At 39.1% G+C, this 62,288-nt stretch overlaps 3 protein-coding genes across 5 annotated transcripts; all 3 read left to right on the forward strand.

Moving 5' to 3' along the window:
* Positions 1–5,891: 5,891 nt before the first annotated feature.
* LOC139693324 (mediator of DNA damage checkpoint protein 1-like) lies at positions 5,892–23,469 on the forward strand. The gene is made up of 5 exons (XM_071591439.1): positions 5,892–5,959; positions 9,660–10,256; positions 16,659–17,489; positions 19,351–20,839; positions 21,708–23,469. The coding sequence occupies exons 1-5, from the start codon at positions 5,892–5,894 to the stop codon at positions 22,173–22,175; spliced, it is 3,453 nt and encodes a 1,150-aa protein (XP_071447540.1). The 3' UTR covers positions 22,176–23,469.
* Positions 23,470–44,359: 20,890 nt separating this feature from the next.
* Positions 44,360–51,189, forward strand: msl-1 (male-specific lethal 1). Of its 3 annotated transcripts, none has more exons than XM_071591436.1 (5): positions 44,360–44,848; positions 45,631–46,213; positions 46,460–46,757; positions 47,355–47,627; positions 50,648–51,189. In XM_071591436.1, exons 1-5 carry the CDS (start codon positions 44,441–44,443, stop codon positions 50,736–50,738), a joined length of 1,653 nt encoding a protein of 550 aa, XP_071447537.1. In that variant the 5' UTR covers positions 44,360–44,440; the 3' UTR covers positions 50,739–51,189. The 3 variants fall into 3 exon arrangements, with proteins under 3 accessions (XP_071447537.1, XP_071447539.1, XP_071447538.1); XM_071591438.1 differs by having other exon boundaries at positions 44,360–44,462; XM_071591437.1 differs by lacking the exon at positions 44,360–44,848 and adding an exon at positions 45,031–45,530.
* A 1,613-nt stretch (positions 51,190–52,802) lies between these two features.
* On the forward strand, positions 52,803–58,612 carry LOC139693297 (uncharacterized). Its single transcript, XM_071591411.1, has 3 exons — positions 52,803–52,912; positions 53,067–53,808; positions 54,120–58,612. Exons 1-3 carry the CDS (start codon positions 52,886–52,888, stop codon positions 54,188–54,190), a joined length of 840 nt encoding a protein of 279 aa, XP_071447512.1. The 5' UTR covers positions 52,803–52,885; the 3' UTR covers positions 54,191–58,612.
* Positions 58,613–62,288: the final 3,676 nt, after the last annotated feature.

Below are 62,288 nucleotides of genomic sequence, written 5' to 3' on the forward strand. Positions count from 1 at the left end.
GTCCTTTAAACGCATGTTGACTGTCTCTTCCTAACCACGGGTAGTCTATCCCTATTTAAGTGAAGTTTTGAGTGTTACCTTGAATTCTTAGACGTATTATACCTATACTTCGCGTTGAATTCCAACTTTCACGTCCTACATAACCTTATACTTACATAACCTCGTACTTTATTTCAAAGGATGTAATGAGATTTCCCTGTTTATGTGGAAACGTTGGTGACATTACCGTTTTATTTATTCACGAACTATAACTTTCAGGTTTTCTTTTGCAAAACTATGCAGGAGTTTTCCGACATTATTCTTTGAATACCAATGCGAATCAAACTCTTATTAGTCTTATCCACTGTCTGAATATGCGTTTCGGGTAAGCACTTCTGAAAGAAGAATTCTTTACGACGCCTTATTTTTTTCTAAGACATAATACCAAATCTTATCAAAGTCGAGTTGAGGATGATGGAGAAGAAATACGAAGGCGAATAAATGCTGCCGGAAGGAATTAATTTTCCAAGTGTCGGCTAACACGCGAACACGTAGACATTAACTCGCTTTATATTTCGTTTATCGATTTTGAATAAAGAAGATGAATGAGTAAGATCGAGAAGCAAAACATTTGATCTCGTGTGACGTTTCAAATAAAATAAGCAAAAAAAGTCTGACCGTGAGATTATTCCAAAGCAACATGCTCAGTGATTCAAGTGTTGATAAAAAGAAAGAAACGGTGAAGAATTCTAAAATTGATTTCCATCTTGATGTTGTGAAGGAAAGGGGGGTGGTTAGTTTCTTCCCGGTTTGCCTTCTCAAACGAACTGTATATTATTTGTATTTTAATTTTTAATTTCCCTATCCCTATTTTTTACCGATCATTCCCACTAGCAGGCATACGAATTCGCATAAAATTATCAAATAAAAAAGTTTTTGATTTTTTTGATATATTATATATATTGATGATATTTCCGTGACTTGTGTAATGAATGAGTGAGAAATCTTTGAGAAACGCCACTTTTGAAATGGAAGACAACCTGATAATCTTAGACGGAATGATAATTTATTGCGTTTCTTATGAAATATTACTCAAAAAATGTTTGCAGCTCCATCTACTTAATTTTGGTGATATTTTCGTGCAAAATGTATCTTTTATGAGCAATTAAGATGAAAAATGTCCCATTTTACACATTATCCCCAGAGATAACCCAAATTATCCTGTAGAAAGAATTGACGGAAAAAGATACCTTTATTTCATCTACTGTAACGAGAACCTGTGGTACAATTTCCATTACTTTTAGTAAGGTATAAATTACTGGAAAAGTCTCTTGTTCGTGATGTCCAAATCGCCTGTCTATCTCTGTGTAAATTATTGCTCGATCCTTGTTTGAGAAGGTTTGCAGTAATGGTGAAATTTTAAATCAATAAATGCTTTTCATAAATAATCACATTTGTTAGACATGTCGGTGGTAAAGGGAGATAAAAAGCATTTTTTCGGGTCCTTTTTCTTTACTTCTTAAGAAATACTTACACAATTCTCGAAGCGATGATCAAATATGATACCATTTGAATGTTATTACATTGCATTTATTATTACTCTTTTATTTCTATCTTCATTCTTACCCAATTTCTCTGATTAATATCGCTCAACCTTTCGTTCATTCCAAGTGGTGGTCAAATTCTTTAATTATGTTCGTGTGTGTCAATTAAGAATCGGGTTAGGAAGGGTGCGGTCGTCAATAACTGTATCAGTCACAGTCCCGTTAGCTTGTGTAGGAGATTATAATTTCAAAGTCCTCCCAATTAGGAGAATTATTCTAAACACCTTCCATACTTTTTCTTATTTATAAACCGCAGGGAAGTAGCACAGTCCTTCATACAAGCACAGGTGGGACATCAGCCGGCGACCATGTGTGACCGCCGGCGGACATATGAGTGGCTTGCATTCGTAAAGCCCAAGGTCGCAGAAAATTACGCTTTCTTGAACTCAAATTTACAAAACAAAAAAGACTCCAATTTTTCTGCAGATCGACAACCATTAAGCCGAAACTGGGCCGATACGACGGAGATTAGGGAAGTCACTAATGGCTGGTGAAAGTAAGTAAATAATTAGATCGGAGCGTATTAAATTTTCTTGATAGATCGATATATTGCTACGTTTGAAGGCCTAACGAGGGAATTCTTACTTTGGTCTTGCAAAAGATCTTAAGGTCTCGCGCGTTGGGTGTGGTCTCCCTCTCTTAGCCATAAAGTCTGATCGCCAGCTCACAATCTCCATTCCGGGGGTTGTCCTTCGGATGAAAGCCTTGGTTTGTTCCGCCATTAAATGCGACTGGGGGCGACTCCCAACGGCGTCGCCACAAAAAGAACCATCTGGATGACAAACGTGTCGCTAATGAAACGGTTGGGCGTGGGCAAAATGTCACGTTCGGCCAAAGGCGCGCGTAGTTCCTACGTTCATCATCATAACGTTCCGATACTCACTTCCGCCTACTTACTATATATTCATGCTTGTTTAACTGAATTCTGGGTTGACCAGAGTCCGTCAGGCTCATCAGTGATTAGCCACTCGGGAGAGCGATGCTTGCAAAGTGAGAATTCTTCGATATTGTCGCCGCCACGGTTAGTGGTCGAGAGTACGAAGTGTTGCCTACTCTTCAGGCGTTATATTCGCTCGTTGAAGGCTCTTTTGCAGAAGTGATTTTTTTTCTCTTGTGCTCTCTGGCGTTTACTGAAAAAGGATTTCACCATAGTCTGAAAGCCTTTGGTATTGCTCGAGAGAAATCATTCGTTCGCTCGTAGCATGTTTGAAAAATTAAATAAGCTCACCGTTGCTACTGAAAGATATTAGTTAGCGGTAATGGTTCTGCAAGAGTAAAGGCTCTTGTTCTCATTGCCTTCCGGAAGCGCGTATATGTAGACGAAGCAACGGAGTTTCATTGTTCGTAGTGTTTTGGATATTTTTTATATTTTCAACTTTTTCAACTCCATACAAAACCTCTGATCTTCAACGCAGTATTCTCGAGTATACGAGGTATGTCCATTAAATACGCAAACTGAGGCCATGAGAACTTTACTTTGCAAAATTTAGTCCTCATCGATTTTGTCCCCTTCAAAGTACTCTCAATTCGTTGCTATGCACTTATTCCATCTTCTTTTCCACTGTTCAAAGCACCCTTGGAAGTCCTCAGCGGTTAGGCTTTTTAGTTTTCTCGTCGTGTCTTGCTTCATTGTGTCCACATCTTCCCAGTGATGTCCCCTCATCACATTTTTGCATTTTGGGAATAGAAAAAAGTCACAAGGGGCGAGATCTGGCGAATAAGGAGGATGATCAAGGATGGTGATTGAATTTTTTACCCTCATTTGAGACTCGAAATGAACTTAACGAAAGATCATCATTCAACCTTGCGGATGACTCAAAGCAACGCTTGCTAAACGCTTACTAAATGCATATGTATATATATATATATGTATATATATATATATATATATATATATACATACATACATAGATATCATATATGTTCACATTTGGTATTGATTTAAATAAGTGCTTAGGTCTTCAGCACACTTCCTCATTTCTCTCACTGTCTCGCCATTCCATTTCCATTGGTCGTTACCAACGCCCGTTAAATAAACCCCCCTATAAAAAAAACACCCATTGTTTTCTTTCGACAGGAAAACGCCCTCCGCGATAGCGAAACGAAACATAACGGTTCTCTTTAGCTTTCGTATCGTGGATGGAGAAGGTTACTTGGGGAGATATGATCCATACTACTGAATAATCAACCTTGAGAGACGACGGAATGACAAGTTGCGTTTCGCCGGGAATGCCTCTGCCATCTTGCTATTCAGTCAAAAGTCGAGGCACGGCGCTTCTAAAATAGGCATGATGGGAAACGCAATCCAATGAGTAACACTAAAATATTGAAAAAAATTATTTCTACCATCATGAGGGTTCTTCTCAAGTCACATCTGGAAGCAGTCATGACTGCAGTCAAAACACGGAGACGAACACGTTTAGACGCAATAGATAGACATGGTGGGAGGCGCAATTTGATGATTGAAAATAAATAAAAAATACTTTTAAAAAAACGACAAAAAAACATTCCTTCCGCCGTGAAGGAACTGGTGTTTGCTGTTTACGCCCTTGCACGTTCGCAAAATCACGATTTGGCGGGAGGGGGTAGTCGCGTCAGTGCGCCATGCATTCGTGCATTGTTCTAAACAGAAAAACGTTTTTTATTTTGGAGCTCATCTCAGGGTCGGAAAAGTGTTTTCTACCGGGAATAAAGAATTCAAAGAGGTATTTTTTTTCCTCTCCCGTCGGAAGACGAGAGAAGCGGATGGGAGGGAGGTTAGAGATGGGGAGTGGAGGATTTCCTCCAGAAGGAGGAGTCATTAGCTCGAGTAGTTTTACCGCGCCTGGAAACATTACCCAGGAAGACAGGCATCTCCCTCCTCACTCCACTCGGGGGGGGGGGGGGGAGGTCGACTAAGGCGAAAGATGAATCCCACCCCCGCACCCCCTCCCCCAACCCGAGCCCTCTTTTTCCTTTACACGCCGAGGATGATACAAAACGAAACTCAAGGACGGCTCATTTTGTCGTGTTACGGCGAGAAGAAGAAATAAGGGAAATATTAAGGCAGCCCTAATGCGCCTCCAGCCCATTTGGGTACCACGGGTAATTGGTGAGACGACACGGATATCCCTCCCCTTTACCACCCGAGGAAAACCACGCTCAATTTCTTTTGCCAGCTCCGTGGATAGGGGAGAGAAAACAAAAGAGAGAAAAAAGAAAGAATAACATGGCATATCTTCATAAGCGACGCTTTTGTCGAGAAGACGGAAGTAAGAGACAATGCCCCCGCCAAAAACAAAGACGTAACGACATTGTTAAGCCGGTGTTCGCGGAAATTTCGTGTGGAAAATTGTAGGGAAATATTAACGACAGTATTATTGTAACCAACCAGCAATCATCGTCACGACGTTGATTGCTGGTTGACTTTGAACCTATAAGAAATACTTTTATCCTTAAAATAAATTTAATTCAATTACGGGGAACTCGATGGAGTACGTACTGCTAATCTCAAAATTTTCAACAATCAATACAATTGACATTCCCGCGGACTTATTCAATGTATATTTTTTTATTGAATGCTTGCATAATGGCCTTAGAAATGATTTCATTTCCTTAGCAATTTTGATGATTCGAAATAAATTTTAAGAATACAGAGAATTTCACGAAAATGTGCATGTTAATTATGATGAGGTCATCAATGATTTAGATGGTCAGTTATGATTTGTAAAAGCATGCGGTTAAGCAGGCTTAAAAAAATACCATTTTCGTTAACAACGAGCCTGTTTATCAAAATGGCGCGATCAATAATCGGAAGCAATCAAAAATTGAAATGATCTAAACTCAAAATAAATGCCATAAATACTAAATGAAACGTGGAAGTAATATTTGATAGCATGTAAAACAATGTGAAGCGAGTGTTTTATCCTCCCTACAATCCAGTCCTATCCCCACGTGAATTTACTCAATTCCTAATGTGAATAAACACCTTAAGCAGCAAGTATTCATCATCAGAAGCAGTTGTATGGGTTGCTAAACATATTTCAAATTGCAACAGATGCCGCTGACGCTTTACTTGATTAAAATCAATGAAACACATAGTGCATCACTCATTAATCCAACAATCCAACATCAAAATTAAATTTCTGGCGCATACATATTATAAATTATTAAATTAATTCAATATAACTCATTATTAAATAGTCCTCGCAGTTAAGTTGTCTTCAAATAATAAGAATTATGCTTAAGGGCAGGCATACATCTACTGTGTTTCTCATATGTTAAGAATATAAAAATTTTTTAAGGAGAAATTATTTATTCGTTGTCATAATGTATACTGACACAGAAGATTTAGAAGATAGTAATGGTAAAAGCTCTCTTGATATATATTTAATCAGGTAATTGACGACTGCCTCCGTAGAAAGAACTAATTACATAAAAAGTTAATTGAATTTGATGTGACTGAAGTAGCACGCGATATTTTTTTTGGCTATGGGAAATGGAGGGTTATCAAAGTTATTATGCCTCAGAATCTTTTGAAATTCTTTAATACTCACTTCTTTATGACCTACTTTCAACGTAGAGTTATGAGGAGACACTCGAATTATTCTGATGCTGCTACTTTGATTCCCGTTGGCATTTCTTTCAAAGGGAAGCTCGCGTATTCACTTTTGAAGTTTGCTTTCATTGCTCTGATTGCGTGAAAACTAAATTAGCCAAATGGAAGCATATGCGAAGGTATGTGTAAGCGTTCTTGGCGATGGTGTATTTTTTAAATAAATGCACTTAAAATGCAGCTGAGGGCACTCAGTTGGCAGCGTGGATAGTTATTTCGCGAGGACGTAAGACCAGAGATAAGCTTAGTCTAACGAAATTCAACTGAAAAAAATAACAATATTCCAATTTCCGGAGCCATTTGCGAAGGGTAACTCGCTGTGAAAAAACATTCTTTTTTTAATCAACCTGATTTTAGAATTTGTACAACCACGGTACAGTATATCTTGTTAAATAATCGTCTAAGACTCCAAAATGGCTCCAGTGATAATCTTTATTTTCCACTATTTTCAATTAATTCTGAAGCATTTTTATTAGATCAACATTTTAATTTTTCGAGGATGTTAAATTCTTTTTAGGTCGGCTATTTAATTTATTATTTTTTAAGGGTTACTTTTTAGTATCTTTTTTTAGTCTACCCACTCATGGTAGGTTTTCGATGGGCCGATTACTTAAAAACGGCTATATTCCTAAGCTATACCTTATTAAAACACGAGGTTAGTTTGAAAAGTTTTCGGAATTGAATAGAAATAAACTACTTACCTCAGTGAACCTTTTTTTTTTAATTTTTCAATCTAGTCTTTCCTGTACACTAATACACTTGGTCCAGTGATGTCCCGATGTCTTTATCCCATCTCGTAAATTAGATTCCTTCACGCTTGCTAAATACTCGTCTATTTCGGCTGTCAGTTCTTTGTTTGAAGAAAATCTCCGTCCGCCAAGAAAGATTTTTAAATTGAGGAAGAGATGGGAATCTAATGGAGTCAAATCAGGAGAATAAGGCTGGTGTGGTAATAATTCGTATTTCACGTATTTCGTATTCGTTCACGTATTTTTGCCATGGCAACGACACTTTGCGTGTGGGCGTGCATTGTCTTGATGAAAGATGACTTTCTTCTTTGTCAAACCTCTGAGATACTCTGCTTCAGAATTTTACTTTGCCATAAACTATTCTTCGACTCGACCTATTTCTTGTCCTATCTACACCTACATCTACTTAATGCCCCACAAGCCGCCGCAAGTGCGTGTGGCGGGGGATGTTAGAGCACTACCCGTAATTAAGAAAAAAACCGCATGCGAAAGCCACAAATTCATACAGTCCACTTACAAAACATTGTATGCATTCATGCTATCACCCTTACAACCCACACACATGCAAACACTCAAACTACCAACTAACATACATATGCACCTACAAATACACCTAATATCCTTGCAATGTTTAATTTTGTTTCGACTTGTAAATTAAATGTTTTTAATATTTCTAAAGTGACTTCGGTTTCTTACTATTATGATTTCTGATTGTTCGGGGAAAGAATGAGTATTTGTATCCATCTGTACTGGAATCTATCTCCCTTATTTTGTCTTTGTGGTCTGATCTACATAAGTAGTGTGGGGCCATTATAATTCCTTTGGTGTCATCGCTAAACCCATTTGTTCTGAACCTTTCTAAAAGTCTAATCCTCCCTTCATTCCGTCCAACATTCATACTATTTTCCTGTGTGTTCATGTACCTCGTCTGCAACAGTCTTTAAGGGTACATTGCCTATCAATATCCCCTCTATCTACTTGGTCTGCCTTCTTTGATTCTTTTTTTTCTCCCGACAACCCTCCCTCCTCCCTTACCACGCCTAGAACCCCTTCGTTTGTTTCCGTTGCGTTGGCTCTAGTCGCCTCTAATTGGCTCCAGGGTTGGATCTTTAAGTCGACTGTAACATGTGCGGTGGTATTATCGCATTACGAAGTTCTGAAAGCAAACTTTGACCTGCACCACCTTTGTTTTTATACGGCGATACACGTTGCCGTTAACTTGACTGTAAGTGGAATCACATACGAGAATTCCTCTTGCCTTGTAGTGCGCTAACTCCGAGTAGTGCGCTATACCGTGTCCCCGGCTTTTCTCCTAATTACCTTATCGCCCAGAATATCCTCTTATTTTAATCTCATCCTTTTTTCGTGATGTCAAGAATGTGCCACCTTGATGGCACCTCCCCCATCTATAGCTCTGTATGGTACTAATTCCAATTACGGTATCAAACAGGGTTTACCCATGCGGAACATTTCAAGGAAATGAAAAGTTTTGGCCTGAAACTCTGAACACACAAGGCAGTTTTAGTATTTCAGTATATTTAAGTACCCTGCAAGCCACCGCTAGGGTGTTTGGCAGGGGGTGAATACATACCAGACTACTTGTACCCCAAAATATTCCCCCCACCCTTGGCGCGATTGGACAACATCTACATCTACTTAATACCCCGGAAGGGCGTGTGGTGGGAGGTGTTAGGACACCACCTGTATTTAAGAAAGAAAAAAAAACCGCAAGCAAAAGCCGCAAATTTTTGCAGTCCACCAACAAAACATGGCATACATTCATGCAAGAACACTTACACCCCACACACATGCAAACACTCAAACTACCAACTAACATACATATGCACCCACAAATACACCTAATATCCTTGCAATGTTTAATTTTGTTTCGACTTGTAAATTAAATGTTTTTAATATTTCTAAAGTGACTTCGGTTTCTTACTATTATGATTTCTGATTGTTCGGGGAAAGTATGAGTATTTGTATCTAGTGTCTGTACTGGAATCTATCTCCCTTATTTTATCATGAAATCTTAAATCTATTTGTTTAACACTTCATAGCTCTAATTTTATTGACATGACCGTACTACGATGGGGATATTAATACATTTACAACATAATTGCTAAAAATGAGATATCCTTCCAATGTATGCAAAAGATTTAATCTGTAATTGTTTTGATGACCCTGAGGATGTCGGCCACGAGAAATTTGCCTTTTAAACCGTTATAATATATTTTTAAACGCATAATGGAAACTTAAATTCTGAATGGAATCAGTATTACTGCATTTTCGAAATTTATTTTTAATGACAACTTAAATAACAACTTTATTTTTTTATTCTCTCATTCCTCCTCACATGAGTAGCATTTTTTAGCATGTCAGGGATCCTCGAGCTGTGTAATGTTGTCATATTTGTCGACGCATTCAACCTAATAAAACACAACCGCCATTATTACTGTCATTTCATCATTCATTTCCACCCAGTTGGCTTATTCAATCCCCCTCCATACCCACATCCTAAAATTTTCAATCTAGGCTTAGCCTTTCACTTAAAAAATCACGTTTCCCAGCACCGAAATAATGCATTCCATTTTAACAATAATGAAAGCAAGCACAATAATGGTCGACGGTTTCGTCAACAATGAAATCTCATCACTATGGACGACGACTGTTCGATACGATCAGTTTTTAGAAACAACTGACGGGGTATCTCTCTTTCTCTCTCGCCCGCAGGTCCAGCGGCGGTCTCGCCATCGCCCTCCTCGCCCTGCTCGTCTCGGCCGTCGAAGGCGCCAAGGAAGACGACGACATCCTCACGGCCCCACGGGTCCTCGGCGACGAGTACGTGGTCTTCCGGAGCGGACCCACCAAGTCCCGCGCCTCTGCCGGCGAGGATGCCCTCAGCAACTCAGCCCTGCTTGGCGTGCTCACGGGAAGCATCCTGTCCCCGGCGGACACTCTGCCCCTCGTCGAGGTGCAGACGGAGGTGTCGGTGGTGACGAGCAAGGAGGTTCTGGTTGGCGGGAGGCCCGTTGCTGCCCTCCTCCCTCCTCGGGTCGAGGTCGAACCCATGTCGGACACGGGTCGACGGTCAGTGATCAACGCCGAGGAGGAGGAGAGGAAGATTCTGGAGAGGAAGGCTAAGGCTGGAAAGAAGAAGGCCCCCGCCACGGCCTCTGTGGTCCCCGTGCCGGCCCTCGTCCTGGGGGCGGCCGAGGGCGTCGGCAAGGCAGTGGAGGTGGTCCCCGAGGCCCTCAAGGGGGTACAGAGCCCCAAGTTTGTGGCCAAGGAAGGGGAAATAGGCGTCCCACCGCAGAAGGCTATTGAAGGGTGAGTGGAATGGTATTAGCGAAATATTTTGCAGATATTGAGTTCCTTTCTCCATAACTTTTCTCACACTTCATAGCTGGAGTTTTCTTTCGTTTTGCTTCGTTTGAAAAATAATTTTTTTTTTAAACCTCGCGAATGACAATGATAAGCATCAGAATTTCATCCATGCACACTAATCGCCCACCTTGGTCATTCAATAAGGAGATTAAGTTTTAAACATGGATTAGTACCTATTTACTAAGTGAAAATCAAAGCTTTTGCCTGAGTGTTTGAGTAGTTTATACCGTGAAATAAACAGTGACATTTCATTTTAAAATATTCCCATAGGGACTCAAAACAACATTAAAAAAATGACGATATTAAGGAAAAAAAGTGAATGTCCAAATATGAATTTATAAATACACAAAACTTATCACTGCGCGATTTTTTCTCGATGTTATTCCATTTTTTAGAACACACAGCACCGCACCACTGATTCAAACGACAGCCAACAGCAAAATGGCGATATATGGAATAGTTTGCAAATTCACACGTCTACTCAATAGTTCTGCCAACATGAGAGAAAAAAAATCATTCCAGTACTGATGCCATCTATGGGCGAGCTCGAGAACTTTTGCAGGCCACCCTCGTATACCGTGTCAACAGTTATCTTCTGTACACCTTGGGCATTTATAATGTTTTTTTTTAATTTAATCAAGAATTAATTCAGACCGGCTCAGCAATTCTAATTATATAAGCGTAAAATCACTATATATTATACAAGTGCATACTCGTCGTTTTGAAATTTTAGTATCCGTATATTCAACATTTCATATTGTAAAACATTTTTCGATAAACAAAAATTATAAGCAAATCTCTATCTGTGATATAATAAACTCGACACAGCTTTTACTTCTGCTGCTCAATATTTGTCTGCCGAGAACTTTTGAACCAGGTCCAAGGATCAGTCGCGCGTAACAGATTCAACTTTTTCGCGATGTCGTGTAAAACCTTTCCAGAGTTGGTCATAAAATTTTTTTTTCTGCGAATCAAAAAAAATCTGTTAAAGCCGTAAATGAGACCAGGTTTACGGAAAGAGTTACACAGGCATGTCCTGTTTCTTCTTTTTTTTCTCGATACAATCGGAGGCTACTACATACACTCCCGATAAAAAAAACAGACAAAAGAATTATCGAACCAACCAAAACTCCGACGTCACTGAAGCGAATTAATAAAAAAATATTTTGTTTTTAATATTTACATATTCTTTGGCATTCCCCCGAATCATTTTGCTGTCACTTATAATGTTTCGAGATGTAGAAACGTATGCTCTTTTGACATTGATTGAAGATAAGCTTGCGTCGAAGTCTCCGTAGTCCGAATTCGAAAAAATCTGTGTATTCAATTGGAAGAACTCTTATGAACTTTGGTGCGCTATTTTTTTAGATTCAGTGAGCATGTGGACAATTAATCGCAATCAGTAACCAGTTGACAGGTTTTCCTGATTCAAAAGTCTTGATATTCAAATCTCTTTATTAAGCGAGAAATCTTTTTTTTTTTCAAATTATTTCAGTTTGGAATTCTTGACAGACTCATCACACAATTGACTCATTTCTTTCTTTATCCGAAAGTTTTACGTTTTTGATTTCACCCCAAAGCCACACCCCGAAACACACACACTGTCGTCATTCCTTAATTTCTTCTCCGTAATGATCACGTTTCAAGTCCGAAACTGGAAAACAAAATTCAACACTTGCTATCTGATTATTTCTTCTTGCGTAGTCCATCAGAAAACGTACCTGTTCATTGCTAATACCAGACATATTAATATTCATATTTTTGCTGCCATGATTTAATTCGTTGTACCAGCGTTTCACAATGGCAAAGGATAGGGCTTTATCGCCAAAAGTGAAAGTAAGTTGATCGATGCACTCCTCTCTTGATAATCCACGTCGAAAGTCGTAAAACATCATCGCAATAAAGTGTTCACGAAAGTGTTTCACACCATTTTTTCGCCGAGACATTTTCGAGTCACTGTAAACAACACAAATTCTGATCAAACGACAAAATGTTCTGAAAAAAGTTAGCGTTAAAAGGGAACATTCAGATGGAAACGTCAGATGGCTCCTAAAGCACTTAGTGTTGTCAAGGCCTAAGATATAAATAGCAACCCTCGTACGTGTTTTAACCGCGCCGCAGGAATACTTATGTTCACTGAGCGATATTGATCTCACAGTCAAAGGTCCTGTTGAAATGAGGATGGATAAATAAATCAAGAAAAAACATTTTCCCACGAATTAAATTCATTTTTTCTGGAGATTCGATTTTAATTATGAAATATCATTGCACGTTCATGTTTTTATCATAAGGTCTACGTTATGATTTTTTCTGCATCGAGATTTCAGTCCAAGAAGATTGCAAATTTTGTCATTTCGAAAATATAAAGAAATACATGTCATCCCATTCAGCCTTTTAAGTAATCTCAGGATTTGAATGGATGTCAGTCGAAAACCGTAAAGATATGTTCCAGGGTCAGAATTTTCTATACACTATAAAAGTGTATAGAAATTTCTGATCTTGAAACGAGCCATATTTTTTATTAGGAATTACATGTGTATTTGTTGACCTCTTGTTGCCGTTGTTGCCTTGTTGCCGTTGACATGACTGGGAGCAATTACAACCAAATATAATAGAATGGTTTGAGGCGTCATTTTGTGGAAGGTGCCTCCTGATGATGACTTTGTGAGTCGAAACCTAGGTCGTGTTTAATAATATATATATGGAATAACTAAGTATTTCTTTTCCGAACCAAATAGATAAAAAGGATTATCAATGAAAAGCAGCTCTCGTTCCATTGATTAGAAAAAGAAACCGAATTTTTTTAGAAGTTTTTTATAAGTTTAATTTCACGTCCCTTGGTAACTTAAATATGAACGTATACAAAATGAAGTGGCTGATTATCGAAGGAGGAATAACAAGCATCTCCATCTTGCTCTGAAATTTTTAATCAAATACACTCTTAACCTACTTCGAAGAACCGGTCAATCAATCTTAATCTGTTTTCCGCAACAAAAATCAAAGCTAGAAATTTAAACGCGACTTTGACTTATCAATAAATTCATAAAATTTCATCGAATATCTTCCATTATGAAAGCAAAAAAAAAACTTTTTGAAACTTCGTAGCTAATACTTAGTTCAATGTATAAAAACCGAAGTTTTCTGCACGCCAATGAGCCCTGAAGGACACTAGTTACTCGATTTTTATTGCGTTACTTGAAAGAGATCTTATGTCTCGATTAGACCCCTCTCAAAAGGCTCTTATTTTATATTTTTCTCGACAAAATTCATTGACACAAATATAAATTAGATATGTCAGGATGAGGATCTAGAACCGTTTCGATCTGAGTCCAAAAGCAGGCGAAATCTTTAATTCAAGGTGGGTTTTGCCTATTTGTACCACCAAGATGCGCAAAAACTTTTTCCACCATCAATTTATCATCACATTTTTAAAATACGTTGAAACCCACCAGATATTATTCTTCAGACAATAATTTAATGCTGGAAAGGCTACAAGTCTTCAAAAGTCTTCAAAGTAGCACCCTTGTGCGTTCACACATCGCTGCCAGCGGGTTTTCCACGCCTCGTACGCCTTCTGGAAGGCGCCACCAGGAATGATACTAATGCTCCCTCGTCACGACCTGTTGTAACGCTTCCACCGAGCCGCGTTGACGTCCTTTCGGCACGGATTTGAGGCGGGGGAAGAGGCAGAAGTCTGGTGGAGCACTGTCCAAAAAAAGTTGATCCTCACTCACATGGTCTCATTAGGTCTTGGTAGATCCACGTGCGAGTTTCCTTTCGTTCGTCCGAGAGCACTCGCGGCACCAACTTCCCACACACACCTTTCTCATGTTCATGTTTGGCCCACATGTCGATGTACGTCACTTTTAATGATACTAAGTTCATCAGAAACCATGCAATAGCTGTCCAACAAAGCCCTCTCCTTTTGCCAGATTTTCATCATTTTTTAAAGGTCGTAGGGCATCCTGAACGTTCGGCATCTTCAAAATCTTCTCTACCCTCCCGAAACAATTTACGTCACTCAAAATTACCCGATCTACCTATGGCATTATCACCATAAGCTAGCTGAGCATATCATGAGTATTTTTTTCCGATTTTACCCATAGTCACGCAAAATTTGATGGCGTAGCGCTGTTCCTCCGTTGGAAAGGCTCACGAAGCGATAAATTTTTAAAATAAATTTGGTGGTACAACCGTGATAAACGTAACTCATGGAACATATACCGAGATATGAAATTTGAGATTTGCGAGTTGTCGATGACACCTATATTTGCATTGTCTTGCGAAAGTCATATACACCACGTTCTTCATTTACCAATGGAAAGTGCTTACACCGCAGCCAAAGATTTTGCTTTACTCGCAAGATGAGCCCGTTCTTGGCATGACACTCGTTCGTGCTCTTCCAGATGCTTCCAATCGCCTTGATCGTCTCCCTCTAATTGGTTTCTCAAGAAATCAATGCATGAGCGATATTTCAACGCAATCAAATATGGAGTTATGTTTCGAGTGTTCGTACTACTGGCTAAATCTTAGAAATCTTGAGTATCAAAAGGCAAAAAACAGTCGAAATCCCAATTAGGAAAAAAATAACCAGCTTTTTCTTATTCTTCATCTTCTGCGCCTCGTGGATTGGAAAAGCAAATCTTAAAATTAATTTGGAGAACTCCGTGCACTTCAAAGGAATGTTTCTTTTCCAAACAGTCTCCTTCGACGGAGCTTGAGATGATGCCTTGGAAGCCATTTCGCTTATCTCATTTCTTTTGGGATTAATTTAAATCCCCTTTGGTGGGCTGGAGGGTTTCGAGGTCGTGTCTTCAGACTACTATTTATTCAAAAAAATATTAAAATCAGCGCTTTCCAGAAATATGACCCTCAAAATTTACTTTATTTTCTTGTTATTCGCCCTTAAGTTGATGTAGCGAAATCAGTCCTATAAGGTATTCTTCGTACTGACTCGTTGCGGGATAAAAATGAAAATATGGGTCACACATATTAATATTATGCCTTTGATGAAGCCTTCAAGTTAACATGCATTACTTTAATAACAAGAAGAACATAAGGAGCAATATTATAAATATTCACTTGCGGGCATTTACTTATTAGCATTTACTATGTGGAGATTAGGTCTTTTCAAGGGCGCACTGGCATACATGTGTGTGCGTTTTTGTGTGTGTAGTATATTCACAAACAAACGCACACACACATGATAAAAGTTTGCACAAGTGGAGAAAGACAAAAACAGAAAAAAAAACAAAAAAAAAAGAAAATAAAATCACTCGGGGACAAATTTTCGGTGTTCAAGTCACCTTTCTCAAGGAAGAGAAGTACAGAACTAAGCCACTTTTTATGCATATATATATATCTCGTAAGTTGTTCTACATTATCGATATATATATATATATATATATATATATATATATATATATATATATATATATATATATATATATATATATGTATATAGTACAATACACAGTAACACACAATATAGAAACACAAAAAAAGAAGAACACTCACACGTTATTTCTTGATATTTCGACGGAAACAATCCGTCTTCCTCTGAAGATATAGAAGTAATGATTCCGTCGAAATATCAAGAAATAACGTGTGAGTGTTCTTCTTTTTTTGTGTTTCTATATTGTGTGTTACTGTGTATTGTACTATTCGGCACTTCTGTGTTACGTCTACGAAAGCATATATATATGTATATATATATATATGTATATATATATATCGATAATGTAGAACAACTTACGCTATATATACATATATATATATATCGATAATGTAGAACAACTTACGAGAGCAATATAACATTTGAACGGCACAATAGAGCACAAAATAAAAGAGATAACACGTAAAAGGGCACTCATATATATATATAAACCATAAACACAGTAATCAACCCGAAGGTCGGTTTAGTATGTGTTTGTGGAGATCACCCAGTACTAAGCCCTATACGGCGTGTGAATAACCACACATTAGGGTAGGGGGGCCAGTTCCTTTCCCTGTGCCGGTTATGGTTTCCCAGGAAGATCTGGTACCCGAAAAATCACATAGCTTGGGTGGAGCTGCAGGTGCCCCAGAGTGCCTTGCCCGGTAATCGAACCCGGGACCCTCCGGTCAGTAGCCCAACGCTCTACCCACTGGACTACCGCGACCAACTTAGTATATACATATATATATATATTCGGATTTCGAACCGTTCCGGTCGAAATCCGAGATAAGCACGAAGCCTTGGCAACAAGAGCGTAGTGAGAAAATTGTTGCCTCTTGTTAATCTTTCAGGAGACTTCATTTCGTGAATCCCCTTCGACTGAACGAAGCCCTCATTGACTTTTTCAGAACGACGGCCGCTCCGGAAGCCCTACCGCTGACCACCCTCGTCCCACCGCTGCCCTTCCGCGGAGACATCGTCGCCGTCAACCTGCTGACCGACCAGAACGTCGGCTCATCCTCCGGAGGCCTCTTCGGCGTCCCCAGCAACGACAAGATGTCTGCCCTCGAACCGGCCGCTTCCAACCAGGCCACTCGGGTCAACGTGAAGAAGGACCCACAAGGGAACGATTACGAATACGAATATGTCTACTACTACTACGAGGACGATGAGAAGGCGGGCAAGGGAACCGCCGGCAAGGACGGCTCGCCTGCCTTCGAGGACGCTGACTTCGAGGAGGATGATGACGGCAAATCTCCGACCAAAGCTCCCCCCAGCACCACAAGCACCACCACAACCACCACGACCACCACCACAACCACTACCACCACCGAAGCACCACCGCCGCCTCCACCAGCACCAGAGCCCACCAGGACGAGGACCAGGGGTCGCGGGGGCAGCGGGCAGAGGAGCAAGTTCCACGTGAAGAACCAGCAACACGAAGAGGAATCCTCGGAGTCGTCGGCATCCGCAGAGGAGGACTATTCGGGAGAGTCGGCCGCCGTCCCCGACAGGGGCTTCGGCAGACAGAGGGGAAGGGGCGGCGCAACGACTTCCGCGAGCCCGGACTCCTCGGAAGGAGGCAGGAACAGGGTGAGGTACACGGTCATTGATCGCAACAGGGCTGCAGCTGAGGCCGCCGAGGCGTCGGTGGGCAACAGGATAAGGCCGGCGGTGCAGACCATTGAGGAAGCAGTCCCCGCGAGCAACGAGGTCGTAGGATCCAGAGGAGGTCCAAGGTGAGGGCACAATTTAGTTACAGGACTGCTACCGAGCTAGAACATGTAAAAAATTATAATAATATCAAGGCGATTACATGCAAATACCTTGAGACGCCAATCCCTTTTGGGATGGGGGAAGTCAAAGGAAACGGTCTTCACTTTAAGTAATTTCGGGAAAACTTATTTCCCCTTTTTATTGATTCCCATCTAATCGTTCTGTTCTTGCGCGCTTCTTCCGCCTTCGTCATATGCATTTATTGTTTGGTGCATGCTATTTCATATCTGAGATCTCATGCATTCTTCCTCCCCAGAGGCTTTGCCTGTCAATTTTAAAATATTACGAATGACAAAATTCCATGGGCACAATTAATGATTGTCTTAGATGCATAAGATATCATATATATATATATATATATATATATATATATATATATATATATATATATATATATATATATATATGTGTGTGTGTGTGTGTGTGTGTGTGCGTGAGTGTGTGCATATATATATATATATATATATATATATATATATATATATATATATATATATATATATATATATATATATATATATATATGTACGATCGTTTACTTTGGAGTGAATATTTTTGCATTTTGAGGGCACATAAGTAACTAACAATTCATTTTTCGGAGTAAGCGAATTCGCACAATTTAAATTCCGATTCAATTATTACTGATTAATTAAATCGTCGGGTCGATAATGAATAATCTTATGCATTTTTGAGGCAAACGTAAATGGAATAAATGGTTGTAATAAGGTATACTTTTTATATTTTTGTAATAATTTGGCAATAAAACAGTAATCCTTATAATTTTAAACGAGCGAATGTATTGATTTTGATAATCATTTTAATATTTCTGTTCGTTTTAAATTATGCACAGTGAAGCGGAAATGTTGGCTTACCTACACCAAATAAAAAAAAGAAAGTTTATGCATATTTTTTTGGGATTTGAAATAATTTTATCGCCGTAAAAATTAATTTGTCGAGTTCCAACTGTTCGAAGTTCTTGATAGTATAAGGATTAAGCGAAAAAAATACAAGAATATTACATTTACAGAGAGATATGGGGAAGTACACTATAGATGGCTCTTTTATTTATCAATTGACTTGAATTATATCGGTGATTCAATCTTTAACTACCAATACATATGTTGAGACTTCATAAAAATCTCAAAGCAGAAATATTTAATTTAGATCGATATGTTTTCCTATGACGTCTTCAACAGTAGTAATTTTGGCCATCTCGATTATCTTCAAAAGATGACTTCTCAAGAATTAATTCACTAGACCATTATAGAAATAGTAGTAGATGGAGTTGATGCTGTGGCTAGCGTACTGGCTTCACACTCAGAGACCCCGGGTTCAAATTACGACAGTTGCCCTATTGTCCAGAGACATCATCCCTACTTGGGGTGCGATGTGGACAAAGCAGTTGGGGTGAATTTCCCCTTCCATTGGTAGGGAATTAAGTTTTTATGTGACCCCTTGGCGTCTTTCATTAATAGAGTGAGAAGTTCCGACGCTGGGTTTCTCTCCTACATTTTCCCCATACCCTGAAAACCCTACCCCTATGAAACTTCCTATCTCCCCATAATGTCGGAAATTACCTTAGCTCTGGATGACTTAATCTATTAGGTTGTACTAGAGAAATGGTAATTGTTTTATTCTCATTGAACTGTTAATGAAGATCATAGGGAAAATGATAGTGCTCCGTGGAGAAATTCAGCAAATACTCCGAAAAATCAAATTGCTTATTGAGATAATCAAACATCAATGTACGTATTTCAATTTGGATAACTTAAGTGCAAAATTTATAGCCAACTTTCTTTTTCTTTGAACGTCTTCCTCGTTAAGATACCGCAACCGAAATCGTGACCAGCCCACAGCCGTTCCCGTGGAAGTCATCCCTGAGGACCGCCTCCCATCTAACACAAGGTTCCCCCCGAGGAGCCGCGGACAAGTCGACGACTCCTACGCCACTGAGCCAATCCAGAGGGTGCCAGCCGCGACGCCCGCCTCCCCCCCGCGGGGAGCCGTGAGACCCAGCCTCGAGCTCGTCGACAGCAGTTCTTTCCGCACCAACGCCGGCGGCGCCTCTCCGGACCAGGACCTGGCCGCCCCCTCATTCCCTGCGATCCCGTCCGGAGCTCCCGTCAAGTTCCTCGGGGTCAACGCCGAGGGCGGAGACTACGAGGAGGAAAGCGAGGACTCGTCTGCCGAAGGACGTAAGGGTCGACCAAGGACGGAGGTTGTTTCGACGACGCTCTCCCCGACTCCACTCGACGCCTCTGTTCACCCGACCTACTCCCACGACCCCGACTTCGACATCGTGTCCTCCACCTTGCCAGCGGCTGTAGAGAAGTCCGTGTTCGACTTGTACGCCATACTCCAGGCCCAGGACAACGCCAGCAACCTCGTGAGCACGGAGGAGAGCGAGGAAGTGTCCGCGGATGGCGCCACGACCGCACGCGATGAGGAGGAACCGACCACCACGACCGCCCAGCCGACCACCACGACAACTCCAGAACCGACCACCACCACCACAACCACCACCACTACGACACCAGCCCCCACGACTGAGAAGTCGGGCGGCCGGCCCAACAGGTTCAGGGGAAGGGGCAACGGCAATCAAGCATCGGCACCGGGACGCAACCGATTCAGAAGACCGGATTCCTCCGCGGCCAGCTCCACTACAGAGGCGCCCTCCTCCGAGGCGCCGGTTCGCACCAGGGGCCGGTTCAGCCCGAGCAGGAACTCTGGAGGCAACGGTGCACGCGGTTCCTATGGCAGAAGATCAACCACGACCGCAGCTCCGACCCAGGCCGACGAGTCCGATCACGAAGAGGAGAAGCCCGCGACCAGGCAGTTCTCAAGACTCCCCCTGAACAGAACCCCTGGGAACAGATTCAGGGGTCGCGGTGGTCAGAGCTCTACTACCACGACTGAGTCGACCCCCAGCGAGGGAGGAAGCCCATCCTCACCGTCCCTCCTGGCCAGGCCCACTTTCGCAGACCGATACAACCTGAGAAGGAGAGGAGGACAGGGAACCACGACGGCAGCTACTCCGGCCGTCGACGACAACGAGGAAGGCGAGTCGGATAGAGCGGCAGTTGAAGCTTCCGAAGCATCTCCGGCACCGGAAACCCCATCGAGGCTCCCCGGGAGACCGAGAGTGAGGCCCCCCGGTTCTCTGGCCCCAAGACCGATCAGACCAGGCCCGAGGGTTAACCTTCCCGGTAGAACTAGGCCAGGACTGGCTCCCCTTCCCCAGACCGCATCCACGGCAGCGGCGGAGGACCCCTCAGATGTCGCACAGGAAGAGGCTGCGTCGGAGACTCATTCGGTTAGTACCGTGACTGGGATATGATTAAGTTTAGTAGTCTGCACGCCATACTACTAGAGAGTTCTCTAGCTCTCCAATTGAACTCATTTCGCAACGTTTTTTCCTTTCTTGAGTCAAAATTGCTGTTGACCATTTCTGATGACTCTGTTTTTGAAATCATAGTTCAGCGGAAATCATTGTCTTCTTTTGGAGTCACAACTTTTACTTGCAAGGAATGTGGCAAGGTTTAAAGCAAAGTCGATAGCTTGCCTGGATTGATGGTGAAGTCTCAGACTATTCTATCTCGTCCCTGTGTGATACGGTACTTGATCACATATCAACCCCGAGGGACTTTCAAAAAGACATTCAGTTATATCTATTTCCGACTATCTAGATTAGAGACCATCAAAATGGGGGAGGATATTCCCACTTTGAAAATTTTAAGGTTTTAGAAGATAGGGCTGCTACGCATTGGTAGGCTCGAGTACAATCAAGCATTTATTCTTCCTGAAAGTTAAGCTTGATAAAGTTTCCAAAATTAAATGTCGTCGGAATATTCCGTTCCTGAAGGAGTGAATGTTATGAGCTTAATATTATTTTGTAAACTTAAAGCCCAAAAAGCCTCAGAAAAGGATGGAATATGATCAATAGGGCGAATTGGAAAAAAAGGGCTGACTATCGTTTAAGTAAACAAATGGGACTAAATAGAAATCATCGCACAAGATAAATTTATCTTTGGAAAATGGACGGTAAAAATATTTCGAGAAAATTTTTCATATCAGATGAATTCCAATCCTTCTAATGAATCATATGTCATTAATTTGTCTACCGTTTGCGTCACCAACTTTCGCCGACCTCTTTGAGTTTATTTCCCGAATGACCGTTCCAGGCCGCAGAGGAGCACGTGGACGGAGAGGATGGAGAAGACAAGGCCGGAGTGACCACCCCGATTCCAGGACCCCTCACCCGGCTGCGCAACCGACCCCGTCTACGCGTCACCGAGAAGGCGGCGACATCCCGACCCGCACCCGCCCCGTCAGCCGGCCGCCGACAGCTCGTCTCCTCCCTCCTGCCCAGGCGGCGACCGGGACAGGCTTCCACGACGGCCCCCGCGGCCCCCACCGACGAGGGCCAGCACGAAGGCGAGGAACACGATGACGGCGCGGAGGAACACCACCGAGAGGAGACGGCGGAGGGTGGTGACGAGGACGCGGCCCCAACGACGCCGGCAACTTCAACGACCGCTCACGAGGAGAGGGGACTCGCGGGATTGCTGGCCGGGCGGAAGCGGGCCCGTAGGCCCGGGACCCTATTCCCCGGCCGCCCTGCGCCCACCCCAAGCCACCCGGACGCGTAGTGTCCTTCCTCCGGTCCCCTCACCCTACCCCCTCCTCGCAAGCACGTCCACCCTCCCTCCGACAGCGGAAAGATCGAACCGTTAGGCAGATGAGTCCCAACACATGCGACAGCGGTTGTCGTCCCCGAAACATAAAGAGAGGAGTGGAAATATAAAGAGGGACAGAGGGGAAAATGTGTTCGTAAGAGGGAGAGAGGGGGAGAGAAAAATTTGCGGATCCAGCTTCTTGTAGGACTCAAAATGGCGACACGGGAAAATAAAACGATAGAGGAACGGTTTTTGGGGAACGGGAGCAAAAGAATTTTTTTTTAAATAAGATGGAAAGGCGGTTCACTATGACGAGGGTGATCGCCGTGACCGTAAAATCTAACCCTGTTCAACTTGTGATAGTCGTAACGTTGTGTCAATACTCCCCACATAGCTGCGCCGCAGAGCGATCCTCGCCGTAGCGGAAGCCTCCCGGGCGACAGGTCATGAAAAGCGGACAGGTGGAGTGGGCAGAAATTGAATGATGGGAGATTTCGAGACCAGAGTTTCGTCCGTTGCGAATGTAAGCGTGAAGATACCCGGTTGAATTTCAACGAAATGCAGTCCTTTCCCGTTGAATATTCAGACACTAACGTTATAAAAAAATCATTTAACTCAGTGCGTCTCAAAGAGATTGGATTAATTGTAGGAAGAATCCAAAAAGAAATGGTGACCTTGGTATTTTGTTCATAGATGACGTGGGGTTGTTCAACAATTTATTAGATTCATATGTCCCTATTTTTTTCACTCGCCGAGGTCAAACAGCTGTGTAGTATGACAGAACCTTCCATAAGCCATTTTCATTTCGTTTCTCAATTGTGCAATAAGAAGGGCACGTGCGCACTTAATCAACCCACCTTTTCTTTCGTCATTTTTTAACATTTTTCCGCTAGGGTCCCATCATTGTTCTTTTCAACCCGACCCCGGTTACGAACGTCAAATATTTTTAATATATGAAAATGAAAAAAAAATAGGAATCGGAAATATTTTTCAAAAACGAACTGTCTCGAGTGCCAAGACACTGCGAAGACGCTACGCGAACGAGGACTTTGTTTTGACATTCCCATTTCAACGCTCTCTTGTCCGGAGATTCGTCTTTTAATCTTCGTCGTGTCTCTTTTGATTTCCGATGGAGGACCAATGTGGATAATTGCCTCTTGCTCATAAAATTAACACTGTAATTTATATTAGAATGACTAAAGTGATATCAACATAGATTTCAAAGACACCTGGTTGACCCTACCTAACTATCCACATTTGCCCGAACTATCTACTTATATATATATATATATATATATATATATATATATATATATATATATATATATATATGCATATGCATATGCATATATATACATATATATGCATGTATATACATATATATATACATATATATGCATGTATATATATATATGCATGTATATACATACATATACATACATATACATACATATATATTTTATATATATATATATATTGTATATAAAGGACCGTTTCATACGACGCATATCTCGCGCATAATTCTACGAACAATTATTTGCTCCTCGTCCCCATTGAAATGCTCTATATTCGGTGATGTATATTCGGAAAGAAAAGCTTGGGTCTAATTTCATAGTAACGTATAACGAACGTGGAAATACGTATTATGGACTCCTGTGTATTTAAACATGCATGGTTTTTAACCGTGCAGTTATGTGCGAGAATACGCTTGGTGTGATTCGCTGTCCTTACGAGGCGATGCTTGCGAAGAATTGTGATTTGGAGGAGCATTGAACAGCTTCCAATGATTTGATTCTGATAACGGCGGACGATGTCGATCGATTTGAGAGACTATATATGTATCGCTGTTGAAAATACATCGGAGGCACCAGTTGATAACGATGATTTCAAAGTACTTCCATTTATAGCATTATATTTGTACCCTTTGCCCTTGATATCTTTTTTTTTATTTAAACACTAGCCTCCTTTGAATAATTCAAGATTATATCATTGTTTTTTTTTAATGTTGAGGATATTGAGAGAGTGGAATTGATCCACCTCTGGACTCTATATAGTGCCCATCGAAGAAATGGCGGCTTTGAAGACGGCGGCCGATTTTTTTTGGGTTGTGGATTCCATGAAAATCTTTTTTTTTAGTATAAATCTTTTCAACGTTTTAGGTAGAACGAAAAGTAATTGAATCAAATCCAATTGAATGTTTAATTATTGTTTTTTTTTTCATTAAAACCGTATGTTTCAACTCTAATCCCACCCCATCCCCTCTATTCTTAAAATGGTACCCACACCCTTGTGTTTTGTAAATATTTTTCATGTAATAAAATTAAATAAGCCTATGTTTGATTTTATTTTATACTTTCCCGAACTCGATCACTTAATTTAGATGGTCAGAGAAAACGTTTAGCGTGATCTCTCCTTATAAAATCTGTCTCAATCAGTGTAGCAAGTTGACGGATTGATATTCACGATTCAGGGTTTAAATAGCCAAATGTATGCCAATCCAGTACCAATATCACCGAGTATCCTGTAGCCCATTCTCTCCGTCTATCTACCTACCAATTCCCCTACATTGCAGCTACTTACAAGAAAACTTTCAATAATTGTTACAATGTAGCTATTATTTCCTCCCTCCCACCTACAGTCCCGCCAATGTAATCAAGGACTCAAGAATTACCAAGCATTTGGCTATTTAAACTTTTCAACCTCCCGGAATAAATCTTTCCCATTAACTAACGCCTTCCACGCCTATTCCCTCAACAACCAATCATCCACAACGGATGCCCCTCTGTGTATCCTTTCCCGTCACCCATTATCCCCTCTCATCTCCCCGTCATTAACTACTCAAACTCTGAAGAAAGTGGCTGGGACCACCGGAATAATTAGTATTAAGTGAGTTTTTAAAGCATTTATTAAGGTCTTTAATTTTAGGCCTTAATTAATCATTTTTTATTTATCTATATTTGCGTATGAATTTTCCCTACGTGTGTATACACATGTATACTAGTAAATAATCTATAATGACATGCAAGAGCAAATATGTTATGCGATTACATGGCATGGCATTGAAGAAATCTTGTCGGTAATGTATTTAAGAGACCCTCAAGACGAGGAATGTTGAAAGTCTCGGGAACAGACGAGCGTACGAAGATATGCATTCATGTGACGGAGGAAAAAGAATTATGCAAGTCCAAATTAGTGGGAAGGAAATTATTTGGATGGAGAAAAGTTCTCGAATTAGCAGCAAGTCTTCGACTTTTCCTGTTCCCGAAACGGAACGGCGTAGAAGGTACGTCCAAGAATGAGAGAGCAAAAATACTGAATTATTTCTGGCAGTTCGATCAAGATCTTGAGTGGGGAAAAGTTTTTACCCTTAATTGACATTTCATTTCCCATTTCGCTCCAAATTTCGTTTCCTTAGAGGAAAAATTCCAGTTCTCGAAAGAAAATGTGGTCTTATCTGAAGGAACCAGATGGGGCCCCTCTCAGGCCGCAACCGCACACAAAGGGCGACTCAAATGTGGGTCGCCTCAATCGGAGCGTGGTCATGAGTCTCTGGTTGTACACCCGGACTTGGGAGGGGGGGGGGATGAGTAAGGTGACCTTCGGAGTCGGAAACACATTACTTAGGTCATGGATTTTCCTAAGGTCACTCGTGTATTCTCCTAATGTTCCCGTGAAGCACATGACCTTATCACTTTCCGCTAAACCAAAGAGATCGTGCTCATCGAGAGATTAATAATTGAAAGTGCTGTTCATACGATGCCATTATCAAACATAATCAGCATTATTTTTGCCATCGCAAATCTTTCTCGAACGATCTACGAGATGTAGTCGATCATCGATAGGGACGACGGCTGAGGCGGGATAGTGGCTATTAGACGAGAGCGGAATATTAGACAGAGTATTAACCAGTAGAACTGGTCTTATACAATTAATATACATTATCTTCGGCAAAGTCCCCGTCAAACTCATATGGTTTTCCCTCCGATGTAAAACTGTAGAAATGTCACTATGACCGTAAGAGCGCATCATTTTGGATTGATATCGACGGATCCATTAATGGAAAAATGGCCACTCTATTCCCCTGTCTTATGTGGCGATCCCTTCTATCCCATTGTATTCTGTACAAGAATATTAGACAAGCGCTCCTATCATCAGGTACTCTACCCCATCTCTTTTCCGAACTTCACTCTAATCTCTCCTCCCCAGTCTCTTCATACACCTTACTTCGTCAGCATTCCTCAGATAACTCGCAAAGCTGATGAAAGGTAACCGTCTCATTGGTGACCTACAGAACGACGCCGATTACAATAGAAGTAACTGTCGAACTGTTTAGCGGATTACAGCGACCATTTTCAAGTCTTTCCTGTGTAAATTAATTCGTCGAGTTGCTCAAAAGGAAATATTTACGCCACCATGCTTGCGGATAACTTATTTTCCTGTATTACGTCGGAAGGTACACCGCATGAATTTAGCGAAGACTTTCTCAAGCATCCAATACACGGTCATTTTCGTGGACTTACAAGGTAGGTAACCAATTCTTCTTTCTTGTGGACGTACCGGTTATTCCGCATCTTCCGGTTAAATGACGCGGGAATATTGAGAATTTCAACACTAAAGTAAAACATTATTACAAAATTGGTCAAGAGTTTAAGGCAGGTTTTTAATGGAATCGCAGACTAACCACCGTTACATTTCCAAGCTTTTCCTTAAAAGACGCAATCCGACTCCCCACTCTAGATTAAACTTCTCTTCAAGTCCGCGTACTTTCCATCTCCCCTTCATTCCGTCAAATAGGCCCTTCCTACGCTCACTTATTTTGCCTATCTTTCTCCCCCTCTATCACAATTCTTCAACATTCTATCGTCAATGAAAATGCTCCGCTTCCACCATCTTTCCTGCCTCCTTTGGATTTCTCCCAACGGCCTTCTCTCCTCCCCCACCATGGCTAGTGCTGCGTTCGCTTGTTTTCCTTTCCGTCCATTTCACTTTCTCCATCCTTTACTGAACAGTTTTCATCTCGCGTAGACACAAACACGACAGTTGTGAAACATAGGTTTCTAAATTTACTCTCGTGACATTTCTTTGTCAACGTGGACACTCAGGCACGGGACGTCTTGGCTCGGAGTCCCGGCTCCCGAATGCCCCAGAGATGCCTTCGGAGCACCACTGAGGTCGGCGGTGCAGAGGAAAAGGAGGAAACGCGCAGACCTACTTCTGAGGGCTGGTTTTTCAACCGCCTTGCGACTCCCGTGGGGAGGGAGAGGGGGGGGGTTGGTGCATTGTAGGAGGGTGGGATCGACGAGAGGCCTTTGCGATCCACTTTCCCCTCGTATCTCGGCCCTCCTTTCTCCGTCGGCCTCCGTCACCCCTCTCCCCAAAGATTAATAAGAGCCCTGGGCAAAGATATAGGTTTATAAGTCGACGTCAACGGGCGGTCTCCGAGTTTAGACCCAAAGCTATCGGTTAACGAAATATGGTCGACGTTGTATGCTATGCTATTGCCGGGTTAACATGCCGTAATTACGCCATGCCTGGTATCACTCTGAAATTATTAACCTGGCATATTATTTTCTACATGACTGAGGTCAATCTATTATCTACAAGATTTTAAAATGCTTGAAAATTAATAATTTTAATGGTGATAGCATTTAGGCCGAAAATGCCCGTCGCGAGCAATAATGGCCGTTTGTTAATAATTTTGCTTTGTTAATGACACCATGACCGTCGGATACAGCAGCGGTTGTTGTTCCTTCCCTTTGTCGTCTGGCTCTAAAATGCATCTGCGTAAAATGTAAATCTGAAGCAGAAAAAGTAAAACTTAAAAGGCTAAAAATGTGGGTATTACAAAATAAGATATTTGCTGCAAAAACGTGCACTTATTTTCACATGAAAACATTCATTCCATTTAATCAAATTTTCTACAATATGTGTTATAATGTATAAATGGGAACAGAAAATTCATCCAAATGCCTCTTTATTTATTTATATACCCTGCAAGCCTACGCCAGGGTTTGTGGCAGGGGATGAATATACATCAGAATAATTTTACCCAAACATGTCGCTACCTTGGTCAAACAATGTTATTATGATCCCTTACGGTTCGTGGAGAAATGGCATCTTAAATCTATTTGTTCCACACTCGATCTCTCTAATTTTACTAAAATGATCTATCCTACCATAGCATGATGGGAGTAATAGTACATTTTCCACATCACTGATAAAGAGGCGTCCTTCCCATTTATGCCTCGGCTTCAATCTGTAATTTAGCCCCACCCCGTGAATGATTCCCAGCCAAGCTGCTCTAATATTTTGGATTTGCTACTAAGTTAATCATCACTACGTTTCAAAAATCTATCTCCTCTACGCTGCATGTGATCCAATTTTAGCTAGAACTAGAAGAATGATGAAATGCAACATCACTCCCCTGCTCTTATATCTCAGAAAAACATGATTCCAGTTCGCCTTCTCACCCATATTCAAGTTTAGAAAAGACTTAGCAATAAAAAATGCTTGGCAACCCCTTCATTTGCCATGATTGGTTTGAGAACGGTGGGATATGTAAACAAATGCCTAGTAAGTCTGTCTTCCGTCCAGATAGCATTAGTTTTTTTACTGATGGTATAAATACAGGTAGGTATAATATAAAAATGGTATAAACAGTAAAAAATACATAGTATAAAAATAGTAGGTGTAGGATAGTATAAAAAATGGACACAAGCCAAAACCTGAGTCTTGTTTTGCTTTCAGGTGGATGAGAAACCTCTCCTCCATCCTCCCCCTCCACCCAACCCTCTCCCTTGTGGAACCCACCCTACCACCCCTCCACTCTCTCCCCACTCTCCCAGCCCCTAGAAGAGAGGTATCTTCTCCTACTCCCCATTGTCCCTCTGCCTTCATTGCATTGCCCAGCACTACAATTACAACCTGTAGATTAAGAAGAAAGGGATGCGTGCAATGCAATAAGATTCTTTCTTCCAAATCCACGAGAAGAAAGATAAAAGCCAACCATGTAAAGTATTGGCAAATTACAGGATTACCAAGTGAAAAGAAGTTTTAGGACAAAATTTCTTTTCATAAATTTGAAAAATCACATTTAAAAAATGATTACATTGCAAATTCCATTTAAAAATGATTGCATCGGAATGTTTGAGTAAAATATTAAGGCCACTAAAGATTATGGAAGATATAAATAAAGATGTTTTGATGAAATATATCAAAATACATGAAATATATAACAGAAGCATCAAAAAAGAAGATTGGCTTCATTGAGACATTTACTCGGATTAGATGACAATAGGTGGACAAAACTGTTCTTCAAATGGAGCAGGGAAAAGAAGACAAGAACACGTTGTATCGAAGATATTTAGTTAAATATACAGAGAGAGAGCATCAAAGGAGAATAAGAGAGAGATATATGTATGTAAGTGTTGAAATCAGAGTGATTCCAAGGTGGAATGGATAGAGGGAGAGAGAGAGAGAGCATCCAGGAGTGCTTGAAGAAGAAACTCCAAGGTCTGAGGGTTATAAAAGGGGAGAGAGAGTTAATTCTGAGGAACCAAGTCTCTTTTGTAAATTACTGCTTCATATGACTCTGATTCATGATGGGGAATCTTGCCATGTAGGGAGCTAAAAGCAAGGAATCATTGACAGTTCTTTTCTGCCTCTATGCTTATGGTAGCATGAAATTCAAAGCACTTGTTATAGGTAAATTTTTTAACCTGCCCTGGCTCTATAAGTACCCTAAGAACTTTTGGATAACTTTCTCTTTATTTTATGATTGGGTGGAATGATTGATCCCAAATTAAGAAGATTGTTCTATTTTTGGATAATTTTTTTGTTTAGATTACATCTGAATTTTTTTTTCATGGTGACGTCATTTCATTAGTGAAGAGAATTTATATATATATATATATATATATACATAAATATATATATATATATATATATATATATATATATATAATTATATATATATATATATATATATATATATATATATAAGCTAAAGGATAGAGAGTAGGGTAAATGATTACTTAGGGGATGACCAGTAGGGGTTTAGGAAGGGGAGAGATATCGTGATGCCATTGCAGTAATGAGATTATTAATCGAGAAAAATATAGAACACAACCAGGAGGTATTTGCCTGTTTTCTAGATTTCGAAAAAGAGTTTGATAGAGTGAATTGGGAAAAACTAATGAGTATATTGCAGAAAATAGGAATAGATTGGAGGGAAAGGAGGCTAATCCGCAACCTGTACATGTCTCAGACTGCTCAGGTGCGAGTGGGGAACGGGGAGTCCGGTTGGGCAGTGTTAGGAAGGGGTGTAAGGCAGGGTTGCCCATTATCACCATTGCTGTTCAACCTGTATGCAGAGGAAATGATCAAAGAGGCATGGGAAGAACTCGAGGTAGGAATGAAAGTAGGCAGGGAATTCGTAAAATCAGTTAATTTTGCTGATGAACAAGCTTTAGTTTGTCAGTCAGCCAAGGGGCTGCAAGCATTGCTGAGTGAATTGGAAATTCAGTGCGACAGGTATGGGATGAGAATCAATATTAATAAAACAAAGGTTATGCAATTTTCTAGAAAGAAAAAGGCTAAGCTTAACATTAAAATAGGAGGGCAAAAACCAGAGCAGGTAGAAGAGTTTACGTATCTTGGTAGTGTTTTGGACCAACAGGGTCAAAGTAGTATGGATGTAGGGAGAAGAATAGCTCTAAGCAAAGAGGCTTTCACAAGGAGGAGGGAGTTGATGAGAGGGACTTTGAGTAAGGATATTAAGAAAATACTTGCAAAACTTTGATATGGAGCGTAGCTATGTACGGAGTGGAAATGTGGTCACTGAAGCAGGAGGATAGACATAGACTGGAGACTCTTGAAATGTGGGTGTGGAGAAGAATGGAGATGGTGAAATGGACCGAGAAGAAAGCAAATGAGGAAGTACTTGATATGATGGGCAAAGAGAGGGGTTTGCTGGGAGAAATCCTATGGAGGCAGAAAAAGTGGATGAAGGGGGTGTTGACCGGCAGTGGGATGTTGAAGACTGTGATAGAGGGGAGAATGTTAGGCAAAAGAGGAAAGGGGAGGAACAGGATAGGGATGTTGGACGGGATGAAGGGAGGAAGAAAGTACTCAGAGATGAAGAGGGACCTGATGTAGAGTAGGATCCTGGATTTTGTGTTTTGCTAGGAGTCACAAAATATTTTTTTGGTAGCTGTGTTCATCCAAAAACATGCCTTAACCGGTAGATTACCTAATAATAATAATAATTATATATATATATATATAATTTTATATATATATATATAATTATATATATATATGTGTGTGTGTGTGTGTGAATATATATATATATATATATATATATATATATATATATATATATATATATATATATATATATAACCTAAGGTAGGTTTTTGGATGGACATAATTACTAATTAAATAATTTGTGACCCCCTAACAAAACACAACATCCTACTCTACATCAGGTCCCTTTCAGCTCTGAGTACTTTCTTCCTCCCTTCATCCTGTCCAACATCCCTATCCTATTCCTTCCCTTTCCTCATTTGCCTAACATTTCATATTCTCAGCATGGATTTATATCTGAAAGGTCTGCCAAAACTGCCATATGTCAGGCAATCGACAGCATTCTTAATTCATTAGATGCTAGACGCAAAACTCTTGGAATGTTTTTTGACTTGTAAAAGGCTTTTGATAATGTAAACCACAATAGACTACTAATTAAACTCAATAGAATAGGAATTAGAGGAATTCCTTTAAACTGGATGAAGTCCTATATTCATAATCGTACTGTGAAAGTCGTGTTATCAGTTGATGGGCCAAAATATTCATCTGAAGCATACCAAGTCAAAAAAGGTGTTCCACAAGGCCAACCCTTGGGCCACTCCTCTTTCTGATATACATCAATGACCTACCTAACTGCTTACCAAATAATGATGGAATAATACCAGTGTTGTACGCTGATGGCACTAATGTATTAATATCAACACAAGCATATCCCAGCTTTGTGGAAAAATCTAAGTCTCTCACACTTGCAATAAACAAGTGGTGTACAGACAACCTTCTAGACTTAAATGTAAATAAAAGTAAAATAGTATACTTTACATGCAATAAGAACATGTCAGATGATCTGCGGGTAAAAATCAATGACCAATCAATTGAGCATGTGACAGAATGCAAATTTTTAGGTATTTCTCTATGTGCAAATATTTCTTGGGATACTCATGTAAAAGCCCTTCAACACAAGCTCAGTTCAACATGCTGCTTATTAATACACCTGTATAAAACTACAAGTAAAACTGTACTACTCACTTTGTACTATGGGGAACTTTATTCAAATATAACCTACAGTATAATATTATAGGGGTCAGCTGCTCTTTCTCAAACCATCTGTAAAATGCAAAAGAAAGCTATTAGAATCATCATCAGGAAAGCTCACAATGCTCCATCAAGACCTATTTTCCGTGAATTAAATTTGCTACCACTCCCGTGCATCTACATTATGTTTTTAATTCTATATATAAAAAATAACATTGGCAACTATTCTCTTAACTCTGCCTTTCATCATCATTACACCAGAGGCAGGAATGACTTTCATTATGGGAATATAAGAACTAAAGCATTGAAATTAGGTCCCAATGAAATGGGCATCAGATAATATGACAAACTACCTAAAAGTATCAAGGATACAAAGGGAACTGCTGCATTCAGGCATGAATTAAAAAGATATCTACAGCGCAGTATGTTATCCTCGGTTGACGAATATCTCAACAATATTCCCAACCAGTAAGTTCATACTTTTAGTTTCTAGCAATGGTCATGGTCTGATTCATGTTAATGATCAATGATTTTTCGGAATTTGATATTGCATGTGCATGTTACAGCCAATGTTCATGAGTATGTACCAAACATTTATGTAACTCTGAGCATCATTTCTTTTATGTATCTTAACTAAGCCTGTGTATTTGCTCCTCTTTGACGTGCCTTATATCATGTGCTTACACCACCCACCTGGTATTTTTGTATTTTGTATCTCTGGGCAAATAAAAAGTTATAATAATAATAACTATTCTCCCCTCAATTACAGTCTTCAACATCCCGCTGCCGGTCAATACCCCCTTCATCCACTTTCTCTGCCTCCATAGGATTTCTCCCAACAAACCCCTCTCTTCACCCACCATACCAAGTACTTCCTCATTTGTTTACTTCTCTGTCCATTTCACCTTCTCCATTCCTCTCCAAACCCACATTTCAAAAGCCTCCAATCTACGTCTATCCTCCTGCTTCAGTGTCCACGTTTCCATGCCATACATAGCTACGCTCCATATCAAAGTTTTTACGAGTATTTTCTTAATATCCTTACTCAAAGTCCCTCTCATCAACTCCCTCCTCCTTGCTATGTACAGAGCGGAAACGTGGTCGGAATGAAGGGAGGAAGAAAGTACTCAGAGATGAAGAGGGACCTGATATAGAGTAGGATGATGGACTTTGTGTTTTGTTAGGAGTAATAAAATGTTTGTTTGGTAGTTGTGTCCATCCAAAAACCTACCTTAACCGGTTGATTACCTTAAAAAAAAAATATATATATATATATATATAAGAGCGTAGGGCTGCTGACCAGAGGGTCCTGGGTTCGATTCCCGGGCAAGGCACGCTGGGCACCTGCAGCTCCACCCAAGCTAAAGTGATTTTTCGGGTACCAGATCTTCCTGGGAAACCATAACTGGCACAGGAAAAGGATCTTGCCCCCCTACCCTGATGTGTGAATTTTCACGCGCCGTATAGGGCTTAGTACTGGGTGATCTCTACCATCACCCTCTACCAAACCAACCTTCGGGTTGATTACTGTTTGTATGGTTTATATATATATATGTATATATATATATATATATATATATATATATATATATATATATATATAATTTTTTTATATATGTAAATATATATATATATATGGGCTAGCTGGTTTAATATATCTTGTAGGACGGTATAAATGTATATGTATATGTAAATGTGTAATATAAATTTATAAAAAAGGGCACTCATAACAGGTGAGGTATGTGCATGTTTTTGAAATGCAGTTTCTGTGTGATGAAATTGTAAGTGGCCTGTTTGAGCTGGTGAACAGATGAATGGGCACGTTTCACAGTGTGGCTGAACATAGGTAAGATACCCAGGAGTTGTAGGGTTAGGGGCTGTGGGTGGAGGCCGGTGGTAACATAGAATTGTGAAGGTTTGCCGGTCATCAGTAAGAGATGCTGAGGTATTTAGAAGCAAAATTTTAGTAGAGGGTTTTGTACTGAAGGATAGGAAAAAGACCTTGAAGTTATTTTCTCATCCTATGTATACCAGCAAAGACAGTAGTGCAGAGATTCAACAGTGTCTCAATTTTAAATTTGGGAGGTGGCATGTATGGAAGAGAGGAAGGGATGATGTAACATTTAAGAAGGGAATGTGGATAGCCGCATTTAAGGAGGGAGGCTTTGAGGTTATTAAAAATGTAGAATGAGTAATGAATGACTATTGCAGAAGCAGTAAGCGCAGATCAAGAGTGAATGGGTGACTTCAGTGGTTTTGTATGGCATGGAAAATTAGTTGCTGAGGCAAGATAATGGGGATAGTTTGGAGGCTTTTGAGATGCGGGTGTAGAGAAGGGTGGGAAAGTTAAAATAGGCAGAAAGGAAAGCATATGAAGTAGTGTTAGGCATGGTGAGATGGGAGGAGAAGGGATTGTTGGCAGAGAGCCAAAGGAGGGAGGGAAGATGGATGCAGAGCATTAATTTATGGGGATGGAATGTCAAAGGATGCGGTAGATGGGAGAAATTTAGAGACATGTTTGGTGGAATGAAGGGAAACAATATCTATTCATTCAGAGAAATGCACAAGGCACGATTCAGAGGAGAGGTAGTAAAGGGAAGGGGAGATCATGGGAGAGAGGTTGGTTTCCTCTCCTCTACGCAAGCAGGGAATCTAATTTAAATACTTCTGATTTTATGTGCCTATAAAATGCACACACCTTGGTGGACAGCATTGTGAACATGTACTAATCAGAATGAAAATCAGCCACTGCCAATAATATCCAAAGTAGATATTCTCATTTACCTTCACCCCTTTGTCCTGCACTGATTTCTCTTCTCATGTGAAATCATCGGTCGGGCTAATGAGAATGGCCTGCAGCAGTATATGTGTGTGCTTTGAATTCTTGCTTCCATTCAATGAGATGTATGTTGAATCTTACTTCTGCTCCTGATGCATTGAACTGTGCCTAACAGCTAACATTATCACAGAAGGATATGACCTGCCCTACCCTTTAACATCCTCACTACCCATGTTAGCTTATGAGCAAGGCCTATGAATTGTTATGGACCCCTCAAATGGCCCCCTTCACTTATTTGATTACTCCTTTATTTTCAAAGGTCTCTCTCCCATGATCCCTTTTCACTTCTCAGCTCCAGATGCCTAAATAAGGGTTCCAGGAAGTTTTATGGCGAGGTAGTAGTTGTTGGAATTTTTATGCATATGAACGTTTACCTACTATATTATTTTATATGAGATAAGCTTCTAACCTTGCCTATAATTAAACCAAGCTATGGCCTGACCCATTCCTTTAACCTGTTATGTTTTTATTTATTTTATTATTCATTGGAGAATGGGGTGTGTTAGTTCAATGGGTAGAGAACTGTGCCACTTATCAAAGGTCTAGGTTTGATAATGGTTGGCGCCACTGGACATCCTTGGCTTTACTCAAACTATATGATTTTTGGGTGCACATCAGGCCACATCCCAGGCCATTCTGGGAAACCACAGGTGGAACAGGGAAAAGAGCTAGCTACTCTACGGCTGTATGAATTTCAGATCCTATTTATCACTTAGTATCATATACGCTCTACTCTGATCTATCAAATAAACTTTTAGGCTGATTAACGTGGTTCAGTTTAGGGTGCAAGACAATATAAATAGTTGAACCAACTTCATTTCCTGAGGTTTACCCTTAAAAAAAATATTTTGCATACAACTTGAATGAAAAGATTGCTTTTGAATGTCAGTTTACAGGAGCCTTGATAAAAAACTTCTTTATCCATAAATTTTTACTTGGATTAATTCTCAAATCAATACCGATGAAAAGATTAGTGTGAATCCCTGACTTCTAATGGAATGATTTATATTGATCGAAGAAAAATAAGGTTCGATTCCATATTCCCACCATGAGTTCAGTCCTTGTTAATATTTTGCTTCAAATGCTTATTTGAAGAAAGAAGCACTAGTTCAATAGTTTCAGCCTCAACTTTGTGGAAGTTCATTTTAATAAATGAAAAAGAAACACTTTGTTCCAATCCACCACTTTATTACAGGTACGACTAGTTTCGACGCTACGGCGTCATCCTCGGGTACAAAGTTTAAAGTCACCTTTTTATCTGGAAAGGGTGGGGGAGTTGTGGGAAGAGGGGGGGGGTAGGGGAGTACGGGGGTAGGTACGAAAGAATGTGGGAGAGGGTAGGAAACACCAGGAAAAGCGTTAGTGAGTGGGGGGGATTGGAAGGTGGGTTAAGAAAGGGGAAAATTTCATTGGTCGGTATAATTTGAGTCAATGGCTAATGGGGATAAAGGTACGGGTTAGGAGTCAATGGGAGTTAGGGGGAAGGGGATAGAGGTTCTGTTTTTCTGTTATTGCTAGGGAGGCTTCCAGGAGAGGTAATACGTTTTCAAACAGAATGTCATTGAGTAAAGGGTGTTTCTTCATTGTTCTCCGGATCTCCAACTCTTCCTTCTTGTCCATCCTCCTCCCTTTTTCTTCACGATGTAGAATTTTGGGGATGAAATCACTGGTGTGATTTTCCTCCCACAGGTTTTTGGCAAAGTGGGATTGGGCTAGGTTACACTTCTTGTAGCACCTCTTGTGTTCCTCCGCTCTTGTTCGCACCGCTCGACCACTGAATGCTGCCCACGACTGACTGCTCGACCACCGCTGACCACGTGACTTTAAACTTTGTACCTGAGGATGACGCTGTAGCGTCGAAACTAGTCGTACCTGTAATAAAGTGGTGGATTGGAACAAAGTGTTTCTTTTTCATTTATTAAAGAAGCACTACTTTATTTCTTAGGGTAATCAAAATAATCATGATATTTGCAATCATAAGCTCTTACCTACCTCCATGATAATTTGATGTCAAAATTCAAGAAAGGTTAAGAAAAAATCATTCTTTGCGACAACCAGATGCTATCAGTGAGAGATCCTCTAATTTATCAATGCAGTAAATTTTTATTTGAATCTGAGGCAATATATCAGCACACATGTGCCATATATGTACTCTTATATTATCTTATCTCTTGGATGTTCTTCAAGGGGTCTTTATATTCCATTGCAAGCTCCTTCATATTCAATTTTTCACTCATACTTTCTCTACATCTTTCCTCAAGTCAGTCTTACCTGTCAGCAACACCCACTGCTTTATAAAATCATGAGATATGTAGAAAAAATAATTACAAAGTCTAAAATTGAAAAATGAACAGGTTTAAAGACATTAAGAGAATGGAAGGACTAAGCAGAAACCTGTATCAAATCAAATCTCTGGATTGTGGCCCATTCCTTGTGATACAATGTCACAAATAGGACACCTCAGGATCAAGAGGCATACGAGGTCACTTGGGCAAATTAATAAAAACCACTTACCCCAAAGTTATCTCCACTAAGATTGGTTCTATTGATCAGGGTTAAGCTTCAACTTTTTAGAAAACTATATAGATTTATAAAGAAACACTTCAAGAGAGGAGGGCATCAATCATTTTGTCATCTGTGGTTTACGGCAGAAGGTTCTAGTACCTGGATTATATATCATATGATTCGGATCGACGAAGGCAAGTCCACAGACATCATCCAGATGCAAACCCAAACATTGCATGTCCACAGTATATTGATCCACTCACTAGGCAACCTTCTTAGATTACAAAATTTTCCTCAAAATCATCTTCAATATTCTGGTATTTTGAGACTCATTTGGTCAGCCAAATGTCAATTATACACTGGTCATTAGGTCTAGCAGTTGAAAGGTGTACTATTATTATCTTGGAGATACATGGTTTCATAGAGCTGAATTGAAGTAAATTAAATCTAAACAAATTGAAGTTAGTCTTTCTTTTGGATCTGCATGAAAGTCACAACTTATAGATGGCATGTCTTGATTGTGAGGTGTGTGCAAATAGTAACCAAAATTCTCAAAAGCACTTTTATAAATAACATAATCGAGATACAAATGTTCTTATTTTCAATAAACAATACTTATCCTAACCTGAGAACCTTATCTGGTCAGCAAAGTTGCTCAGTTCATTGCAAAGAAATCTTTCAAATATGAGAGAGTCAGGTTAGTATACTCAAAAGACGTATGATCCCTACTGCTTGGGTTTCTTATGACATTTATAAAAAACAGAATTCATTCTATTATGTCACCAAATGGAATTGTAGACATTTGTGTTTTATAGATTTTTTAATTCATGCATAATATGCCTACATAATGAAAACAAATGAAGCATGGTAGGGGAGGAGTGAGGATAGTTGGGAGAAATGCAAATGAGCCAGGAAAGGTGGATGCAAGGCAATTAAATTGATGGTATGCTGTAGGCTCTTATGCATATTGGTAGGAAAAGAATATGTATGTTGGATGAAATCAAGGGAGGTAAGAAGTATGCAGATTTGAAGAAGGACATATTGCAGCATGTGGGTCCCGGTAGCCCAGGGGTAGAGCATAGGACTACTGAATTCCCAGGCAAGTCTCTGGGCACCTGCAGCTCTACCCAAGCTATGTAATTTTTTGGGTATCAGGTCTTCCTGGGAAACCATAACCGGCACAGGGAAAGGATCTGGACTCCCTTCCCTGATGTGTGAATTTCACATGCCGTCGGGCTTAGTACTGGGTGAACTCTACCATTATCTATCACTCTACCATCTATCTATCTATCTAACCTACCAACCCGACCTTCGGGTTGATTACTGTGTTTATGGTTTTCATATTGTAATATAAGGTTTCATGTTTTGTTGTTCATTGAAACTTAGAATCGCGGTGGTGTTTAGTCAGTGCTCATTCAAAACCTACTTTAAATGGTAGACTACCATATAATAATACCTCTCTCAGTAGAAAAGAAAAAGTAGTCTTGTCTTAATCCCCCTATACTTATTAAAGCATGCCAGAAGTGGCATACAGTGTACAAAGCGCTGTACCATTGATTTAGATTAGTCTATCATCCACAATAACCTAGATGTCAAGCTACTATCATTTTTTCCCCTTTTACCTCCTGCTGCCTACTTTGCCTCCCAGTGTCGACATGACATTTTCTCATTAATAATAGGTACTTTGTTGTTTAAAATGGTCAAAATACATTGAACTTATCAGTATAGAACTGTTTACATATACACAAAGGAAAAAATATACCTAGATACAAGAAGATAATGGACAATATTACATAGATATCAATAGATGAAGATTTACATTTTGAGTTTGCCATCATAGAACTCATCCAAACTGTAATACAACTTATTTTGTGACAGTTTACGCATTTTTGCTTTATAATGGCTTGTTTTATAATAGCAATTTTGCTTTTGAAAATAATAGATTTAATTGATTATGGAAGTTAAATGTAAATTTGGGAAGCAGGATGTTGAGGACCCTCCATAGATCAGGTTAAGTTTTGACCAATTAGATGGGTATTCCCTCTGCTGCGGGTCAGTAATTTTGAAAAGTAGTCACTGAATAACTAAACTTGGTATTTTTTCACACAAAATAACTTTATCATACTACCGTTTTCAATGCATAGGCAACATCATCAAGTATGACTTCTATTCAGTGATCATGAATTTTCACAAAGTAGAACCTCAAACTATCGAATTCATGGAATGTGGTATTTGTCAGAAACAGAAGCTTTTTTTTTTGCGAATACACAGCAGTGTAGGACATAGGTGTGTGTATATATATAAATAAATAAATATATATATATATAAACCATAAATGCAGTAATCAACCCGAAGGTCAGTTTGGTAGGTGATGGTAGAGTTTACCCAGTACTAAGCCAGACGGCGTGTGAAATTCACTAATCAGGGCAGGGGGGCCAGTTCCTTTCCCTGTGCCAGTTATCGTTTCCCAGGAAAACCTGGTACCCGAAAAATCACATAGCTTGGGTAGAGCTGCAGGTGCCCAGAGTGCCTTGCCCGGGAATCTAACACGGGACCCTCGGTCAGCAGTCCAACGCTCTACCCACTGGACTACCGCGACCGATATATATATAGGGAGAGGAATCTATGGGTAGAAGGAAGAGGTATGCCTTCAGCATGCAATGGATATGAAATATTAACTGGTCATCTTTCATTAAATTTTTATTGCTGGAATTTGAACATAACCACATTGATGACAACATGTATTATTTTGTTGCATGTCATCATATTTTGGTGCCATAGTAGCTTACCTACTTGGGACTAACTTAGAAGAAATAAGTTCTTATTCTGACTCGGTTATAGTTGTTTGGTGTAATGGATATTTGTTAGTTGAATATGTGGTGTCGTTAGAGACCTTAGCCACTACAGCACCATGGAAGTCATATTACTTTTATTTTGTCTTCATTAGCATGTTATGAATGCTTCATTCATGGAGTAATTAAGTGCCATGATATGATAAGGTGTTTAAACACAGAGGCAAAATCCTACAAATTTGATGTAGAAGCTCTCTTTTAGATGGAGGTAATGGTAGCAGATTCCCCAGAGTCGGTTACTCTAGCTCCATTTCAGATTAAGAATCACATACCTCAACAGAACTATATTAATCTCCTTACCAACATCTTAAAAATCTTCAATATACTCCTATCATCTTGTTTTAATGATCCATGTTTAATTAGGAACTGTTGCTAATGTCTCAGGTTTTAACCTTTTCCTCAAAGTCTGGTATAAAAACTTTACAAAGCAAAGGACATTCAATAAATTATGAAGGTGATTAACATCAGTTTTCCATGTTTGTCCAATCTGTGAAAGTTCATAATATTTTCAGTTCTTTAAATATATATCTGCATCACACTCTGCTGTCATGTGCATAAACAGGGAGTGACAGAAAACCAGTATTTATTTAAACAAGTGCAGTATGTCATGAATTTGCCCAGTTGAGAGATCATCTCAGGAATTACTCAAGTGATTTTTCAAAAATATAATTAAGTAACAAAAAGATGCAAAATATTCTCAAACCTTATACTAAATTATGTAATAACTTGTTCCTTATCTTTGCATAATTTCTACCTCCCTTAATTCCACTAAATTGTTTCTTTTTCTCCTTTGACTTTCCCAACTTTCTACCCTCTATTGCTGCTTTCAAAATGACATTGCCTCTAAGTATCTTCCAAATCCAATAATCCTCCCAACAGCCATCTCTCCTCTTCCACCATGCCTAGAACTCCATCATTCATTTTCCTTCCCGTCCATTTTATTTTCCCATCCTTCTCCTTAATTACATCTTAAAATTCTTCAATATACTCCTATCATCTTGCTTTAATGATCAAGTTTCTGCACACCATGCAAAACCACACCCCATATCAAAGTTTTTACTCATCTTTTCTTTAGATCTTTACTAATAGTGCAAGTCACCAACTATTGTCTATTTGTGTTCATGAAAGGTTCAAAAGCTGAAGATAAGAGAAGAGACCACATGATTTATAATTGAGAGGCAATCCATTTAAGGATTTTCAGAAAGTAGGAGTACACTGGAGAGATATAAAATCATCCTGAACCTGTTCATGTCTCAGAGTGCACAAATACAGATAGAAGACCGAGAGTTTGGATGGGAAGTCCTAGGCAGGGAGGTAAGCACACATGAAGGAAATGACAAAGGAGGCATGGAATTAGCTGGAAGAATGAATTAAAGTAGGTGGGGAATTAATAAAATCACTTCAATTGGTAGATGATTCAGATTTAGTCAGACAGGTTTACAATCATTGCTGAATGCATCATAAAATAGGATGAGAATCAATCAAAATTGAATTAAATAAGAGGCCCTCTTGAAACAAAAAGACTTGGATACACATTAAATCATGGAGACAAACAATAGAATAAAAAGAACTGTTCACCTTTTAAGTGAAGGTTTCAAAAGTTAGGTAATGTAGGCTTTTAAAATATATTTGCATTAGATAAACAAGATGGAGGAAAGAATGGGGATGATATTTAAGAGGATAAAAAGTATGAAGAGCTGAAGAATGAGTTATGGTGAAGTGTAGTACGGGGCTTATGGGCATATGTGCTCATGTAAATTTGGACCATGCAGAACAATAGTGTGTAGTGCCAGGCCAACAAAATCCTACCATAACCCAATATACTAATATTAATAAATCATATTATTTTTGAAAGAGCGAATGGCACTTCTTCTATCTTTTGCAATTTGTGTATAAACCCAATAACTTAGACACTCATTCGTCTAAAATCATTCACTTGTAACAGAAATACATATGCTACCATATTTAGTAAAACCATGACCGAAACAAGGAGCTAATTCTAAGCAATCAACTTAACAGACAAGCACATCATCATTGACTAGCCACTGCTTGCTGAAGCAAAGAATATTATGCCTATGTCTGTTTGCTAGATGTTCACTTTCATTATTTTTACCCCTATAGTAATGTATTTTCATACAAAATGTTTAATAAACAATTCATGTCTGTCACCAAATTTAAGCTAAGCATAAATGGTTTATATAGTTCTACTATGCCCTTGCCCAGTAACTAATCGCTGATAAACAAAAACCCAGACTCAAATCTGATAGTCATTTTCTCTTCATTTGCGGCTAGTGCCGGAAAATAGACTAGACTGCCATGACGATATTTTCATGTATTTTTAGGCTTGTCCGTCCCAATGTTGGTCGCACTATCAGCAGTACATTACTTAAACATACTGACCCACTCCGTTAACATTTCAAGGGCAATAGGGAGCTAAGGGTTGTTGTCGACAACACTTTTGGAGCTGACATTCGCAACTTTCGTTCCTATGAATGTTAATGTCTAGGTGTATCTACTAAAATCTTACATCACTGGTTATTATTTTCAAAATATCGTCAGGCTTCCTTATCCCAATGGCATGTCTTTCAGCCATATCCACCACAATTGTCCTTCTTCTGAACTGATACCTTATTCTCAGATTACCTGGCCTTAACAATGATAGATAAGATGGACTTAAAGAAGAACCTACGAGAGGAAAAATGGTATCATCCATGAATCTAAGAGGTATTGACCATGGTGAAGAATTGCCAGTCTAACTTTAATAGCTGCCCGAGGCCCATTTATTGGTAGAATAAAAGGATATTCACAATTATGACGTGTCTTATTGAATGCATATTTGTACTTCATTTTTTGAAATATGCAAGAATGACTTCAAAGTTGAATTTCGCTCGTAAATAAAACTTAACACCCATCACAACCTCTTGTAGAAATGATTATTATGACTAGAGATGCCGCTGACTATTCAAAGTACCGCCCAACTTCCGAACACACACTTGGATGTAGCAAATTACTGAAGGCCATCAACCAAATTTCGATGAACAGACTACAATATATAATTAAAGAGTACAAAGTGGTTTAAAACTCCTTACTGCAACCCTTAACATGCGCTATCCCTTACTGCATGGTATTAACAAAATCCAAGCGCTTAAAATATTGGCAACACACTCTCGTTTCCCTGCATCAACATGAAGCTACATTTAAATAGCTGATGATGAAGAATAAACCAAGTTCAATCTACATGAAGCTCAGTACCAAATATTTTGAAGTGACATGGTAATAGTGTCATTTTTGTCGGAAATAAGTCAAAATCAACTCCATTACTATCATTGCAGATTTATGAAAGAACACCTACGTTGATACGAAAATATTTCGAAAACATACGAAATTATAATACCAGGACGCAGACCAAGACGTACGGAGAAATACAAATTTATTTACATTGATGTGTACGAAGAGAATCCACTCTAACTGGTCTAGAATTTATGAAATGACACGACATTGACACGATATTATCAACGGTATAACAGTCTTTTGAATTGACGTCTTCCTGTAAATATCACATCTCAACTCTACCAATAAGAAATTGATCTTATTCTGACGTCACACCATGTGGTCGGCCATGATAGAAGTTTGGAAATCTTGGCTTGCGCGTCCGCAATGTTTTCATGAGTTTATGTGTTTAGAGTGCTTATATTGAATATGCTATGACATCCTGTTCGTGCGAAGGTGTGTTTAAGTTTGTGCTACAATCATTAGGATATTTAGTCTCTAAAATGTCAAAATTGAATGGAGAAAACACTAGCGTTGCTGGTGATTTTGGTGCTGGATCGCCGGTCGACATGGTCTCCGCAATTCACGAACATATCTCCTGTACCAAAGAGATCGATCATTTTTGTCCTGAGAATACTAAAGATGGAAAAATGGCATATCCTTGTGAACTGGACCATATGTATGCAAGTATGGCAGAGGCTAGGACATTAAGGGAGGAGAACAACGAAATGATACACTGTAAGGAGTTAGTGTTGCTACACCTAGATCTCATACAACAGCAATCAGAACAAATTGTTATGAAAGACAAAGAACTGGCGTCATTGAGGCAAGAGGTTGAAACTGTAAGTAATCATATTATGTTTACATGCCGCTGCTTTTGTGCTGATATTTCCATGCCCAAGCTTTCTTTAATTAGTTTTTTCATTCAAGATGGCTGACACAATTACGTTTTTAAATATGCGGTCCTTTTTTAAGCTTGGTTAGTACAATGATCGATTTCGTCCATCATTTTAGAGCTTTATTTCTTGAATTATAAATAAATTTCTCTTTATTTTCTTCTTAATTGTTGACAGTTGTGCCATTATTGAATTCTTGCGTTCATGGTCGAGTCAAAAGAATGCCTAGTCTTCTTAAATTACACTTTCTTATAAGATGTCAACATTTCACAATCCGATTCACCTTCAGTGCATTTCGCTACTAACACATACATATCAGGATTCATTGTCAAAGGTCTATTGTTGTAGCCAAATTCAGTGATGTTATTGAGGGAATTGCAGTTGTTTACATTATGGCAGCCGGGTAACGACACGAATCAAAATCCATATCGAAGAAAGTCGGCAGTTTTCGTTTATTTCTCTGCGAGAAGTCTCAGGTTAACTGTGGACGTAGATGAGTGACAACCTAATTTCTTTTCAAAATCTTATTTAATCAGTGACATAACCGGTAAATTTTGATTGAATATTTACACACGCAATAATGTACTGCCTAGGTATTATAACAGAGATGATTCTTTCATTTTTACCCGTACGTATTTTGGCATATTAATTGTGTTTCTTTATTAATTGTTTGGTTTTCTTATTATTTACCATTATCTAATTATTTGTGTATTTTTATGATGCATCAGCTGAAACAACGGTTGGAGCGGATGGACCGAAGGGTGAATCTGCAGAAGCATCGTGAAGTGTCAGATATTGGACCGCTAAACTGTGGGAGCCCTGCTCCAGGATCTCCTGCATCACCATTTGGACATAACATTCTTCCCTTAAGTTGTAGTGATGGAGAAGTGGACGAGGATATGGACGTTGGAAATGGAACTCGTTCACTTACACCAAGTGCAGTTATGGTTGATGCAAATCCGAGCATAAACCTATTACCTAGTGTGCTTCAGTTTCCACAAGTTGTTCTCCCCAATAATAACACCACCAGCATCACTCCTTTAAGTTCCCTAAGTGTTAAAAGAAAGAGACTTGAGAATGGACCGTGCCCGGAGCCGGACAGTAGTGTAAACAATAGGCGGGGGAGAAGGAGATTGGCGTCTTGGTCGTCGGACACTCCTTCTAGTGGAACGCGACGATCTGGTGTCACGCCGTTAGTTGATGGAGCAGCTGTTCCGGACTCTCAAGATTCTGTAGAGCCTATTAGCCGTCGAAACAGGGTTTCCGGTGCACAAAATTTACAGCGTTCTTCTAAAACGCAACAAAACAAAGGTGCCTCTACTGTTGTGATATAATGTTCTAGTAATAATGGCAATTTATGTGTTGGTGGCAATTACATTTGTCCAGTTTTTTGTTGAGATCTTAGTATGTTTATAATTTTGGTAGTATCGTGAAGCTTTTACTTCCTATAAAATGTTTTTGTTTGCGCCACGATTGTTTTCACGTTTGGTCAACGAGTGTGAAGCAGTTTTCATCAGTCGTATGTCGATTTTCATTTCTTTAATTTTGTTATTACAGTAAACCAGTGGGAATCTCGGAGTTCTAGAACAAGATCAGCAGTGCTAGTGAAAAAAGATGCTGTATTGGTCACGAGTGACCATTACTACACTCCTGTTGGTGACGAGGACTTTCATTGGTGGACAGCAAATGACGAACTTGCCAAAACACCATCTTCGAGTGGTGAAGTTGAAGTTCCCAGCTGGAGGGTACGAGCTTACACCAGCTGCTATTCAATGGAAGGGACGGAGAATCTTGGTGATGACGTCTTTAATAAAAGGCATATGAGACTGGAAATTGACGAGCGTAGGAGGAAGAGGTGAATAATTACAGCATTCAGTGATACTTGATATATAACGGATAACGTTGTCATATGTCGTTCGCAATCGTTTAAGTGATTTGGTAAAGTTTAATTTGGTGATATTCCTACCCATGGTACATGCACTGAGTTTTAAATTAAACTGTATTGCCTGGATAGTCGGCCATGCATCGCCGGAGATGTTTACGCCAAGCATTTTGTGCGCAATCACGATAGAGCATAAAAGATTGTTTCTGGGAGACTTAAAAAAGTTTGTGGCCCTTTTAAGTTTGTTTTTTTAAGCCTGTGATTCATTGAAAGTCCATGATGTATCATTCGGGTTAAAATCACAAGAAAGTGAAAGTGAAATCCCAAGTCATTGTGCTCAAAGCAGTCGAAAACCATGACGAATTTTTATGTCTTGAGGATCTTGTTCTACTTGGATTATTTCATGTTTTGCAAGGAATTAAATGATGCTTGTTGGTTGCATCCTCCTGTAGGTCTGATTGTAGCATCGTCCTGATATTTGACGAGCTCAGGAAACCATTGGCATGGCATGGTATATTTTGTTGTAGTGTCGGTGCAATTTTTAATGGGATATTTCGCTCAATTTTTCAGGTGGGACATTCAAAGGATAAGAGAACAGAGGCAGTATGAGAGGCTGAGGCAAAGGGAGGGAGTGAAGGGGAGTGGGCGAAGTCATCGACACTCCCGAAGTCATCGGAGCTCTAAAGCAAACAGTGGCACCCCTGGTGAAGAGTTGGACAGGGTGGAGGAATCGTCAGACATCGAATCCTTCTGGCCCGATCCCGAAGATGCCAAATTCTTAGAAGTTTCAGAGGTTGTGCCTGTTTCTGCATTTGGAGTTCCTTTAGTCAAATTTGAGCCCAGGTAAGGATTGGTTGTTTTGCATTAGGAATAAGGTTCCTACTTGATTGTTACCATTCAAAAGTGGAGTGCTTGTTTTAAGTTATCCCAGTTAAAAGTAATTGTGCATCTCTGTAGATATGCATCACCTCCAGAAACACTTAAAAGAGTATATGTGAGATTGGGCATCTTGAATTCTGCCGGACAATAGTCTTAAATGTCACTAATGCAGCTTTATTTATCTTATTACAGTTAAAATTTTCACCTACCTAATTCTCTCATTTACTGGAAAATATGTGATGCATGAGTAATGGCATTCGACAAATCAGTTTATATTATTTGTTGGCAATGAGTTCCCAAATTAATGTGAAATTTTCTCAATTCATCACTCGGGAGTATTTGCGTATGGCTCAGCTGTTTTAGGAGAATGCACAAGAGAAATGGCAATTGTAATTCAATCCTAAAAAATAATAGGCATATGATTGTATGAAAATAATAAACCTATGATTTATGGAGATCGTTTCTTTGAAAATTTGATCAGGCATGCATATAAAAGGAGAATATTTCCATTCCCTGCCTTAAGAAAGTATTATAACTCTATGAATTAGGTTAAGTAAACAGTAATGTGAGTAACCTTAGGTAGCATTTCTGGAATTTTCCTCAAAATAATGTAATTCCAATCATAAAATTGATGTTTTGGATTAATGACTAGTTAGCTGTATAATTGATAGCTGGAGAAAAGAAATTTGATTTGTATGTACTTATTATGTAAACTCTTCTGTGGAAAATGTTTGATAACCTTCTGAACCTACTGTGCAGGTATTGAAGTGTTTCCCTGCATAATGAATATTATTATTGTTATTTGGAAGTACACTGTTTATGGTGGGTTTTGAGTGGACGCAGACTAAACACCTTGGCATAGCTAGCCCTAGTCTATAGCAAGACGCGACACTCCAGCTCACCCTTCTTTAACTTTATATATATTTATTTCCCATCAATCTGAAAACAGCCCTTTGGTTTTATTTTGGACTTTTTTAATAGCGATAACAACAGAAACAATTACAAACACCTAAGCGCTAGATGGAGGGAAACCCAAATCGTTGGGAATCAAACCCGCGACCTCTGGGTTGGCAGGCAAGGGCATTGCCCCATCATCACCGGGGCCAGCGGCCTTTCCTTCTGGCAGAATTATTTCCTCCCCTTATACCATTTGACATGTCTATCACTTTACTCTTTAGACAGTATCTTTCTTGTCTAATGTTGACTCTTTTGCAGACTTCAGCCCCCCCTACGGAAACCATAATGCTTTGCATCAACCTTTTCTGCCTCCGTTGAATTTCTCACAACAATCTCTCCTCCCCCACAATGCCTAGTACTTCCTCGTTTGTTTTCCTTTCTCTCGATTTAGCCTTCTCCACACCCACATTTCAAAAGCCTCCAATCTATGCCTGTCGTCCTGCTTCAACGGCAATTTTTTCGATGCACTCTCCATATCAATGTTTTAATGAGTCTTTTCTTAATATCCTTACTCAATTTGCGTGTCATTTCACTCCTTGTATAATGTAAAGCTCGAGTGTATATATGTTTTTTTTACGAAATATGTGGGGGTCAATGCGGCCCAATTTCTCGTATTTTTCGTGCCAAATAGAATATTACCTACTGAGAAAAAATGGCTGGCAGCCGTTTGGTGGTCACGGGCAATTAAGTATTGAGAACTAAGAAATCCTTAATGAATAATGTGAATGACTACAGCAAATTCAGTGGTATTCTTGCGTTTGCGACCTGCTCTGTTGTTTTGCCGTTCTTAGATAGCCTATTCTAGGAAAAGACAAATCCTTCGATTAAATTAGGAATAATTTTATGAAAGAAATTGTATTTATAAATCAAATTTGCATTCTGTGACCTTCCCTAGCATTGAATCTTGCTGGCAATGCATTGTTTTAAAAGTATTTCTCCATTTTGCAAAAATGTTGCCTTTAAATGGATCTTGTGGCCCACAGTTGACAATGCCCATACTCATCATGTGTATTGGAATATTCATACGGAGTAATGCCTATTTAGGTATTTAGTGTTAAACTTTTTGGCCAAAACCTTAATCAGAAACCCAGTAGGAAGGTCAAGAAATAATGTTGAAAATGGTTATCTGACATTACATGTTAGAACTCAATCACACATGTTTTTAGGCCTGGCTTAGGCTCATTCGCACATAGTTCACAGTGACTGATGCCTCTCAACTTGCTGCTTGCCAATCAGTGAGGGATTCCGCTTCTCTTACTTTGTACAAAAGAAATATTGTTTGATGTTTTGTATCGAAAGAACTTTGGAAATGTGAAGCAGCGTTTGCACTCTTAGCGCACAAAGTGGAGTTTGAAGATTTATGGAATACCTTTTTCATATGTTTTCTTATTATGGTGAACTATTTACATTCTTTTGCTGGGGATTGCAGACGATTTGCAAACTTCAAAACACTTTCACATCCTTCATGGAGAAATTTTATGACTTAAAATTCGAGTGCATTGCAAAATATCTTTTGCACCAAATTCTTAGTGAAAGTTCTACGTTCAAGGTGGACCCGCCATTATGGAGCTTATATTCTTGAAATTCCTGTGAAATGTTCAACTCATGAACCGTGATAAACTTGAGGACTTAAAATTTAATTCCTGCTCGGCCAACAAATTTTAGTCTACTTCCTTTCTTGATTTCATGGATAGTTGTCGAGTGGTAACTACAACATGCATATGCGGTATGATATGCAAACCTTGGCATATCACAGCAGCAAAAATTCTTTTGGATTGGGAAATTTATAGGTTCAATACACCATGTAATCAAAATTGTGGATTTTGTGCACTTGGGAATTCTACAACCCAAATTGCATTTCATATAAGTTTGTACCAATGAAACCATCTTCAAAGTGCATTTAATTAAAAATATGGTTAAGAACTATTATGTTGTTTTAAACTACCGTCATAATTCTTATTTTATATACTGTCATTGAATACATGCATCATGACGAGCAATGAATATTGTTTCATTTTAATTTCCAGCCCATTCTCAACATCTTGGGTATCATCTCAAAGCAAGGCAGCAGCACCAGCAGCAAACTGTTCCCGGCGCAAATACGATGGCCGAAGATAGAAGTGATTTCTTTGTGATGGGTGAAGGAGTTGGCCATTTGCCAGTCACTTGAGCAAAGTTAACATTTGAGCATGTTGTGTCAACAAGTGTGTTGACATGTCGGGTCTGCTTTGGTTATGCTTTGCTTAAAACAGACACTGTGATACATAATATTTAATCTGTATAAATGATATTGGAACATTGGTCAAAGCTCTGTTCCATGGCGTACTGAACGTAATTGTGAATAATGTGAAATAGAATACAATGTGAATATTGGGTATTTATTAGCCAAATTACATAATTAGGGCTGACAATAAGGAATTAAACCATTGGAAAGTGGTTTGTGTATATATTTTGTTATTTCTATTGTTATTTGTACTCTCCTCCGAGCAAAAATTCAAAGAGTGAATGAGATAGATATTACCATAAATAAAACTTTTTTGTGACCAATCTTAATTTTTGGTCGACATAAGATGAATTATTTTATTATAAATAACTGATTTCATCAGCTAGTTAAATGACAATTTTGCTATTGTCATATTTTTTCTTAGAGCTGAGATAAGTGTTAAGCAATTGAGGCTATAATTTTTTTATTGTGTTGAAATGAAAAAGATTGCGTACGTGATTTGAATGATGTCTGAATGTTTTAATTCTTGAACTATCATAGTTAGAAGGAGAAATATAAGTGCAATGAAAACTATTGCCAATAGGTTACGTGTGTTGATCAGAGATTCAGATGCATAATTATGTTAGAGATGTTTGTTTTGATTTTGTGACATTTGAGGGATTTTAAAAGAATGGTGAATTGTTCCATATCTAATGTATGCTTCAATTGGTTCACTTTATTAATTTGTGTAAAGAATGTACACAAACCTGTTGATCTGTCTTCTTCACAGCCAATATTTTTTTTTTTTAATAGTTTGATTTCATATTTATTAAGAGTAGTTTGTGACACTTCAGATGAATCCCTCTTATCAATGAAGCTAGGCTGATGAAGTTAAAAATGGAAATATTGTCAATAGTTCCAAAATAAAATTTGAGTCTAGTGTACATATTTGATTGATCCCTGAAAATACATCATTTTGCTTGACTGATCAGGTAGTAACGGTTGTATTTTGGAATTTGTAACATATCTTTGAGTTATTTAGGCAGGAATGAAGAAATATATGCATGTATGGTACTTAAATCCAAGGAAATGGGAAAACTGGGAAGTGCAAGTGTTAGAACATTTGGTAGTGCCTATTTGATTTGGGACTAGCAATGTTGAGATTGCAGAATAAAAGTTAATTATTTTTATATGTAATCAGATTTTTAACACTCGGGTCACTTATATTTGGTGAACCTTAGTTCTAATTCTGAAAATGTGCACCGTAATCTTTGAGCAAAATATGTTCTAAATTTTGGATACCTAACATATACCGTGAGAAGGGGTGGTAAAATATGGCAAGTGATTTCGGTGAAGTCATTAGTGGTCATGTCTATATTGCCAGTTGTGGGTATTCGATCGTTGGGTAAAAATCATTTTGTAGTCCGGTCATGCCTTCTCAACGTGAGTGGCCGAATGTGTCGGGATGAGTTACCCGCTTAGATGATCCGAATTAATGTGTGTGGATAACTCGAGGTATATTTCACTACTTTTCCGAAAAAAAAAGGATTGGCATGTGAAATGCAGAGGTCACGCGTTTAGGATTCAATGCCTTATGTAACCACACGGGCTGCGTAGTTACTTGAATCCCCGACTGTCGACATTGACCGTATCTAAATTGACGATTTCCAGCTACGTTGTGAGTAACCCTTCACGTATGGTTATATTCTCCGCCCATAACATTTTCAATTTGAATAGTTAACTTAGTAAGACCTCAAAATGTGAACCACATACAAGTGTCATTTTAATAAACAACCTCATGATGTTTATCGGTGTATTTTTTATCTATTATTGGGTGCCAGCTCACAATTCAAGTGATAATTCATATTTTAAAGCATTCCGCAGTGTTTGTTTAGCTGCTATGAAAACAAGCGAGAGATTCATAATAGGTGGCTGCAGTAGTAAACTGTATGTATGACAATTGAATGTCGATAAACGTCTTTGACACTTCTAAGATGTTTCGTTTAAATTGAAGTTTATTTAAATTTGTGATGTGATATTTTTCGGAAACGTATATTACATAATGGCATATCAACCTGATAATTGGGACGTAAGTAGTAACCAAATATCCTTAGTAGCTCTGTAGGTTGTGATCTCACTGACAATAACAACACATCAATGAACACCATACTTGATGCTATGCGCTTAGGTGATGGAAGTTTCGTGGTGAATTTGCCTTTAAGCTTACTGGTTTATTTTCACAGATCAAACTTTCCCCGAAAGAAAACTATGCCAAATTACAAATCAACTGTGAAACTTCTGCAAAGCCACCGTTATTGATCCCGAAGTCTGAAATTGAAGACGCTAGTTTGGTGAACAAGATAAATCATGACTCTGATAGTCATAGATTTCTACCTGAGGTGCTGCTTTTTGTTGACCAAGGAAATGCTAGAGTTGGGCTGAATGATAGTCCAATGCATTCCGTCATAAATGATGCCTTTTGCAAAAAGAAAAAGAAGGCTCTCTTAATGAGAGAGAAAAGAATGGATGAAATGTATAGAGCTCAAGAAAGAATCCGTAATACTTTGTACATGCGAGACAGACGAAAAGATGAAGCTTTTCGTATTCAAGAGCGAGCCAGAAATGCCCTGTACATGAGAAGACGGCGGCAAGATGAAGAATACCGAAGGATGGAAAAGGAGAGAAATGCTCTAATAATGCAGAAAAGACGTCAGAACGAGGAGTTTCGGAACAAGGAAAGGGCAAGAAATGCGGAACTGATGAGAGAGAAAAGAAAAGACGAAGAATTTAGAAGAGAGGAGAGACAACGGAATGCGATGTACGGGCGTAACAAGAGGCAGAACGATGTGTCGAAAACCAATACAAATGAAGTGAGGACCATAAAAGGTGAAAATCCGGAGAACCGACAGGAAGTCCCTTTATCGCTTGTAAGACAGGATGCTCCGAATTCAGCACATGTGCAACACGCCTATGGGGAGATATTTAGTGAGTATCACATGGTTTAGCTTTAGTTTCATTCATTCTTGTGAATACGTGCAATTCTCTTGATCAAAAAGGAAAACGTAAGAAGCCAAAATTCCACTTCAGTGAATGATGAGTGCATCATCATTGTGCTTTTTTCACAGTAACTCCCATAAGAGTTGGCCCGCATCTATGAAATATATTACTTTGATTTTCTAAGCCAATGTTACAACAGTGTAATATCCACGTGTACAATGGATGTAAATATTAGATTAGGTCTTGCATTCACTAAAATATTTATGTTTTCAATAATATTCTCTTGACCATCCTTTTAGTGATGCCCGGATGCCCTGGATGTTTCCCTATATATTCTGCATCAGACATAGGGCTGATAGATCCTTTGTGAAGGCAAGCAGTGTCTTAAGATTGGTGATTGTTTTTTTGGGCCGCTTCTATCAGAATTATTTTGAACTCATTCGTTGTAACCGACTTAGAGAGTGATAATTATTTATTATTGTTTGTAAAAGAGCAGTTAGTTATTCACGTTTACAAGATTGTCTAACAACTTGTTATCATTTCTTTTATGTTTGTGTTGGTAGTCATTACTCTTGAGTCAATGATACAAGTGCACAAATAATTACATGTTCCTATTTATTGAATTGTTTAGTTTTTTTTCTTTTGATGGTAATTTTTCATGTAAATTTTATGAAAACTATTTACGAGATTTTTTCATCGTATTTGATTGAGGATCTTTTTGTGTAACTCTGGTAAATGTGCTAAAGTCATATCTATGTGCTTGGAGGAGGAAACAAAAGGAATATAATAGATTTTCAACTCCTTTCTAGAGTGAAATATATTGTTATGATTTTTCTATAGTGTTGTTCTTTAGGATCATGTTGTGACATTTTATCAGCAGCAGGTTCTCCATAAATATTCCTTTATTCCTTGTTTTTAAGAGAAATTAATGAGCAAGACAGAAATTTCAGAGTTTCCATTGTATATGATGTGCTTCCTCAGAAAGCTTTATGTAGGCATATAAATACACACGTACGTTGAGGTGATATCATTTTAGTGTCATTAGACTGTAGTTTGGAAGTCTAAGAGTAACATTTCTCCTTTATCGAAGGCGAATTTAGAATAGGTTTGGCAATTTTATTGGTGTACAGAGAAGGACGCGGACGTCATAGCGTAATAAGCAAGCATGCATGGTCTGGGTGGAGAAGAGGGGGAATTGTTTCAGGTTCTCTACGAGCAGTCCGTGTGGTGCAGGGTCACCCAACTGATTCTTAGAGAGAGTATAATATTTGAAAATATTTTTAGTACAGCCAATTTCCTTTTGCGCATTTTATTATTACATTTGTGGAGTTTCAGGTCTGAGATTTTGATGTGGTGTCTATGATGAAAATTGATCATTTCTCTTGCATCTCGCTCAGGTTTTTGGGAGACCTTAGTTGGCCCAAAATGTTTCTGTTAATGAACAAAACCAAAGAAAAAAAATAAGTCAACAGTTGTCCTTCCTTGGGCAGCTTTTGTACGAATTCTCTGTAATTTGTAATTAACTTGGAGAATGATAATTATTTATTATTTTTTCTGCAGAATAAGCAGAGTTGCATCCAACCAGGAAACTTAACATGTACCCATAATGAATAACTGATCGTAGCACTTTTCCACTTGATAAAATTTTTATTTTACCACCAGGTTTGGATATATTACAGCATCATAGACCTGATGATGATGTAATATATTGAAACCGAGTCGTAAAATAAAAAATTTTATCCCATGGAAAAGTGCTACAATCAGTTATTTATTCATTATGTTCGACTTCCACCACATCATGCCTGAAGCTAATCAATGTATGCCCGTAAGGTCTCCTTGGGGCACATGCCCTTTGGCAGAACTTTAAGCGACGCCTCAGTAGCTTAACTGGCTAAAGCATTCGGCTGGACATTTGAGGAATCTGGGTTCGAATCCCGGTCAATGCAAATGATTTTTATGCTCTAAAATTGTTGCATTGTATTCATTTGGAACATTGAAGTTTGGGCCTTGGAATTTTTTTAGAAACCCAGAAATAATTAAAATAATACATTCTCAGAGGGAGAAACACTGCCGCTAGTCAACTCAAAGGTTGGTTTTTACATTGGTGGAATTGCTGCTCCGGCTCCTTAGGAAGGGTGAAATGGACGTGCTGTCAGTCAGAGTGGGAGTCCGCTAGTTTCCTGTGCTGCCTTCAATCTCCAATAGAGTGCCAGCACTAAGAAATGACAAGGATTTCTTTTTAAAGGCTCTGAAGAGTAGTGATCATCCATGGAAATGAGAGACATATGCCTCGATCTATCGGGAAGGTACTTTCCGAGCTCCTCAGGGCATATTTCAATAAATATGGAAATGAATTTGTCCATTCAAATTATTTTATCAGATTAGTGTGCTCATTAAGTAATTCAGATGAATAAGATTTTAATTGAATTAAACAACAAATTTATCAAATCGATTGATGAGCAATGAAATTATGATGTGGAATGTTATAGAAAGAAAAGGATTAATTTCTAGTAATTTACCACAGTTTTTCTTCCAGAAATGTAGAAAATTACAGGGAATGAATGAGTTATTTCTATTTACAATAACAATTCCACAAAATGTAGCTTGATCCTATTAATTATATGGGATGTGAAATTTCAGGTATCATTGAATTTTTTTTAATCAACATTGGTAGTTGCTGACCACATGAAAGGCAAGTTGGGATTGTGCACCGCTGCCCTAGGGCATATGAAGTTGATGCATTCGAGGGCATGGGGGTTCTTTTCCTTGCACCACCAGAAGTCGCTCACAAAGTTCTGATACCCAGTAATGTCATTAAATGGATAAAATTCTTCTCATTTTGGAGAAAATGATTATTCAATGCCCAGACGTTCACAGCACATGCCTTAATTAGCCTATCTTTGCATTTAATTTTACCTCTTCTATTCAAAGCCCTTGGGGATATGGTAGTCCAGGAATAGAGCATTGAACTACAGACCAGAGGGGCTAGGTTCAATTCCCAGGCATGACTTTGGCCACCATCAGCTCCACCCAAGCTGTGTGATTTTTCAGTTGCCAGAACTTCCTGTGAAACCATAGGTGGCACAAGGAAAGGATCTGGCCCCACTAGCCTCTGGTCCCTGTGGCAACAGGATTGCATCCTAGCCTGCCACTCTAGAGGGCGTGGGTTCGATTCCCACCTAGGTGGGTTTTCCTCCACCTAGGGCTTGGGTTTTTTTAATTTTCTTCGATGTAATGTTTAGGGGTTATGTGGAAGAAGGGATTATAAAGTCTCAATATAGCTCGAATTAAGTCGTTAAATTAATACGCTAATGTATGAATTTCACCAGCTGTATTTGCATTCGGTTTACTACTGAGTGAGCTCCACCTCCACCTATCAAACCGACCTTCGGGTTGACAATTGTATTTTTTTTAATTCAAGGCCCAATTTTTTCTGCTCTATTGACTCCTAAAAACAATTTCCCAAGCTTTCTTTAGATGCACGTAGGATAGTGGGTTAATTGATAACGAAACTCCTCCGTTTCCCCTGGTTGTCAACCATTTTAGCATTTCTTTTATTCATGAAGTAATGGTATATACGGTTTCATGTGTCCTCATTTTTTTAGAGGAAAAGAATTTTTTAAAGAAATGAATGCATAAAAAATTATCCATTTCCTTTTATCCGCTGTCTCATATTTCAGTGCCAAGTCTAGCCTCCCAAATTTCACGTTGTTAAAAAAATCAGTTGGTCCCCTAAATATGTCGTATGAATGTACTTGGAATAGGAAACAGGTTTAACTATATTGAATTGACCGCTGGTGGCTCCTTGTTTACAAAGGTGGGACCGCATGCTCCAGTGTAGTTATCGTAGCTATCTCAAGCACCAGAAAGTGGACATCATTTACAAAACATTTTATGGGGTCTCACCTCCATGTAAAATTGTTTTAATGCATGAAAGCTGCTAAAACTCTTTGTTATGGTCCATCGTATACAATGGAAATGCTGCGTGGGGTGAAAACATTTGGAGGGAGTAAACTTTCTTGCAGAATCTGTGATCAGCTGCACTGTGCTTTCGAAAACTGTGACGGGGAAACATTGGTGAATGAACTTTTTTACATTGCGTAGTAATAATTCTGAACCATGTTAAGAGTACTTGTGTTGAATAGTGAAGAGTTGTGTTGAGAACTAACCATGAAGATCAAAGTATTAATGATTTGACAACTTTTGTCCTCAATTGAGATAAATCATGATTAATTACATTAGCATTGTACGAGTTGGTTTTCACTAATTTTTCATGTAAGGTTTTGTATATTTGTGTGCCTGGCTGCTATTCTTGGATTTTTTAATTGAAATCTGCTCTCACGTTTGAAAATTGTGTAAAAATATGAATGTGTATACAGAAAACCTAAAAGAGAGTTATATTAAAAGTGATAGGATTAAAAGACTTCCCAATTCCAGATCGGTTTTGGGATGTCCTACTTCTTTTACTCTGAGGAGAGTAGGAATATTCCTCAAAAATTTACAATTGTTCTGTGATTGATTGTTTTCTGTAATGTATATATTCTCCTATGCTTGAGTATGTAGCATACTTCTGTGTGATAACTGTTCTCTAAATTTTGTCATATGTTTGTAGCTCCACTAGTCTGGTCACTCTGTGTCAGTATCAATGCTTCATGTGACTCACTACTTTCTGAATACATTTTAAGGGCCTAATAATGGTTAATTTAGTGGTTGGGTGGTCATTATGTCATCCATGCTGTAAGCAATTGCCTGGTGTCATTCCATATTAAGTACAATTAAAGTATCAGATGCCTGAAGGAAGTATTGTATATTCCAAACCTTTTTTATTGAAGCTGTTTAAAGAAGAAATCCTTTTAAAAGAAGATGAGCTTCAACTCGCTGTTAAGTCGTGGAGGTTTTTTTTTAGAAATGGTGTAAGAAGACTGACTGCACTTCAGCAGGTGAAGAGCATGTTCCCCGTATTTTTTATATTTCCCTGTGATTATTCAGGTCTATAAATCAGTGTTATTACTGTATCTGATGACAATATGCTCGTATCTTTAAATGTTTGCTTTGATTGAAATACTCCAGTTAAGTTTTAATTACATTCTCTCCTGCTTATCTGCTCTGCTGCATCTGGCTGCTTATGCCATATTTTATGTGATTTACTGGTTAAATGGAAAAATAAGGGTTTCAGCCATTGAATTTGAAGGATCAGGTGATATTTCAGAAGAATTAAAAGCTTAGGCAGCTGCAGAATGCAGTGCGATTCCTACCCAAAGCAAGTGAGACAGTAGATCATTACTTTTTGTATGTTTTTGTATCTTAGTGATATGAAACTACGTAGCCAAAGCTGAAAACTCAACTTTCAGGGACCTATAATTCAGTAGTCTGACTGAAGATTATTATTACGAGTAGTGTGCTGGCCAAGGTAAGTTTTTAGTGAAACCAGGAACTAACCTCTACACTTCTAAAAATACACCTTTTAATAAAATATCTCCCATTCCCTATTGTAATAAACTATTTTTGGTTATATGTATGTTTATACTTGCTACCTCCCTCCATTTCATCCAACATGCCAATTCGTCTCTTCTCCATACCTCTTACACCCAACATTCTCCCCCCTAACGCAGGGTTCAACATCCCATTCCTCCCCAGCAAAACCCACATCCATTAATTCTCCTTGTAGTAACTTCTCCCAAAAAGCATCTCCCCTCTCCTTCCATGCCTAGCACTTCCTCATTTATTTTTCTTTGCTTATGTTTCATTCCTGCTCTTGTACACCCAACCTCAAAAGCCTCTGACGCATGCATATCCATTTGCCTCGCGTACCAGCTTTCTGAAACACACACAACTACCCTCAAAGTTTACATCGATCATTCCTTTACATAATTACATGAGGTCCTTGTTAATAATTTCTTACTCCTTGTAACATCATATTTACCCAATACCATGCTTCTTTTAATGTCCCTACCATATTTCCCTACTTTACCAGAAAAACTACCTAAATAGATGAACTATTTTATCTGCTAAAGTGTAAGCCCTTCTATTTTAATGTTTAACTTAGCATTCCTATTCCTTAAGAAGCCCAATATTTTTCTTATATATTGATGATTTCGTTGACGTAACACGGAAGTGCTGAATAATAAATTGGACAGCAGCAAACAATATAGAATCACATAAAAAGAACACTCACGCGTTATTTCTTGATCATTTCGACGGGATTCTACTCCGTCTTCATCGGAAGATATAGAATTAATGACTATAGATTACTTCTATATCTTCCAATGAAGACAAAGCAGGATTCCGTCGAAATGATCTAGAAATAATGTGTGAGTGTTCTTTTTATGTGTTTCTATATTGTTTCATGCATCCAATTTATTATATATATATATATACATATATGTATATATATGTATATATATGTATATATATGTATATATATGTATGTATATATACAGGGTGCGTCCGGAAAATAAGTGTACTGAGCTCAGGAAAAAAAATTTATTACACTTTTACATATCTTAAGCTAATATTCCTCAAAATAGGACCCCTGTGAGTTGATACACTTGTTCCAGCGGCGTTCCCATTCCTGGAACGCTCCCGCGAAGGCATCATCGGGAACCTCTCGAAGACTCGTCGTCGACCTCTCCTCTGCCCACCACGAACATCTTGTGCCACCGAAAGATCATGTTTCTGGACATGGCTGACTCCCCGTAAGCCTGGTTAATCATACCGACAGTTTCGGTAGACTATTTCCCAAGCTTTACCGCAAATTTGATGGAATAACGCTGCTCCAAAAACTTCGGCATCGCATTCCGTGACGTGGGTCGAAGCGTGGAGGTTCGCGTTAACAGAGCTCCTCACTACACCACAGCTCAGAGCCGACTGCCTTTTTCACCGTCGCTTGCCAACATACCCCCCTCTAATCGCAGCCCGTCAGAGCGGTGCTGGGCGCGCCTGGAGCGGCGCGCCCAGCCCATGAGTTAGTACACTTATTTTCCGGACGAACCCTGTATGTATATATATATATATATATATATATATATATATATATATATATATATATATATATATATATATATATATATATATATATATATGTATTTATATATATTTTTTTCTGATATAAATATCATAGCTTCAGTTAACTCTTATTCCACTTATGTCTCATTTATTTAATAATGTGATGACTGAAACACTTGACAAACTGGTTAAATAAATTTCCAAAGAAACTGCGGGAGATGCCACAACAGTAACTTATAACAGAGTCATCCACTAATGTGCATTTCAATGCAACAAATTCAGGGAGTAAAAATCATTTGCCTTGACTGGGATATCCCGCAGTTTCTATGGAATTTGGCAGAAGTATAAAAAGCCTAATTGTTTAAAAGTTGGCTTTAATCTTGTGGACAGTGGCGTGTCCACAAATGCCTGTGACATTGTATGTATGGTATTTCATCACAACATCTTGTTCCTTTAAAAGCCCCAAAATTTCAGAGTTTAAGAGGACGCCTCGATAGCTTAACTGGCTAGAGCACTCAATCGGACATTGAGGGATCTGGGTTCGAATCCCAGTCAAGGCGAATGATTTTTACACTCCGAAATTGTTGCATTGGAGTGGTTAAATAAAGCTTAATAATCTGTGAATCTGATGTGATTATCCCCCACTTACTTTCATCCCTACCTCCAATCATCCACCATTTACCTTGCCCATGCAATGAATGGCAGCTGGAATAATGGATAAACTCATCCTTACCTCGATGTCAATGACTTCACCCTGTTAACCCATCAGCTGTGTAGTCTGAGAAATGTTCAGGGTTTGGATAAATTACGTATCCCTCCTGTCTACCCCCATCTTCTATAATGTATCCATTAATAGAGCCCAATTAACTCTTTCAAATGCCATCTCAAAAGGTACAAAGCAAGGAAATACACAGTGATTATATTCTGCATTCCTTTCTTTTGGTGTCCTCATTACTTTGATGTAACAACATGTATATCCCTTCTTTATCTAAACCCTAACTGACCTTTCCTAATATGTATTACCCTCTTCTTCATAATTGTATTGAGATCCTAAGTGAAATCTTTGCTTCATCCAAAATCAAAATTATAGTCCTCACTTACTGCTTTTGTTTCCCCTTTTTAGAATGGGAATCTATAAAGATATGATGAAGTATCTGGGCCAGATACATCCTGAGCATTATTATTTTCTTAGCTGTAGTTCAACTAGTGAGGTTAGGTTTTTGATGGATGTTGACCCAATACACTACGGTACACCTATGACCTAACTAAAATGAAGATTAAATACCCTTAAATCCCATACTGAATATTACAATAACTCAGTCTTTAACTGTGCATAAATCTCGCCTCCCATTATTCCATACACAATCCTTTTTCTCCATCTACTTAACCACCCCAGCAGTTCTCTCTCCTATATTGCTTCCGCATCCCATTGCCTCTCACTACATAGGAATGTAATCCCTGAA

The sequence above is a fragment of the Hetaerina americana genome, unplaced genomic scaffold, assembly GCF_022747635.1.
Source record: "Hetaerina americana unplaced genomic scaffold, ioHetAmer1.1.p SCAF_46, whole genome shotgun sequence".
In the NCBI taxonomy this organism is placed as follows: Eukaryota; Metazoa; Arthropoda; class Insecta; order Odonata; family Calopterygidae; genus Hetaerina; species Hetaerina americana.

Excerpts from the sequence above, each read along its gene's own strand:
- LOC139693324 (XM_071591439.1), top strand. The coding sequence starts at position 5,892 with ATGTATACTGACACAGAAGATTTAGAAGATAGTAATGGTAAAAGCTCT. Across the intron at positions 5,960-9,659 it reads CTTGATATATATTTAATCAG|GTCCAGCGGCGGTCTCGCCA; the intron begins GTAATTGACGAC and ends TCTCGCCCGCAG. Across the intron at positions 20,840-21,707 it reads CTGCGTCGGAGACTCATTCG|GCCGCAGAGGAGCACGTGGA; the intron begins GTTAGTACCGTG and ends TGACCGTTCCAG.
- msl-1 (XM_071591436.1), top strand. The coding sequence starts at position 44,441 with ATGACATCCTGTTCGTGCGAAGGTGTGTTTAAGTTTGTGCTACAATCA. Across the intron at positions 46,214-46,459 it reads TAAAACGCAACAAAACAAAG|TAAACCAGTGGGAATCTCGG; the intron begins GTGCCTCTACTG and ends TTGTTATTACAG. Across the intron at positions 47,628-50,647 it reads TTAGTCAAATTTGAGCCCAG|CCCATTCTCAACATCTTGGG; the intron begins GTAAGGATTGGT and ends TTTAATTTCCAG.
- LOC139693297 (XM_071591411.1), top strand. The coding sequence starts at position 52,886 with ATGGCATATCAACCTGATAATTGGGAC. Across the intron at positions 52,913-53,066 it reads ATCAACCTGATAATTGGGAC|ATCAAACTTTCCCCGAAAGA; the intron begins GTAAGTAGTAAC and ends TTATTTTCACAG. Across the intron at positions 53,809-54,119 it reads CGCCTATGGGGAGATATTTA|TGATGCCCGGATGCCCTGGA; the intron begins GTGAGTATCACA and ends CCATCCTTTTAG.